At 46.8% G+C, this 72,089-nt stretch overlaps 2 protein-coding genes and 1 long non-coding RNA gene across 3 annotated transcripts; 2 read left to right on the top strand and 1 right to left on the bottom strand.

Moving 5' to 3' along the window:
* Positions 1-1,793: 1,793 nt before the first annotated feature.
* On the bottom strand, positions 1,794-5,271 carry LOC136537964 (uncharacterized). The gene has a single exon (XM_066529941.1). It carries the CDS (start codon positions 4,971-4,973, stop codon positions 2,175-2,177), a length of 2,799 nt encoding a protein of 932 aa, XP_066386038.1. The 5' UTR covers positions 4,974-5,271; the 3' UTR covers positions 1,794-2,174.
* A 19,862-nt stretch (positions 5,272-25,133) lies between these two features.
* Positions 25,134-27,393, top strand: LOC136537965 (uncharacterized). Its single transcript, XR_010779176.1, has 3 exons — positions 25,134-25,633; positions 25,868-25,966; positions 27,042-27,393. It is a non-coding gene; the product is annotated as an uncharacterized lncRNA (long non-coding RNA).
* A 38,224-nt stretch (positions 27,394-65,617) lies between these two features.
* On the top strand, positions 65,618-67,623 carry LOC136537966 (CCG-binding protein 1-like). Its single transcript, XM_066529944.1, has 3 exons — positions 65,618-65,965; positions 66,885-66,958; positions 67,038-67,623. Exons 1-3 carry the CDS (start codon positions 65,722-65,724, stop codon positions 67,359-67,361), a joined length of 642 nt encoding a protein of 213 aa, XP_066386041.1. The 5' UTR covers positions 65,618-65,721; the 3' UTR covers positions 67,362-67,623.
* Positions 67,624-72,089: the final 4,466 nt, after the last annotated feature.

Genomic DNA, 72,089 nt, shown 5'->3' on the forward strand with positions numbered 1-72,089 from the left:
GAGGGACATAGTACGTATGCTTCTAAGTCTTGTTGCCCATACCGGCGGGTACAGGATGATGGTAGGCGTCCACAACACCGTTGGATGTCGGATGCATGTGGGAGGCTGCGTCGTTTTGTTCGGGTATGGCAGATGTTGGTACCTGCTATACTGTTGATGCCCTGAGACATGTGAGGAGTTTCACCATGTTCACTCGGTATGGTAAATGCCGGCGCCCACAACACTGTCGATGCCCAGAGGCACGTGGGGGGCCTTACCATATGGGAGTTTAATGGCGCCCACAATATTGTAGGGAAAATGTCAGCGCCTACAACACTGTTTGTGTCAGGGCGGTTGTAGAGTACTATTCCTGCAGGTGTACAGGGTACGGTCTCTGGTATAATGGTTTGACTTGTGCGTCTTGCTTTGCTTTCTCCGTCCGTTCCCTGGTCTTTTCCGAGCGGGCGTCTCCGGTCGGTTGATCCCAGTCGGCTCTGATTGCGCCAATCGGAGAAGAGCAGTGAGCAGGGTCCTTGCATACCCCGGTTGGAGACGTGGGGTCAGAGTCAGAGGTAGTGCTTCGTCAGGCCTTCCGGTCGGAGACCGTCCGGAGGCGTGCTGGAAACCGAAGCGAGCGCTCCGATCGGAGAGGTGGGCCGAAGTCAGAAGGCGGGTGCCGTTCCTCCTTGGCCAGACGTTTCGGTCGGTGATTGGATTGCCCTTCTAGCCTATCGTTCAGATACTTGGGCCGGCCCATGAGTTGCGTGTTCATTTGCTTGGGCCGAGCCTTTGTTGGAAAGCCGGTCTGTGAGGGACCCTGGGTTTATGAACCCGACAGGCGTCGACCCCCTTCCCCTCTCTCTCTCCATCGACAGCCAGTGAGCCTCGAACTGGCACGGCCTGTGAAATTGGTCGTGCTTCGCGGGCCAGCCCGGCACGAAAATCGGCCCATAGTGCCTTGCCGGCCTGTTGGCTATCGGGCCGTGCTGGCACGGAGCCGTGTCGGGTCGGCCGTTGGCCATCTATATTTCCCATGCAGGCAAGGCGGTTCTGAATATTTAGGGGCTGTTCGCTGGTCTGGTTCAGACCAGCCGGCCAGCTGGTCCCCTCTTAGTTTACTATTCACCAAACCAGTCAAACAGTATTTTTCTCTCACAACAATTCAGTCGAAATAGTATTTTTCAGCCAAGTTTCAGACCAGCGAACGGACCTGAGAACGTAAGGGCAGCTCGAAAGAAGTGCCACGCCCGCGCCACCTGCTGCCCCGTAACAAATCCAACTCTCCCGGCTCCCGCAAGACAACAACAGTGCTTCGAGACTAAGCAAACAGACAAGGCCAGCAAATAGAACAATAACCTTTTGAGATACAGCACGGCCAAATGCACCAAAAGAAACCACTTGCTCAACAACCCTGTCCATAAGCTTTACAAGGGATCACCCGGAATCACAATATAATACAAAATTTGCCAGCGCCCCAGAAAAAGGTCAGCATATGTTAGGAAGCAGGCCATTTCAGTCTCACCAGGATCCACTCTTTCAACCAATTGTCACATGATTAACTTTACTACTTTATTGCGCTTAGTTCTACCAGACTACCAGTAAAGCTAAAAGAGGCAAAAGAGAGAGACAAAATAAAAGTATTATCTGGAATGATAGCTAAAAGAAAAACTGTAGCTAGTAGACCATTATTATCAATGTCATATGAAACCGGCCTGATGGGAATTAGCATGTACTTAAGTCGATAAATTCATAACAGCACTACAGCAGACATTAACATCTGGGACACCTGAGGATTCAACAACAAAACGAAAAAAGGATAGAATCACCTATTCATGTTGCAAGAATCATACAAGCGAGCAAATCTATTTCATGGCCAATGGAGCCAATTTACAAGCAAGTACATGGACAGGATGCTCCTCAAAATAATTAGGTGGTACATATAGATCTCCAACAAAATCTACAAACAAAAAAGTCGCATGCCTAGAAAAGGGAGAAAACAAGAATGAAGAAATATAACAGCCGCCCCGCCAAGTATTGCCCCTTGATGCCATGCTGAGACATTTGGACACAAAAAACAATATGCAGAAGCACCTTGACATCTCTTCTTCTATCCTCCTTTCAGTTTCAATTACACTGGTGCCACCCTCCTCTATTATGAAGTAGCTGCGATAGCCATAAACTGGAACCACCTAATACTATCTTTCTGCATCCTCAGGAATAGATGATAGCCTCTCTTGCTCAAGAAATGATGAATCAAGAAACTTTGCAACAAATGCCCACAACCTGTAGACATCCTCAAAATTTGTAAGGAACCCGAGAGAAGCAGTGACAACTTCGGTCCCAATAATAGCATTTTTGCTATTTTTCTTTTCACGACGGCCATTTGCTGCTGGAGAGGAAGAACTTAGCCCCACATCAACAGCACCATGTTTCTGGTTGTCTGTGAGGCGTATATGGCTTAGAAACCCAACCCCCAAGGAGAGGCCTTCTTTTTCTGCCAGTTTCTGTACAGTTTCAGAATTGATCAGGGAGGTTCCAGTGTTGCAGTCCTTTATATTGAATGCAACTGCTGCTCCACGATCATATTTGATCTTTGGACCATATATATAAACAAGGGGTACCCCCTCGCCATCCCCTGAATCAGGCAACCGGAGCTGCAGTAATGAGGTCACCAACCAATTGATCAGGTATCGCAATCTAAGTGTTGTCTTGCTAAGTCCAAGCATATTCACATGATCAAGATGTTTGCAGATAATTTCGGGCTCTTTCCTGCCATCCTGAGCCTCGTCATAGTCACTGTATGCATCGTCATCATCGTCATCTGCCATTGCATACCCAGATGTTTCCCCAGCATCTGAATTACGATAGAGCCTGCTATCATCCATGGTGAATGATACCTTGCGCCCCATACTTGACGCTCGTTCCGATTCTTCTACTCCAAAGAATCTTCCACCATTGAATCTGCCGTTGTATGCTTCCCTCCTTCCTAGTAGACGGAAGTCACCTTCATTTTCCCTTCTGATAGCACTCTCTTTGTTTTCCGCTTGACTTTCTGAGCAAATCTCGGATGTGGAGCCATTCTCACGGGCAGTACAGCTCCCGAAAACAGAGGTTGCACTGCCTTCAGCAGGGCCGTTGGCACAAGAAAACTTTACGAACCTCTTATTTACTTTAGCATCTTTATTATCTTCTTCAATCTCACTAATAGGGATATTCTCGAAGTCATTATGTGAATGATCTTCATCTGGAACCACTTTCACAGGCCCTGGTTCTTGTGATACCGACCTCACGGCTGCATCAAATGACATAACATGGATGTCATGAATAGGGCTTCTTGACAGTTTGGATGGCACCTTTGGCGACGCCTTCTTAGCATTCTTCCTACCAGAAAACCAGGACGCTGGTAATGGAGAGCCCAATTTCCCCTTGCTTGATTGCTCTGAATGGTCTGAACCAAGTGGACTCTGTCCCAAATCAACCCAGAAGGAGTTCTCGGATGACTCATCCTCACTGAACACAGGGCTCTTCATCACCTCTCCAACAGAAACACTCTCACTCTCTTCATATATTGTGCTGGCACCATCTCTATCTGAACTGTCCTGGTCCATTTCGCTCTCAATAACCTCCCTCACTTGTGCTGATGAATATGCGCCCGAAAATGCAGGCAATTGAGATGCATGGTGACTGTTGGACGCTGACCCCTCCTCAATTGGAATGATATTATCATCCTCCAGCCCATCCAGGACACCATCAAACCCATCAACTGAATCACTGAGATACTGTGGGAAGACCGGCACAATCCGCACGATCCCTGCCCCCGTGCCGCCGCTCGGGCTCTGCAAGCACGCCATTACCGACTTCTTGATCAGCAAGCATCCAAAACCTGTTGGGTCTGCCCCAAACACTCTGTAAAATGAAGTGATGATGAAGTCTGGCCGGAACAGAGACAGCCCCAGTGAGTCCATGTCCTTAGGCCCCAGAGCGCCAGCATCGAGCAGGACATGCCAGTGATTTTGCTGAGCCAATGCCATCCACTGGTAGGAGTACTTTGCCCCCGTCACCCTCGACTGCACAGGGAACACGAACAGACCAGTGGCGGAGTCCTTGCGCCGCCGCTTCTTGGTGGAGATCAGCTTCCGGAGCTCGGTGGTGCAGATCTTGAGAGTGGGCCACTTAAACCAGGCGGAGTATGCCTTGGCTCCCTTGTCACGCGCGGCCTGCGTCATCCAATTCACGGACTGGGACTCGTGGTCGAACATGGTGAGCAGCCGCTTGTTGGTGCCGAAGGGGTAGGACTCAGCGAGCAGCCGGAAGGCCGAGCCACGGCTGACCGTGAAGACGAGGCAGTACTCGGACTCGGGGATGTTGAGGTAATCCATGATGCGGTTCTTGATGTCGTGCTCCGCGGTGCCCTTCTCGGCGGCGCCGTAGAGCGCATGGTTGCTGAGGTTGGCGGTGATCTCCGAGAGCGTGAACGCAGCCGACGAGTCGGCAGGGTTGCAGCTTTGGAGGTAGGAGAAGAGGCCAAAGCCGCAGTAGTCGAGGCATACCTTGTCCAGGTGCGGGTACTCGTCGGCGCGGAGGCGGTCCACGTCCGAGGCGGACGCGTAGTTGGGGTACATGGCGAGGAACTTGGCGAGCGCCTCCTCCAGCACCGGGAGCGCGTCCGGCGACTGGAACGCGCGCTCCGCGGCCATCGCCGTCGCGCGCAGGAAGTCCCGCTGCGCGTGGAGCCGCGCCAGCGACCGGGACCGCCCCACGGACCCCTCCTCCGCACCGTCCCCTCTATCGAGGAGCGCCGCGTCGCGGGACTTGGCGAGGGACCCGTCCTCGGACGCCTCCTCGAGCGCCTCCCGCAGCTTGCTCTCCTGCAGCCGCCGCCCGCCGCCGGACCCCGCGTCCGCCCCCGCCGGCGGCGGCCGCGGCGGGCGGTTCTTCTTGTCCAGGAGCAGCGCGGCGCAGTGGGAGAGCGGCTTCCACAGCGACAGATGCATGGCCGGCAGCCCGCGCGCCCCAGAAATCCGGGGCCTTTCTTCCTTCCCCTCTCCCTCCTACACCATCCGATTCCCCGCCGCCGGAGTCCCCCCGCGAATTCTCGGGATCAAATCAGCCCGCGACCGAATTCGACGCGGAGCAGGGTTCCTCCTAGGGCTTCGGGGGATCGACGGAGACGGACGATCGGGCTGGGTGCTCTCACCGTTGCGGAATCTGGATCAAGGAACGGAGCAGAGAGCAAGGGGACAGGCGGAGTGAAAGAGGAAGGAAGGGCCGAAGGGGAGAGGAGAGACGAGGAGGAAGCGGAAGGGAGTTATTGGAGCACACCAACTCGCCTGCACGGAATTAAAAGCAGTGGGTCCCCCATCCAAGCATTTAATGGCGACTCCACATATTTTTTCTGTAGTATTTTGCACATCGGTAGATTACGATCTCATTTATGAAAAAGTTATTGTACAGATATCCCAGATTTGCCTTTCGATGGAAATGAAATATGTACTAAATTCAAGCAATCTTTGAACATAAGCAGCCCGTTCGTTTCGTCATAAATGATCATAAATTATTTACTGCTGGTTAATTTGATGTAAGAGAAAAATATTATTTCAAATTATAATCCACAGTCGTATACGAGCAAGCGAACAAGCTAAAGATCCTGTTTGACATAGCTCACCACAGTTTCATGAGTTGTTCGGCCTGTTCGCTGGTTGGTTTCTGGACTGGTTTGGACTAGCTGGTGCTGATTTGTTGTGAGAGAAAAATACTATTGGCTGGCTGGTTTGGGCTGGCTGAAACCAACAAGCGAACAGGCTGATTATGAGTTGTTTTATTTGTCAAACACTCATTTCTAAAAACAGCTTCACCCTTGTTTTTCTTCCCCTCTTACAAAGACATGTGTCGGGTCCAAAAACCCGGGGTCCCTCACGGACTGACTTCTGCGCCAAGGCTCGGCCTAAAAGTCTAAAAACAACAGGGCAGGGGGGCGGTCCAGCAACCGACCGGAAGGCCAGGCCCAAGAAGAGCAACGCCCGCTCGTCGGCTACTTCGGTCCACCTATCCGATCGGATCGCTCGATTCGGGCTCCAGCCGACCTTTGATCGGAAGGCCTGCCCCCATCCCTACTTTTGACTCTGACCCCACGACCGGGGCTCGTAAAAACCCTGCTCACCGCTCTTCTCCGACCGGCGCACTCAGAGCCGACTGAAGCCATCCGACCGGGGGCGCCCCGTTCGGTAGGAACCAGAAGACGTGCGGAGAAAGATAAGACAAGGCTCACAAGTCAAAACCACTGTACCAGAGAGCATACCCTGCACGAAATAGTACTCTACAGCCACTATGACACAAACAGTATTGTAGCCGTCGACATCTCCCCCTACAGTATTGTAGGGGCCGCTAAAACTCTCATACGATAAGCCCCCCGCGTGTCTCTGACATCGATCACGGTATGGGCACCAGGATTTGCTATACCGGGTGAACATAGCGCGACTCCTCATATGCCACTAGGCATCAAATAGTATTTGCAGGTACCGGCGTGCATCCTTCCTGAAGAAGATAGCACGACCTCCCGTGCGCATCTGACATTCTACAGCGACATCAACAGTGTTGGGAGCGCCTACCATTATCCGATCCTCATCAGCGTGGGCAGCAAGGCTTAAAGACAGTCGTACCCTCTCCCTCCCACCTATAGAGCCATCCCCTTCATCTATAAAAGGGGATGCGCTCCCTCCAACAAGGAGATTGATTCAAGGAGGCAGAAGTTCCTTAGATCGACATCGACATCTCACAACTGTAGAACCACCAAGTTTCGACCGCAAGCACACGCTCGAACACTTAGCTCATAGCGAAGTTTCTATCACTCTCGGCCCTTCCGGTCGGAGCCGACCGGACCTCTTGTACACCCCTATTTTTCTCCCTCTCGTTTGTAACCCCACTATAAACTTTGAGCACCTGGGCTCAGGAATAAAGTCACCGATCGACCTTGACTGGACGTAGGGCACGTTGTCTGAACCCGTATAAATCCTATGTCATTGAGTGCTAGGTCACATCCGATCACAACGTACAGCAAAACTACAAATATTCACTAGTTGGTCACTTTCTGCACCGATAGTTGGCGCCGTCCGTGGGGAAGACGTTGTACGTTCAACACTTTTTGGTCATCGGATGACCTACTTTTCCGCCACCCTCGTCTCGGCGGGCTCGGGCGATACAATTCGCTTCGGCTCGTTGGAGTTCCCCGCACTCTCGCCTGCCAGGATGAGGGTTCCACCAGTCTTCCCGCCATCCCAGGCCTTCCTCTTCGGAAGCCTGAACTTCGTCGCTGACCGACTCAGCGTACTCCATCTCCGCGAGGAGGCTTGCGACCCGGCACCCGTCGGAGGGACATCCTCCATCGACTCCGGGACGCGCGACTTCAACGGTGCGGCATCTGCGCTTCATTTCGAGCAAACTCTCTGCTCAAACCCCGTTGTGAGTAATATACACGCTATTATGTACTCACTATTCTCTATCTTCCGCCGATTACTCGGCGGAACCCCGTTGTCCCTAACGCAACCACCGTACGGCCAGTTCCCCTATGGCCTCGCGTCTTCCACGGACGCATACGCCTAGGGGCTCCGAAGGATGCTCGCGTCGCCCCCTCTCGCATCTGAATTAGTGGGAATAGTGAGCTATGCTCCCACCTGTTTCTTTGACCTCATGGATGACGATGGCGAGAGTGACGGCTCCAGCATCGGTGACATGGCACCTAGCCACTGTCCGTCCTAGGAGTGCGCCATGGTGGACCCTCTAGGACACCCACCGATGGAAGTGGAGTTCCCACGAACTCATGCCTCTTCGGGCCCTCATGCGGGGACCCCCTAGCTCACACCTGAGCACGGGGAAGAACCGCGACAACGATGGCTGCATCAGTCGCCGACTGCACTAGCACACTCAGCGCACCACGCTACGCCCTGTGCACATAGATCGACAAACAACGCTTAGAGTCACGTCCGTTAGCCCTAGCACAACATCCCGGTTCGGGGGACTAATCCCCCGCAGTTTGCTCGGGCCAGTCAAAACGTTGCCGCCGCAGCAATGCTCCTACACGACCTGTTCGAGCCAAACGACCCTCGCGAACGGGCAATCCACCAGAACCTCTGAGCACTGCTGGAGACCACCGCCATTCAATAGGTGGAGTACTCCGTATCGCGACATCGACTCGCGACCTCGCTCCCCGTCCAGGGAACAGGGACACATCAGATGGGGCACTACACCCTATCACCACAACAACCATAGAGTGTGGCACAGGAAGCCATAGTGGCACCTCACCTCAACTTGATGACCGCCCTGTGCCAACTGCCTATCTACGCGTGGCTCGGGCCAAACCGAGACACGCGCAGCATCGACCGGAGTCCTAGCCCTGACCGCCTAGGACCACGGACCTTTGTCCAACACCTCCAGCAAGTGTCGTTCCCACCGTGCTTCAACGGAGGCCGCGACAAAGGTAAGGCCAAGCGCTAGGATCAAGACGAGGGCCCCTCCACACAGAGGGAAATAAAGAACAGAAAGGATCGTCGTCAACCGGCTAACTTCATGTCGGTCGCCGCGGCCGATCACGCGGGCATGCAGCCCCAGCAAGACCCTTCGAGCCACTTCCACGATCTCATGGAGAGCCCGTGCACCAACCACGACTACCCCGTCAAACACCTCTACAAGGACTGTCAGCTTCTCAAGTGCCTATTGAGGTAAGCTGGCAGGCCAAAGGAAGAAAAAGGCGAGGAAGCAGCAACCAAAGAAAGGGGAGCAGTGGGCAAGGATCCAGATGACTAAAGTGATCCGGCCGGAAGCCTACCGACTTTAGGACAACGACGATGACGCTCTCTCCAAGGACCTTGGAACAACTATGTTGTTTCTTCTTTTAGTCTTACCTTTACTTAGCAAACGCTCCTATAAAAGCACCCCAACCCGAACACTTTTCGACTCAGGGCGCTCAGGGGCTGTACTACCCCTCTATTTTTATTTTTACCTTAAGTACTCTTTTATTTCATATGGAGAAACTTCTTCTTACCTGAACAAAAGGGCAGTTCATTCCTTTGATTTACCTTACATAACTTTGCTTTAGAACATTCCGACTGATAGCACCCCGCCTTTTTCTATGGCTACGACCGACCGAGCCTCGCGGGCCATGCCCTGGGCTCACAAAGTTGCAGCCTACGGAACAAATGGGTAGGCACGAGAGAGAAAGAAATTTAAAACAAAATTATGCTAAGGGAGAACTAAGGAACGAAAGGGAACAAGCTTCCCCGAACAGAGCAACTCCATCACAAAAACAAAAACCGATTGCAGTCATAAAAACACACATAAACGTTTTACACAGGTGATCCCCCATGAACTTAAACTTCTTACATTTCCTAACTACTTATATTTATCAAGGTATTAAACTGGCCCGGCGGCATCTGCTGACGGCATGATCGACGAAGGCGCAGGCTGCTCACTCCCCGGCAGCACGATGTTTGGCTCGATCTGGGTCGAGGTGACGTTCCCCCTCGAACCAGGCTTCGTGCTATCTGTAGGCTCTAAGGCATCCTCCCCATGCATGCTTCGGGCCATGTCTTCACGGTGAACATCCATCACCCACTCAGCGGAGACTTGCTCCGACACTGACCGCGTGTGCGGTAGCAGGCTCACCCCGATTGACTGGATGTCCTCCATGCTCAGGCCTTCAGCATACCCACCGCAGATAGTGGCGAAGTCTAGGTTTGGGTGGTACGTCGCCACCGAGGTCAGCATCCTCGACGCCCCATAAAATAGCCTGCTCCTGACAAGGTCCTTGACTACGTCTAGGACCTTTGCCAGCTAGACAGTAGGCGCGCTAGTGCTTGGCACCGACCTAAAGATTTCTGAGACGACGAGCTAGGCAACGTTGTGGATCTAGTCAAGGCCCCCCTCTAGAGCACGTCGCTCTTCATGGGACTTGGCCAGCTCCTCTACGTTCCGTCTAAGGGTCACCTTGGTCGTCTCTAGGTCCTGCTCCAGCGCCTTCACCTTTCCATCCAGCTCTAAAAGAGGGGCGACAAGCTCAGGAATAGGCTAAAGAGAGAAACCAACGCAATAAAAAAGAAAGGGAACGTACCAGCATGAGAGTTTTCAAGGGTGGAGAACTCCTCCGCCTATAGAGTCGCCTGTGCGCACAGCCGGGTGTTCACCTCCTCTGTCTCCATCACCTAGCCTCGAAGCACAAGCACCTCCTGGTCTGCCTCTGACCGGGCCCTCCGCTCTGCCTCTAGGGCCTTCCTTACTGACTCCAAGGCGACCTGCTCCGACGCTAGAGCACTCTGCTCTAGCTCAAGGGCCGCCAAGGCCTCTTGAGGTGCCATCTCAGTGCTCGCCAGGGATGCCCGCAACTCCGCCTCAGTCTCCACCTAGAGGGCTTTCGTCGCCTCGAGCCCTTGCTCGGCGGCAGTCGCCCGCTTCGCTACACGTTGTCCCTCCGCCCGTACCATGGCCACCTCGCCCATCTGGTCCTAGGACTCACGGCGAGTAGACTCTACCCGGCGCTCGAGCATAGCCATCCGGGCGTATTCTGCCCGGAGGAAGGAAGACTTGCGGGATGACATCTTCCTTATATCCTACAAAAAACAAGCATGCTAAAGACAACCAATGAAAGATTTAAAGGTTGAGGACAAGTACCAGAAACTCACCTCCGTGACGAGCTGCAGGTCACCCTCAACCAACTACCGAGCGAACTGAGCCTGTTTTTGGGTGCTTTCAAGCTTCGTGAATAGCTTGGTGAGCTCAGACACCACGGCATGCCCCTGCCCCCCAAAAATGTCCTAGAGCTGACGCTCCTAGGAATCCTGAACGATGAACCTAGCCTTCGATGGGTCCTTAGGACAGGGCCGCTCTCGGTCACCCTTCGACAAACCACCGGAGGGCTCAGCCTCCAACTAGACCACCGCCAGCTCCCGCGGTGACACCACCAGCTCTCGCGGCAACGCTGCCAGCTCCCATGGCGACACCGCTAGCTCCTATGGTGACACCAGCGGCTCTGCTACGACATCCACCTCATCATCAGACGGGGTCTCCACCACCTCATCTGCGTGGAATGCCGCCAAACGTCCCAACTCCATCTCGGTCGCCCTTTCCTCTAGCGTCTTTGGCTCCGACGGCAAGATAGGGAGCTCACCCTCCCTCATCTCTTCCACCATGACCGATGGAGGAAGGGCCGCGAGGGTTACCTCAAACGCAACCCCCGCCATCGGCACCGGGATCACCGTCAACACCAACGCCGCCACCACCGCCTTATCAGTAGCCGCCCTAGAGGCACCACCCCTAGGAGGGAACACTGTAGGGTAGGCCTCCAAGTCTCCTGCATGGGGGTCAGAGGGTGCTCAACCTCGGCATCCCCCGGCCACTGATGGAAAATACAGGTGAGTCGCACTCCAAAAAAGACTCGACCAGCAAAAAGTCAAAGAACAACAAAGGGAAACATACTAGGAGGTGAGCAGCACGATCCTAAAGGCAGGTCCCGACGACAATGGACCTACGGAACGAGGGTCGCTCCTAGACTATGACCCGTGCCCCCTCGCTTTAGGCGGGGACGAAGTCGTCCCAACTGGCTCTAGCCTGGCCTGTAGGTCACTACGACCGCCAGCTCAAGACTCCCTAACCAGAGCAGCGGACGGAGCATCCTTCGACCGTAGGTCACGCATCGCCCAGGTGCCAGTCTACTCCTCAGACCACCTAGACTGCTCGACCTCACCCACGATAGGCAGGGCCTCCTCTAGCTGCAAGCCAGGCATTGGGACCAGTCCCATCGGCACACGGGTGCTAGTCCACTCCTTAGGCCGCCCGGCTCGCTCGGCCGCGTCCGCCATAGGCGACGACGGAGCTGGCAATGCCGCCAAGGGGCGCGGTGAGCACATCCACTTTGCCTCCTATTCACTGACGACATCCACACTCGTAGCGCGCTTCCTCGATGTAGGAACCTCCGCACGCCGCACGACCTCCTGCTCCTCACCAGCGGACGCTGCCATAGGGTCACGACGCTTCGTCGAGGTCACAGTGACCCCCTGACTCTCCTCCTTATCGGAGAAGATCATGTCATCCAAATCCATAGGATCATCTGATGTGAGTTCCAACTCGACATCGTTGCTATGTTCCTCGGCCCTCACGCGTTGGGCGACCTCCTTCTTCTTTTCTTCCTTCCGTCGAACCTCCTTGGTTCTCTTCTTCTTCCGGGCGTCCACTGCCTCCTTCTAGGTAGCTTGCTAGGCCCTTCCCTCTAGTCCCTTAGGAAGGTGTGGCTAGGACTTGTACCTTTCAAGCCCCTATGGAACAGATGCCTCGGGATCAAGAAATAGCAAAAGTAGAGGAAGAAACACAAACGAAATAAAGGATCATACCAGGTTAGACACGACCGAGGCATTAAACGGTATGGGTTTCCCTGCAACCGTATCCCTGGGTCTCAGCTACAGCACCTGGCTAAGACGACTCTAGACCTCATTGTCTGATAGGTCCTCTAGCGACACACGGTCCGGGTCCGACCGGCCGCCATACATCCACATAGGCCATGACCGCTCTGCCAACGGCGCAACCTGGCAGCGGAAGAGGGTGTGGAACACCCGCACCCCATCAAGGCCGAGCCTTATGAGCTTCCACAGCTCCTCCTCGATGGCCTCCACCTTGTGCTTCTCTGAGCGAGCGCAACCCCACGACCAACTTTTCTGCTTCACCGGCCTCCCACCGGTGAACGCTGGAAACGGTGCCTCCGCTCGATTCTAGATGTAAAACCACTCCCCATGCCAACCCCGGTTGGAGTCACATGGGGAGTACGCGGGGTACACACCTCCTATGCTCGACTTCTTCTATAGAGCGAACCCTCCCACCGGTGCGGTCTCGACTGAATTCCCTACCATCATAGCTCTCTCGGAGAAGAAGAGCCGAAAGAGATCCACGTGCGACTCCATCCCAAGGAAAGCCTCGCAGACGATGATGAAACCAGCAATGTGCAGCACCCCCGTCGGATTGAGGTGCTACAGTTCCAGACCCCACTTGTTGAGGAGCCTACGTAGGAACCAGTGCGTGGGTTATCCCAATCCACGCTCGTGGAAGGTAAGGAAAGAAACCACCTTATTGGGACGAGGTTGCGGGAACTCCTCCTTCCTAGGGACCCTCTAGTACGCCACCTCCTGCGGTGGTAGAAATCCCTTCGTGACGAACGCCTCTAGCACTGACGCCCTCATGGTGGATGACCTCTAGTCCAACATTTCGGTGAGTTCCTCTTTTCTCCCTCGCTATCTCCCCTTCCTGGAAACCTCCGCGGCTCTCAGGAACGCTCACGATAAAAAGGAAGAGAGAAGGCAGTGACAGATGAAGAACATGTAAAAGAATGGAACGAAAACCCTCTCCCCTCTCCTACTTAAGGAAAAGGGAGCAGCGGTTACGGAAGGACACGTTGATCGGGGGGGGCCAAAACGACGGGGCGAGAATTTCTTTCTTTCATTTAATGCAGATAGGACGTGCCCTGACCAATGAGACATGCTCTGCCTGACGGAACAGCTCCTGATTAGAAGGGATGTGGCCTGGCCATGGCCCACCACTACCGCACGATCACCCACTACCACACAATGGGCATAGGAACCGAAGCGCCACCGCACGCGGGTGGCTCCCCGCTTCCCCAGGCCAGACCTAAAGGAACTCGAATGATAGGTAAGGATAGACACTGGATGATTAGTGAGGAAGCGAAGGGGCACCCCATGTAGGCCACGCCAACTCCGTCGTGGACGATGAACATGGGTCCTGGTCAGATATTTTCGACTAAAGCTCTACGAACCCCATCACTTAGGTCGTCAAGGTTCCAGTTAGACATTCCCGACTGAAGCTTTCCAAAACCCCATCCCTCAGGCCATCAAGGTCCTGGTCACATTTTTCCAACTGAGGCTCTCCGAACCCCGTCACTCTAGTCATCAAGGTAAGTACTATCAAACCCCCTCTGTTTTATTACAATCATTTCATACATCCACATGCGCATTTCATTCCATACGCTCGCGCCTCCCGGATGATTTGGGCCCTGAATCGCCCGGGGGCTCAGGAACTATGCATCGCACGTGCAGCGAAATGCAACAGAATGCTCCGTGTTGCGCCACAAAGCGGCATTTGCCTCATTCGACATGAGCAAACAACAGAGCTAGGGGAGAAAACCGTAGATGAGCACCGTGCAGCCTTCGCCCGGCTGGCAAACTGGGTCATCTCAACCTTCTCATTCGATCCTGAACCTCTTGCCAAGCCTACAGAATCTCTATCGAGGGGAGGCCATTAGGCCACCTGGGCCGCTCTCCGGAACGACCTAGGCATCTACTGGGTTGTAGGTAAAGGAGTAGTGGAATACCACAAGAGGGCTATGCCGACCCCATCATGAACGACGAACCCGGATTCTGCTCGATCACACCCGTTAGCGAGCTCACCGAGCTAGTCTATGAGCCTGAGCGATCGGGACAAGCGATGAAACTCAGCCCCTTTGGTTGTGAGGAACCAGATGGGCTAGCGCAAAACAACTCACATCGACCCCCATGAAGGCCCGACAAGGCTCGGGGGCTCAAATGCCAAAAACCTTGGGACCGCAACTCTGAACTCGCGTCGATAGGATCTATGACATCCGACTATGGCTTGGGACTATGACTTCGAACTCGCGTAACAGCTTCACTACCGACTGCAAAAAAAAATCCACGGACCGTGACTCCGAACTCGCATAACAGCTTCATTTCCGACAAAAAATCCGGGGACCACGACTCCGAACTCGCTTAACAGCTTCACTTCCGACAAAAAATCCGGGGACCGTGACTCCGAACTCGCGTAATAGCTTCACTTTCGACAAAACCCCTAGGACCACAACCCCAAACTCACATCGATAGGATCTACGACATCCGGCGATGGCCTAGGACCGCGACTCCAAACTCGCATAACGGCTTCACTTCCGACTGCAATCCAAGAAACCCTAGGCAGGGACCACAACTCCAAACTCGTATAAAAACTAACTGAACTAACTACCTCGGTTGCCCAGGCCGCACCAACATCAGGACCCATGGGCTCTATCTCGTTCGGCTCCAGAACTAACCATTTCAAAACCACGACGCGCACCGACACTAGGATCAGTAAGTTCTGTTTCAATATGATCTTCGCGCCTAAAAATGCCTCGACTACACAACGTCACCTTGGTTGACAAAATTCCCTCTCAGACTAAAAACACGCACACACGCCTGCTAAAAACAAAACCCCCTAGACGGTTCCGCCTGAACTGCTCGGGGGCTCATGGGCTACACCCGCGAGTGCGCTCGCGTGCACCCGTCAATAAGACAAAAATCCCCTGGACGATTCAACCCGAATTGCCCGGGGGCTCAGGGGCTCCTGTCGGGTCCATAAACCTGGGGTCCCTCGGGGACTGGCTTCTGCACCAAGGCTTGGCCCAAAAGTCTAAAAACAACAGGGCAAGGGGCGGTCCAGCAACCAATCGGAAGGCCAGGCCCAAGAAGAGCAATGCCCGCTCGTCGGCAACTTCAGCCACCTATCCGACCGGATCGCTCGATTTGGGCTCCAGCCGGCCTTCGATCGGAAGGCCTACCCCCAGCCCTACTTTTGACTCCAACCCCATGACTAGGGCTCATGAGAACCCTGCTCACCGCTCTTCTCTAACCGACGCACTCAGAGCCGACTGGAGCCATTCGACCGAGGGCGCCCCGTTCGGTAGGAACCAGAAGACATGCGAAGAAAGGCAAGGCAAGGCTCACAAGTCAAAACCACTATACCAGGGACCATACCCTACACGAAACAGTACTCTACAGCCACCATGACACAAACAATATTGTAGGCGCCGACATCTCCCCCTACAGTATTGTAGGGGCCGCTAAAACTCCCATACGGTAAGCCCCCGCGTGTCTCTGGACATCGATCATGGTATGGGCACCAGGATTTGTCGTACCGGGTGAACATAGCGTGACTCCTCACATGCCACTAGGCATCAAATAGTATTTATAGGTACCGGCGTCCATCCTTCCTGAAGAAGATAGCACGACCTCCCAGACGCATCTGACATTCTACAACGACATCAACAGTGTTGGGAGCACCTACCATTATCCGATCCTCATCAGCGTGGGCAGCAAGGCTTAAAGACATCCATACCCTCTCCCTCTCACCTATAGAGCCATCCCCTTCATCTACAAAAGGGGATGCGCTCCCTCCAACAAGGAGACCAATTCAAGGAGGCCAGAGTTCCTTAGATCGACATCGACACCTCACAACCGTAGAACCACCAAGTTCCGACCGTAAGCACACGCTCGAACACCTAGCTAGTAGTGAAGTTCCTGTCACTCTCGGCCCTTTCAGTCGGAGCCGACTGGACCTCTTATACACCCTATCTTTCTCCCTCTCATTTGTAACCCTACTGCAAACTTTGAGCACCTAGGCCCAGGAATAAAGTCACCGACCGACCCCGACTGGACATAGGGCACGTTGCCCAAACCAGTATAAATCATGTGTCATTGAGTGCTAGGCCACATCCGATCACAACGTACAGCAAAACTACAAATATTCACTAGTTGGTCACTTTCTGCCACTAGGGGGCTCTACTACCCCTCTGTTTTTGTTTTTACCTTAAGTACTCTTTTACTTTCATATGGAGAAACTCCTTCCTATCCGAACAAAAGGGAAGTTCATTCCTTTGATTTACCTTATGTAACTTTGCTTTAGAATATTCTAACTGATCGCACCCTGCCTTTTCCTATGGCTATGACCGGTCGAGCCTCGTGAGCCACGCCCCGGGCTTGCAAAGTTGCAGCCTATGGAACAAACGGGCAGGCACGAGAGAAAGAAATTTAAAACAAAATTATGCTAAGGGAGAACTAAGGAATGAAAGGGAACAAGCTTCCCCGAATGGAGCAACTCCATCACAAAAACAAAAACCGATTACAGTCATAAAAACACACACGAACGTTTTACATAGGGGTTCCCCTCCATGAACTTAAACTTCTTACATTTACTAACTACTTATATTTATTAAGGTATTAAACCAGCCCGGCGGCATCTGCTAACGGCGCGACCGATGAAGGCGCAGGCTGCTCACTCCCTAGCAGCACGACGTTCGGCTTGATCAGGGTCAAGGCGACATCCCCCCCCCGAACCAGGCTCTGTGCTATCTATAGGCTCGGAGGCATCCTCCCCATGTATGCTTCGGGCCATGTCTTCACGGTGAACATCCATCACCCACTTGGCGGAGATTTGCTCCAACACCGACCGCGCGTGCGATAGCAGGCTCTCCTCGATTGACTAGATGTCCTCCATGCTCAGGCCTTCAGCATACCCACCACAGATAGTGGCGAAGTCTAGGTTCGGGTGGTACGTCGCCACTGAGGTTAGCACCCCCGATGCCCCATAAAACAGGCCGCTCCTAACAAGGTCCTTGACCGTGTCCGGGACCTCCACCAGCTGGACAGCAGGCGCACTAGTGCTTGGCACCGACCCAAAGATTTCCGAGACGATGAGCTGGGCAATGTTGCGGATCTAGTCAAGGTCCCCCTCAAGAGCACGTCGCTCTTCATGGGACTTGGCCAGCTCCTCTGCGTTCCGGCTGAGGGTCACCTTGGTCGTCTTCAGGTCCTGCTCCAGCGCCTTCACCTTTCCATCCAGCTCTGAAAGAGGGGCAACAAGCTCAGGAACAGACTAAAGAGAGAAACCAACGCAACGAAAAAGAAAGGGAATGTACCAGCATAAGAGTTCTCAAGGGCGGAGAACTCCTCCACCTGTCGAGTCGCCTGCGTGCACAGCTGGGTGTTCACCTCCTCCGTCTCCATCACCCGGCCTCGGAGCACTAGCACCTCTTGGTCTGTCTCCGACCAGGCCCTCCGCTCCGCCTCTAGGGCCTTCCTTGCTGACTCCAAGGTGACCCGCTCCGACGCTAGAGCACTCTGCTCCGGCTCAAGGGCCGCCAAGGCCTCTTGAAGCGTCGTCTCGGTGCTTGCCAGGGATGCCCGCAACTCCGCCTCAGTCTTCGCCTAGCGGGCTTTCATCGCCTTGAGCCCTTGCTCAGTGGCAGTCGCCCGCTCTGCTGCACGTAGTCCCTCCACCCATGCCGTGGCCACCTCGGCCGCCCAGCCCTGGGACTCGTGGCGAACAGACTCTACCCGACGCTTGAGCTCAGCCATCTGGGCGTGTTCCGCCCAGAGGAAGGAAGACTTGCGGGACGACATCTTTCTTATATCCTACAAAAAACAAGCATGCTAAAGACAACCAATGAAAGATTTAAAGGTTGAGGACAAGTACCAGAAACTCACCTCCGCGGCGAGCTGCAGGTCGCCCTCAACCAACTACCGAGCGAACTGACTGAACTAACTACCTTGGTTGCCTAGGCCGCACCAACATCAGGACCCACGGGCTCCGTCTTGTCCGTCTTTGGAACTAACCATTTCAAAACCACGGCGCGCACCGACACCAGGATCAGTAAGTTCTGTTTCAATCCGATCTTCGCGCCTAAAAATGCCTCAACTGCACAACGTCACCTTGGTTGACAAAATTCCGTCTCAGACTAAAAACACGCACACACGCTCGCTAAAAACAAAATCCCCCAGATGGTTCCGCCCGAACAACCCGGGGGCTTAGGGGCTACACCTGCGGGTGCGCTCGTGCGCACCCGTTGACAAGACAAAAATCCCTCAGACGATTCTACCCGAATCGCTCGGGGGCTCGGGGGCTTTTGTCGGGTCCATAAACCCGGGGTCCCTCGGGGACCGGCTTCTGCGCTAAGGCTCGGTCCAAAAGTCTAAAAACAATAGGGCAAGGGGGCGGTCCAACAACCGACCAGAAGGCCAGGCCCAAGAAGAGCAACGCCTGCTCGTCGGCTACTTCGGCCCACCTATCCGACCAGATCGCTCGATTCGGGCTCCAGCCAGCCTCTGATCGAAAGGCCCGCCCCTAGCCCTACTTCCGACTCTGACCCCGCGACCGGGTCTCGTGAGAACCTTGCTCACCGCTCTTCTCCGACCAGCGCACTCAGAGTCGACTAGAGACATCCGACCGGGGGCGTCCCGTTCGGTAGGAACCAGAAAATGTGCGGAGAAAGGCAAGACAAGGCTCACAAGTTAAAACTACTATACCAGGGACCATACCCTGCATAAAATAGTACTCTACAACCACCATGACACAAACAGTATTGTAGGCGTCGACATCTTCCCCTACAGTATTGTAGGGGCCGCTAAAACTCCCATACGATAAGCCCTCCGCGTGTCTCTGGACATCGATCGCGATATGGGCATCAGGATTTGCCGTACTGGGTGAACATAGTGCGACCTCTCGTGCACATCTGATATTCTACAACGACATCAACAGTGTTGGGAGCGTCTACTATTATCCGATCCTCATCAGCGTGGGCAGCAAGGCTTAAAGACATCCGTACCCTCTCCCTCTCACTTATAGAGCCACCCCCTTCATCTATAAAAGGGGATATGCTCCCTCCAACAAGGAGACCGATTCAAGGAGGCCAGAGTTCTTTAGATCGACATCGACACCTCACAACCGTAGAACCACTAAGTTTCGACCGCAAGCACACGCTCGAACACCTAGCTCGTAGCGAAGTTCCTATCACTCTTGGCCCTTCCGGTCGGAGCCGACCGACCTCTTGTACACCTCATCTTTCTCCCCCTCGTTTATAACCCCACTACAAACTTCGAGCACCTGGGCTCAGGAATAAAGTCATCGACCGACCCTGACTGTACATAGGGTACGTTGCCCGAACCAGTATAAATCCTGTGTCATTAAGTGCTAGGCCACCTCCGATCACAACGTACAGCAAAACTACAAATATTCACTAGTTTGTCACTTTCTGTATCGACAACATGAGTTGAGACTAAACTGAAAAAATAGCTTATCCTAACTCTCTTCCTCATTTCTCTCTCCCATCCATGTATGAAGCTGTTGATGAAGCTGTTTTGTCAAATAAAATTTTTAAAACTGCTCAACTTCACCTATAAAGTTGTTCATTAAGCCGTTTAAAAAAAATAACTTTACTAGTGAAGCTGAGTTGTGCCAAACATGTCTTAAATGAGGCTGTATGCAACAACCTACACAAGTGTGGCAGATTTACAGTGCTAGTGGATGTCACATCAGGTGTCGGAAGTGTTAGGATAGTAATAATAAAATGAATTACAGAAGTTTGAGACGAATTTACTAAGCCTTATTAATCTGTTATTAGCACATATTTACTGTAGCATTATATTTTCAAATCATGAAATAATTAGACTTAAAAAATTCGTCTCATAAATTAGCCACAATATGTGTAATTAATTATTTTTAGTCTATATTTAATACTCTATGTATATATTCAACATCTGATGTGATATAAAGTAAACTTTAGATAAACTAAACAGGACCTCATCATTGATTACTGCTTGCACTACAGTCTGCAGGCACCGTGCTGGTCCCGTTGATCTTTTTAAAGATAAAATAAAATTTGCGTTTCTCAAATTTTATATTTGATTAAATCAATAAAAATACAATATTTATTACATCGAGTAAATATCAGCAGATTAATTATAGAATATATTTACAATAAATTATTTTAAGATATACATGTAGATATTATGTTTTTAAAAAAAATTGATTTATTCTAGATTTAAAATTAATTCATTTTAGGATGGAGAGTAACTCTATTTGTATTACATGGCATTTCCTACTATTTTTTAAGCAGAAAACAGAGGGTCCAATGCATTTGATTTTCCATTTTTCTCACCTATGGTGTTTACTCTTTGGGGTTGAATATTCTGTTACGCTGAAATGTTTGGTTTTGGTCTCGAGGAGAAGATGAGAGTGGCACTGGGATGGCTCATTTTCATTGACTTTGTCCTAAAGAAGTAAAGATATTACCCTGTTTGTTTATGCTAAAATTTAACTTATGTTGATGTTCATATTAAAATGTCGTGAGAGAAAAACAATATTTCATGACCTGAATTTCACAAAGCACCCTCCGGAATTACTGGTTTTCCATTCTATGTTCAACTGGCCACGGTTCACAAAAGTCCACCTCAGCAAAAGCTTCTTCAACGGTGCATCTAAATGGGACCCGACCTGATTAGTATGGTAATTTAGGAACTCCAAGTCCCAATCCCACTGTGTTATTTTCAAGCCTAATGATACCCAGCCACTGATTTCTTTTCTCCAACGGTACCGTACAGTCTATGGGTGGCCATCTATATTCACAAGTGCCATTTTTTTTGCCACGGTTTCTACCTGCAATTCTCCGATGCAAGAACCAGCCAGCTAACGGAGCCAAAATATTTCCACGCAGTCAGCAAATATTCTTTGATGCCAACAAAACACAATAATGCACAGAGGATTAGTTGGTCTGGTTATGCGTTTTACACATCGCCGGTCAGAGTTCGAACTCTCTCGGGGATGGATTTGTTGGCCGGAGGAGGCATAGTTTATCTGCGCGTTGAAAAAAAATTCTATCGTCTGTCCCACGTCAAAGCACAGGTCTAAGGCTAGCCCAGTCTCACGAGAGTTGTGGTGCCGCTGTATATGGATGTGACAAAGGTTCTAGGGTTTTCTCGACATACATGAGAAGATTTTCTTCTTAAGCACAATATCCGAGAGATGTCTTACCCCGCGGGATGAGTTTTTTTATAATGCACAGAGGTCATTGCAGAAACCCACAAATTAAACATATGGCCCTGATCGCAACATATGGCCATGTTCGTTTGTTTTTATGAACCGTATTATTTCAACGAACGAATATTGTTTTTCTCTCGTAACAAATCAACGAACAGCGGGCTGGTCCGAAGGTGAAAGGAGCGAGCGGGTTTCTCATTGAAACGACGTTGGTTGATCTCTCGGTTTCGAGACCAAGGATTGCAAGATCCGTTCACAAAGCTCTGCTTCCAGCTTTCGAATCTGTTCGGCTGGACTGAAGTGGACACTGTTCACGCTGAAATTCACTGTTTATGCTGAAATTTTGTGAGAGAAAAACACCGCTCCGGCTAAAAAAAAAAAGACGAGCCAGTCAGCCGAAAACGAACAGCCGAACGCGCTCTTCATGAGATTTGGAGACACGTTTGCCGACACGTTTGCCCAAACGATGAAGCGAGCATGTCTCTGAATCTGAAGTCACGCTATTGACAGTTGGCCGGCGTCCAGGATCGATGCTTAACTGACGGCAAGCATTGTGATTCACGCCAGTGATACAAACAGGTTAGCTCACGTATACATGGCAGCAAGTATGCAAACGAGAGCTGAAGCTAGCATAGCATATCAAATCCCAAGTGGAGTAGCTTCGGGGAGGCGAGAAGAGAGTGTAGACATGTGTTTCTTGCGGTGGCAACAAATAAACAGCTGAAGTCTGAAGAACACCTCCCGAGTTGTTTCTGCTGCAAGGGACATGCATGGCCGTCAGCTTTATGTACAAGCATCCAAACTACGCTTTTGACTATGCATAGCAAGTGTGAATGATAGATACGGTTCCTTCCTTTAAAATTTACTCCATATATTTATCAAATATTTAGACACATGTATAAAATATTAAATATAGATTAAAAATAACTAATTACACAGTTTGTTACTAATTTGTGAGACGAATCTTTTAAGCCTAATTAGTCCATGATTTAATAATGTTGTACAACAGTAATACATGTACTAATGATGGATTAATTAGGCTTAGTAAATTCGTCTCGTGGATTACTGACAGATTCTGTAATTTATTTTTTTAGTATCCGAATATCCTATGCGACACCCCATGTGACACCCGATGTGACACCATAAAACTTTACACCATAGATTTAAACACGGCCATAATACTAGCACTGCCCGTACAATTAAAGTAGTTTGGGCCAAACTTGCCGAATGTCAGCTTAGGCCTTGTTTAGTTTCTTTCCTAAATTTTACTAATATCTCATTGAATGTTTGGGCACATACATGGAGTATTAAATATATACTAAAAAATAACTAACTGCACAGTTTACGACTAATTTTCAAAATGAATCTTTTAAGCCTAATTAGTTCATGATTTGACAGTGTGGTGCTACAGTAACACATGTGCTAATGACAAATTAAGTAGGCTTAATAAATTTGTCTTGTGAATTACTGACGGATTCTATAATTTGTTCTTTTATTAGTATCTAAACACTACATACGACACCCTTATATAACACCCTAAAATTTTACACCTAGATTTAAACAGACCTTCCACATGGGGCCTCATTTGAGGATTTGACCACAGTTACCGATAAACTTGGTGGCGTAACCGCGTAACCATGAACCGCTATGGAGGGATGAAGCGCCCCTGATTTCGGTCAGAGAAGTCATCACTGTTGTTTCAAATGACACGGAAGATTTTAGATAAAAGCAACTGTGATTATTATTGCGGCCTAGTGAACAGGAATTGCGATTTTCAACCCTGTTTGGTTCACTCTTCATCTCCTAAATCTAGTCATATTTAGTCACATTTAATCACTTTTTACCCAACCACTTTAACTAAATGGGACTAAATGAGCTTTAGCCAACTAGTCACTCAAATGTTGCTAAATGGAACTAAAACTCATCTTTTAGTCAGGGTACCTGACCTTTTAATCTTTTTTAGTCCACCAAACCAAATAAGGGTGACTAAAGTTTAGAAACTGATTTAGGTGACTAAATTTTAGGAGGTGCAAACCAAACATGCGCTCAATCAATGGAAATTGGGATGGCAGCTAGGCAGCAGGGTTAGTCATGTGGTCTTATTGTATCTTTCGGTTGTTTTTCTATTTTTTGTTTGTTTTGATCTTTGTAAATTGGGAATAGAAATTATGGGTATGGTTAACATGGTTGACTTGTTGGTTTTTTTGATGTACCTAAACTACCCGATTTGTCGCGAGGATGCATAGGTGACGGAGGAGCTCAATCAAGAGTTGTCAAAGATAGACGTTGAACCCCTACCAACATATGGGAGCTTAGGCTCTCATGCTCCGCGGATTGCCATGGATGATTTTTTCTCCCACCTTCGATTTTCACAATCTTTGTACATGACCAACGCCTACACCGCACCAAGCATGAGCATTTCTACCACTTGTTTGGTGACTTCTGCACTTTCGTCGAGGAGCGTCGCCTACATGATGCCCAAAAGGATGACTCATACCTCGCACAAATCCGCATATTTAGGAGGGGGGGGGGGGGGGGGGGGCAAGAGGCGATGTGCAACGATCGAATGTGGTAGAAGTGAAGGCAAGAGCAGAGGACTCAGAGAAGTTGTAGCACCTCGATGCCTAGGTGGGGTCTTAGGGGATTTAGGGCTACTACATAGGTTTATCTACAATAAACCATTGAGGTCGAGCTATCCTAATGATTCTTAGCTAATATGCTACATACTAAACTCTTATTTAGTTCATGGTCTGAATAGAACATCATATCATATCACCCATAGATTCTCTGATGATGACCCTAGTGCCTCATTTTACTAGTGCCCTTTTCGCTTGGCTGATAAGCCATGACTGAAAGTACTATTGACTGATTTATTATGAGAGAAAAAATATTGTTCGTTGGCTGAAAAAATATGACTTATGCGCCAATCGAATAGGGCGTAGATTCTGCCCTATACTATTGACTAGCACTACTAGAATCAATAAGTTTCCCTAGATTTATTTTCCTATGGTTTTTTAAGCATCCTACAGTTCCCTAGGAATTCCTGGTTTTCGTCGGGAGAGGCAAAAGGAACGGACGCAAAGCCATGCTTGGTGGCGTACGAAGCCAGGCACGGTGGCGCCTAGGTGTGTCTTTCCTAGGAAAGAGATAGACACCATATTCGCTGATCCTAAAATTTAGTTTATACAGATACTTATGCTAAGGCCTTGTTTAGATGCCATCCAAATTTTAAGTTTTTTCACTTTCTCTCCATCACATCAATTTTTAACCGTTTGCATGGAGTATTAAATGTAGGTAAAAAAATAATTAATTACACAGTTTAGTTGAAAATCACGAGATGAATCTTTTGAGCCTAGTTGGTCCACGATTGGACAATATTTGCCAAATAAGACGAAAGTGATACTATTCATCGGTTTGAAATTTTTTCAAAATCTAAACGAGGCCTAAAACATTGCGCGAAAAAAATACTATTACATGCTTGAGCCAAAGAAGTCCGGGGAAATATCCGAAACCCTACCCCTGAAATTCCGAGCGTCAATTTCCCTTCGCGCCGCCCAAATATTTCCTTCGCGCCGCTCGCCCTCACCTCTCCCGCCGCACGCCGCCCTCAGCCCTCCCGCCGCGGGCCACCCGAGCACGCCGCGCGCCTCACAACGCCGCGGCTCCGCGGCTCCCTCCATCGTCCATCCCTGCCGCGCGCCACACGCCGCCGCGGCTCCCTCCGTGCACGCCCTGCGCCGCACGCCGCCGACGCTCCCTCCGACCTCCGTGCCGCACGGATCTCCCTCCGCACGTGCCGCACGCGCTCCCTTGGCTGCCCCAAGCTTCTCCAGCCTGCACCAAATCCCTCCACGGTGGCGCCACCCTAATCCACCTTCGCCTTGCAGCACACTGGTACCCAAATCTTCTTCCATCTGTGGAGATAAAGGGGAAGGGAGAGTGACACTGCTTCACAAGAAAGGCCCAAGAATTGCATCCCTCTCTGCTGAAGGAAGTCCCAACGATCTACGTCTTGCTGCAAAGCAAAGAATAGGTGAGAACGAAATCTGCTCGATGGCTTTGATCAGCACTTAATATGTTGTACAGGTTGCAACTCATGTGTGATGGACATAGAGCATTCATGTTTTTTTTATATATATTTTTGATACATCCTAAAAAGGTTGAAACCGTGTGCCTGTTTGTTGTTAGTACAATGTCTAAATGACTTGTGGCATAGGTAAAATTGGTGATTCTAATATACTTTGCATTTCTGACATGCACATTTCAGATTCAAGCGTTGGGAGAACTTGACTTTTGCAAGTAAGACTCGAGGGGATAAAAAAGGCAGGGATCTGCATTCGTGCTATTGTGCAAGTGAAGCTTGAAGGTGAGAAGGAAATTTATCTTGTCTCATCTCTTCCATACATTGTGTTGTTTGTAGTAGCACACTGTTATCTTTGGCCTTTGGGTTTGCTAAGGGTTTTAGATATTGAACAGGGGTTTGTTGTTGCTACAATAACTAGACATGTCAGTAGAAGACCGTAGTTGGATGTACCAGGGCTGGAATGATAATGGTTGTCATTCACAGGAGTGGGTGCAAAATACAAATGCTTTCATAGATCGTGCTTTCAATGCTGTGTATAATTCTGAAAAAATTGGAGTACTTTGTCCGTGTTCGGAGTGTGAAAATAGAGTTACGGAGGAGAGCTGTCATGACCATGCATTTGTGTAAAAGAGGATTTACGCCTGGGTACACTATATGGACCAAACATGGGGAGCAACCTTATAGCGAGCCTACATTGGAACGTGATAATGATACCGTTGATGGTTTAGATGAAGTTGTTTGCAATATGTACATGTGCTGATTCTAAATAAGTTGCAAACTACCACTGGATAGCAACAGATAGAGATGATAGTTTCAGTGTTTGCTGCAGCTGCATGAACATGTTCGGCTGTGTGTGCCTGTTCTCTGTCTCACAAAACATTATACATGCAGCAGCTGGCTGGCTGTCTTAAAATGGTTATTTTGATGATTAATGAATTTCAGTCCATGTTGAACTTGTGTAACACAGCAAGTGCAAACATATGGCCTTATTGTCTGTGTGTGTTTCAACCAAATATTAACAAAGCTTGTACTTGAATCTTCCATTGAAATTAATCTCAAGGTGCTTTGGGGCTGGGGATAAAAACCTGTGTTTTTTTTAAGTGTCAATTGACTGGAATGAATGCAGCTATTATCTCCAGAATTTTGCAGCACCTGTGCTTTACAGCTATGAATGCTAAATATTTTAGAGAGCCACACTTACACCTTGAAGTTAGGAGTGCCGGTTGATTGATGTTTCTAGCTTCAGTTTATAATTATTGTCAATTTGTCATGTTCCTGTGTATATTTTGACATGGCCCTTGTATGCAATTAATTCAACCTTTTTTTTTCCTAACTTTAGACTTGCTTAATCTCATAGGCTGGTACCTTTGGCTCATCTGTTGGAGCGGAAACTCCGGAATAAGTAGGATCGCTTGTGGAGTATTTCGTGGCCATCCGAATGGGACATGTGCTGGAGTGGATGAGACTACAAGTGGAGTGAATGGAACTACAAGTGGTGGAGGCATGTACTCTCCTGCAGAGGGAGATCAATTTTCGTTCTTTTAATTGTTGCCAAACAATGAGTTGTAGTAGTTATTACTTGTTGCTCATTTGTTTGAACTACTCGTGAGCACCAAATGTCGTAGTAGGTCTTGCAAGCTAAGTACGGATGACATGGTTGTATTATGATGATATTATTACTCTAAATGTATGGATTTATGTTTATGCATTGGATGAAATGAGTACTTAATTACATGTTCATGTGTGAATTTGAATTATATATATTTTTGTAACTGAATTCAAATACAAAATGACATTTATAAATCTAATTGCAATGCTGTTTGTTATGGTATATTCTGTCCCTAGAGTTTAAATTCCTAGGGAAAGATTCCTAAGGAAACTTTCTATCCACGTAGGATGGAGAGCTGACATATGAGGAAGGTTCCCTGGGGATACAACCCCTAGGGAAAGAATGTTTCCCTACGGTTCCACACCAGAACGGTAGGGGACATTGCTCTTTCCCGTCGATTTCCTCCCTAGGGGGCTTTCCCTACGAATTACTCTAGGGAAACGCTTTCCCTACCGTTTTTTCAACCTTTCCCTAGGATTATAAACCCTAGGTAAACTTGTGCATTCTAGTAGTGATAGGCTATTGCCATAGGGTGGGGAATACAACAATGTGAAGCAGTCTGAATCTATAAATTCTTGGTCCATTTGATCGTTGGGTACCCAAGCAAAAAGATTAAAAGACCACAATTTTGTTTGTTTCCTTCGCCCGAGAACCAAACAACATACTGATAACTCAATTTTTCTTTTGCTCACGCCTAACACTAGTGGCAACCTTTATGGAATGAAGGTTGAGATATACTCTTTAAGGTAGTATGATAGAGAAAATGTGATAGTAGGCAAAGGAGTAGGGTCACACTCAGGGGTGAAGTGGTGAACCCAACGTAGGAGCTCCAGTCCCATACCTCCAAGTTGCTCATGGAGCTGAGCCCTCCTAAAGACCCCTCATCCCTAATTTTTCTAGCCATGGATGGAGAGGAAGAATAAGAAAATAGGGAGAAAGAAGAGGAAGAAGAAAGGGAGGAGGAAGAGAATAAGCCCTCCTGTCACAAGTCCCTGGCTCCCCGCACTGGTGATTCTTTGTGGTGTGTATGTGTATTTGTTTGGTGGTGACACGATTGGGACTGGGAGCGTGGCGTTGCTAAACTAAAGAAGTAAATGAATTGGGTTGTATATGTCGATAAATGTGACGAAGCTGACCCCGAAAGATAAAAGAAAGAAATGATCAATCAAGATAATAAAGTGAGATTAATATAGGAAAGAAGGGAGGATGGCCGAGCTCTTTTCCCCTCCATCACCATTTTCCTTTTTTCTCCGTCGACCTCTCCTTCCTTTATTCATTAGTGCATCAATACATTTATTCAGGGGTGGAGTGGTGTTACTAGAGCCACAATAGACATTGAAGATTAGCAAACTAATCTACAACTGGTGCAGTGTAGTTACAAAATTACCACGTTTAAGGTAGTCTCTAGTTTTCTGCACTAAAGGCCTCTTTAAAATACATAAGTTTTTTATGTCTTCTATGTTTTTTTTATGTAAAAATGATCTAATTCTTATGAAAATATTCTCCTATTCTAATGAGGGGTAAAACAGAAACCGCAAAAATATTACAACCCTGTTCGTTTAAATTTATCAACCTGGCTTATCTGATACAATATTTTTCAAACACAGAGAGCAGGCTTATCATCCGAACAGCTCGGCTGGTAGCGACGACCTTGGTTTTTGGTAACTCGCACCAACGCGCAGGCTCGAAGGGTAAAAGTGTTCGTGCGTCGGGTATGTCAGTTCGTACGCAGAGACAACTGGTACGTTAGACTTAGAGAGCTCGTAATAACACGCAGCGTTAATCAAAACAGACCCCACCCGAAGAGCCGAGAAGTCAGACGCCCAGAACGCAACGCTTTCATGCGTCCGTGTCACTGTGTCAGGCCTGCGTCGCCCCGGCTGAGTTGCGGAGGCTTTCATTTCTGAGGCCGAGGACGAGTCCGTCGTCCCGTCCCGGCCCGGTCCGGCAGATCTGTCCGTGTCGTCTCGGGGGTACAGCCGTACTTGGCGGTAGCTAGGGGAGCGTACGTACGAGCGAACGAACCCGTCGAACCGTGCGATCGTGTTGGACGTACGCCGATCGCGGCAAAAACGATCGGGTTCGACCCCGTCCGGTCGTTTTCTTGTCCAAAATGTTCAAATGGTTCGTGGAGAAAAAAAAAAGACGCGTATACAAATTTCGAGTCTCAACAGTCAACACCCACCCACGTATGCAAGCATGCATTCGTATTGCGAACCCACTTGTTCAAGACTTCAAGTGCTGATGAAGAACACTCGCTCGTCTGCTGTTGGGGACATATAGTGGATGTATGTGAACCCCCGTCTCTTTTTTTTTTCTCTCGGAAAATTATACCGATTCCTTTGAAATTTGTAGCCTTCCGTCGTTTAGCTTACGTATAGAGCTCCAAACAAGCTGCGAATATTTGTTCGGGGGGTTTTGTGTCGCTCGCTACTGCGGCGCCGGAAAACTGGAAAAGGAAATTCGAGGTTCGCCGGAGAGGCTATCGACCGGTAGAGTGATTTAGGGTTCATCTTTACAGAGTTGTTGTTGGTTGCCTCTCTTCCTCTCCTCCTTTCACTCTTCTACTGCTCTCGGATGGGCTTGGGCTCACAGATGTTACAAACCCAATCCGGGCCGGGCACTCTCTTGTTCATGGGCCTCATGCGATTTCTCTTCCTGGGCTCAGCGTTCACTGGGTGTGGCGTCGTGACACCCCCTCCCCTTGCGACCCGGCATGTCCCCAGGCCGGAGCAAAAGGAAAACGTTGCTGTATGGCCTCTACATCTTCCCAGGTAGCAAGTTCTGGAGCCAGACCGGACCACTTGATTAAGAACTGAACAACCACACCTGAGCGACGGAAATGGAGACGGCGCTACAGCACTGCCTCAGGAACTTGCAAGCCTTCCTCAGATTCTGGAGGAGCCACCGAGAGAGGGAACTTGGTCGACGGGGCAGCTTTAAGTAGAGATACGTGGAATACCAGATGAACAAAAGACAAGTCCGGTAGGTCCAGTTTGTAAGCGACAACTCCGATCTTTTCCAGCACCTTGTATGACCCAAAGTAACGGAAGGAGAGTTTCTGATGAGCACGAGGAGCAAGAGAGGCCTGGACGTACGGTTGGAGCTTGAGGAACACCATGTCGCCGACGTTGAATGACCTCTCTGAGCGGTGCTTGTCAGCATGCGACTTCATGCGATGTTGAGCTCGGAGAAGGTGTTGGCGAACCAAATCAAGCATAGTAGAATGCTCAGTCAGCATGGACTCAACATCAGGAACAGAGGATGCTTCAGGAGGAGAAAGGCCGAAGTGGCGAGGAGAGTGTCCGTATAGTACCTCGAATGGCGACATGTTGAGGGAGGAATGGAGACTTGTATTATACCAATACTCCGCCAAGGTGATCCAGCGCAGCCACTGCTTGGGGCAGGAATGAACAAAGCACCGGAGAAATGCTTCAAGGCACTGTTTCACCCGCTCCGTCTGGTCATCGGATTGAGGGTGGTAGGCGGAGCTCATGCAGAGCTGAGTACCAGCCAAGTGGAACAGCTCCTTCCAGAAATGGCTGGTGAAGATGCGGACGTGGTCGAAGATGATGTGGGTGGGCATACCGTGTAAGCGGTAGATATTGTCCAGGAATAACTGAGCCACTTGCAGAGCGAAGAATGGGTGAAGTAGAGGTACAAAGTGGGCAAATTTGCTAAACTTGTTGACGACGACCATGATACAGTTAGCGGCACCCGAGCGTGGAAGACCCTCGATGAAATCCATGGAGATGACTTGCTAGGACTCTGCTGGAATAGGCAGCGGAGAAAGAAGTCCTGGATACTTGGCATGATCGGGCTTAGCCTGTAAACAAGTGGTACAAGAAGCCACCAGTTGTTTGATGTCAGACTTCATTCCTTTCCAAGCGAACAACTTCTTGATTCTGCTGTAAGTAACAGGAAATCCAGAGTGGCCCCCGATAGCGCTGGAATGCAATGCTTCAAAAATTCTCAGCTGGAGGGTCTTGTTGTCACCCACCCAGATGCGATCGCTGAAAGGATCAAGATGTCCAAGAGGGGGGGGGGTGAATTGGGCCAATTCTAAATTTCTTTGCAATAATTAAGTCCTATGGTTAGCCCAATTAACTCCTTGTGCTTAGAAAGTGTTTCTATTGAACTAACATACAAAAGTTTAGCAACCTAAGGTCCAATCCTACTCTAGCATGGCAATTCTATGAATGTAAATGATAAGAATTGAATTGCTCAAAGTAAATACACAAAGTAAAGAGAGGAGAGGAAACACGGTGATGTTTTGTCGAGGTATCGGAGAGTCGCCACTCCCCACTAGTCCTCGTTGGAGCACCCGCGCAAGGGTGTAGCTCCCCCTTGATCCACGCAAGGATCAAGTGCTCTCTACGAGTTGATTCTTTGCCACTCCGTCACAGTGAATCACCCACAACCGCTCATAACTTGAGTTGGGTCATCCACAAGCTCTCCGGATGATCACCAAGCTCCCAATCACCACCAAGCCATCTAGGTGATGGCGATCACTAAGAGTAACAAGCACGAACTCTCACTTGACCACGACAAGCCTAATGAGATGGGTGGATGTACACTTTACTACTCTTGACCTCACTAATGAGGGCTCTCTTTGAGATTCTCAAATCTCAATCACCTCACTAGGATCTTGCTCTTCTTGGCACTCTCAAACGTGTTTCTCAGCTGTTGGAATGAGCAAAAGTACCCCACACACGAGTGGAGGCTCTATTTATAACATGGGCTGAAAAACGAACCGTTATGTGCCTCTACAGGGTGATCAGACGCTCCGGTCAGTATACCCCGAACTCCAGTATTTACAGTGTGACCGGACGCGTTCGGTCACGATTTTCCCTCTCTGGAACCTTACTGGAGTCGACCGGACACTGCCTCTCAGTGTTCGGTCACTTGACCTCTCAGCATCCGGTCAAACCAGACGCAATCACCTTGATCAAATGAATTGACCGGACCCTGAGCCAGCGTTCCGTCAAACCGGAGCCAGCGTCCGGTCAGTATTTGACCCTCCATTCACTTCCAACTCTCGATCATATGTGAATGAAGTTTGCTCCATTAGATCTAAGGGCTGTTTTGGAGCTACCTAGTGCTAGTTTTAACAAGTGTGCACCACATGTAACTCACTAGACTTATCTAGGTTAAGCTACCCGTCCATACCCCCTCTTAATAGTATGGCCAAAGGAGAAATAAAGTCCTAAACTACTCTAAGTGTCTCTCCAACTCTAATCGACACTTAGAACTAGTCCATCCTTAATCTTGTTGTCCATCCTTTGAAAACCGAAATGATTTCCATCGTAGGGGCATGACCACCTCGATTGCCCAATCGATCTCCATTACCATGACCTAACTTAATTGCCTCTGCAAAACACACGTTAGTCATAGTAATCTTATATTGTCATTAATCACCGAAACCCAACTAGGGGCCTAGATGCTTTCAATCTCCCCCTTTTTGGTGATTGATGACAATACCACCTCGAGTATGTGAAAGAGTTGAGGTTTTTAACATGCTTGGATCATATAAGCTCTTGTCAATAAGAACAAAAGAGTTAGGCGAGCTTATATGAACCAAGCCAACATGATGTACTCAAAAGATATGAATTAAGCATGAGTACAAGTAATAAAGCTCATTTGCATATGAGTAAAACGCAGAAGCAAAGGCAAATGAGCAATGCACAAGTGATATGACATATAAATAATTCAAAGTAGAGAGCACACATGTCATATACCACGATCACGTAGATATCACTATCACAAATATATAGTTCAATGCATAAAAGTAAACACATGATGAATGCATAATAGTGTATCTGTCGATGGGGAACCCTACGGGCCCCCCATAGACCATACTGCAGGAAGGTAGGCCTTGGTAACAAGGCCTACAGCCCAATCGCCAAGAAGAACGCGGAGCAAAGCAACGTGCAAAACCGAAACTCCAACTCAAACTATACAAGGAAAGGCACCCGAAGCGTAGCTTAGGACTCTGACCTTATATCCGAATAGGACACAAACAACGTCTCTCAGCGCCTGGACTATAAAGGGTTGGCGAGGGTACCCATTGTAAGAGGAGAACGGATACCCGATACTCAGAGCAATACAACGCAAACAGGCTAATGCCAAAACTGGACGTAAGGTTATTACTCGACCAAGTCGAGGGCCTGAACCAGTATAAATCGTGAGTCTCTTTGCGTAACCGCCGAATTCTGCTATTCGCCGAAGCCCAAACAATTGTCCTGGGTACCCCCATGGCAGGCTATCGGTGGTAAAACATCGACAGCTGGCGCGCCAGGTAGGGGCTTTCGATGAATTTTTTCTCGAGAGTTCGGCGGACCTCAACCTCAAGATGACCTTTTCGGCGGGAACAACCTTTGTCTTCGGATCCTAGATCTGCAAGGCTGACGACGACAGCAAGCTTCGTACCCATCTCCGAGAAGAAAAAGAATTCGATGACGAAGTTCAATACAAATTCGTCGAGAAGATGATGAAACTCTCAACTTCAGATACAACTCGGAATAAGGAAGAAAGCGGATACGAAACTGACTCTGAAAAAGAGATACAACCCGATTCTAAGACAATCTTCACAGCATAAGAGCCAAGCCTAATTGGACTCGGAGACACAACAACGATCGCGATGGGATACGACTCGTACAACTCAAAGAAGAACTTAGGAACTTACGGACTGCGCAACGCGGCATTAGTCTATCAACACTTTACCCAAAACAAGATGAACTCAGCAAGAAGAATACTCCTGGAGGGAGCACAAGAAGGGATGATCATGACAGTGACCCCACAAGATTGTGTGGTGCATTGGCCAGGTTCTTTCACCTCAAGCAAAGTCTAGACTGGCACGCGCGTTGAAGAACTACCTTATCAAGAGGGAAAAAAACTTGGATCCAGTTCAGAAGCTACAGACAGCTCAACCAAACAAAGGATGGAATACCATACAAGAAGAGCTCGGAAGAGGTATACTGTATACATGGTGGAGCAGTTAGAACAACCTTTGGAACCACCATAGATACCAGATATAAAATCTTCAGACGAATCAGAAGGCAATATCTCGCCAGATGAGAAAAGCAACATCAATGAAAATGATGAGCAAAGACTAGCAAGGCTAAAGAAGAACAAATTGAAAGCTAGAAGGAGGAACCGGGCTAAACAAAGGAAGCAAGTCTGGAATAAATACAAAGCGGAGCTAACGGAATACAACAGAAAGAAGGCAGAAAAAGAAGCCACAAAAAATACAAAAAGGGAAAGAATTGAAGAATTAACAAAGGAGTTGTACACCCTCATGAATAACGGGAAAGCAAAGGAAGACCAGAAGAAAGAAGTTGGGGGATCAGAAAAACAACCCGGCAAAGAAATTCCACAGGAGCCACAAAGGGAGCAGCCACCCAAAAATTAAATTTTCAAAGGATAGGACCAGTAGAAAGTGCTGATATCAATGGAAGGAAGGAACACTACTCAAAGCAACAAGAAAGAGACAAACCAGAATTGAGCCAACGCTACCAAGAAATATCAAGAAGATTTGACAAAGAAGATGACTACGGAGAGTCTGAGTTAAAAGAAGACAGGTCTTATTACAGAAGGGCAAGATCGCCAGATTATGGAAGAACGGAACCATACGATAGATTCCCTTGTTTCACAGGAAGACTACAAACTTTAAAGCTACCGCACAAGTTTAAACTAGCAAATCATTCCAAGTATGATAGCAAAGTCAAACCAAGACAATGGCTAAGGGTTTACTCCCAATCTATTGAATTAGCTGGAGGAAACGACGACATCAAGGCTCTATTCTTCCCAATGGCCCTCGAAGCAATGCCGCTACAATGGTTTGACAAATTGAGGCCAAGATCAATCAGGTATTGGGAAGACTTGCAAGAAGCTTTCTGCAACAACTTTGCAGACATTATTACCCATCCAATGACTGCAGCCGAATTGAAAGGAGTAAAGTAAAGGAGAGGAGAAAGTCTAAGGGAATACTATAGAAGATTTGGAGAATTCAAGGCTCAAGTCCACGATATTACTGATAGGGAGGTGATAGAGGCCTTTGCAGAAGGAATCTGGGCAAACTGGCAATACAAGGACTATTTCAATGAGAACCCAAGAACAAATGAAGACTTCAAGAGGGTTGTTGAGAAGCTAATTTCGTCAGAAGAAAGAACTCGACATAGATTTGCTAGGGACAACCCAGAGAATAGAAGACCCGATTACAGACAGCAAGACAAAAGACCAAGGCAGGACAATATGGTGGCAACCACAGACAACAAAAGAAGATACAATGACAACGGCAATGGTAGCAATGGTAGCAATCATAATGGCAACTACAACAATAGCAACAACCGTAATGACAGCGGTTACAACAGTAATAGCAACTATCAGAGTAACAACTACTGAGGAAGAGCGCCGGAAAACATAGAAAATATGCCATGTCACATACACCCAGGGGCCAGGCACAAGTTAGTTGAATGCAACACTTTTCAGCGGCAATTCATGAAGAGAGAAAATAGGAATCAAAACAACTCAGAGCCAAAGCAAGAAGAATCCAAGAAGGAGGAAAAGAGAGCTAAAGGAGATTATCAAGAACCCCAACACCAATTAGCGGTGATATTTTCAGGTGTTCCTAACACATGAAGCAAAAGACAAGAGAAACTAGCTCACCGAGCCATCATGGCAGCTGAACCAGCCATCCCAAGATATCTAGATTGGTCAGAGTACCCCATCCACTTCACAAGAGAAGACCAATGGACCAGTGCAGCAAACGTAGGATGCTACCCACTGGTATTGAGTCTGACTATCGTAGGAGTAGCATTAACTAAAGTACTCATCGATGGAGGAGCCAGGCTTAACATAATTTTTGCAGATACTCTCAAAAGGATGAATCTGGATTGTGAAGATCTAATGACACCCACAAGCACACCATTCTATGGAATAGTACTCAGCAGAGCAGCTATGCCCCTCAGACAGATAACCCTACCTATCACCTTTGGCACACTAGACAAATACCGGACGGAATTCATCAAATTCGAAGTTGCAGACTTTGAATCATGCTACCACGCAATACTTGGGAGACCAGCTTTAACAAAATACATGATAGTACCATATTATCCATACCTACTGCTCAAGATGCCAACAACAAAGGGCGTATTATCATTGAAAGGAGATCTAAAGAAAGCACATGATTGCGACGTACAAGGAGTACAAATATCCGAAAGATTACAAGATATAAAGGAAGGAAAGGAGATTGCAATGCTGGCCAACGAAATAAACCCAGATGAGATTAAGATATCGGCTAAGAAGCCAAGCAACTTAGCACCACCAAAAGAAGCCGCTACCAAGACTATTGACCTACTGACTGGTGATCCGAAGAAGACGGCAATCATCAGTGCAAATCTCGACCCCAAATAGGAACTCGCGCTCACCAACTTTCTTCGGAACAACAAAGATATTTTCACTTGGAAGCCAGCAGACATGCCAAGGGTCCCAAGGGAGTTGGCTGAGCACATAATTGATGTGAACAAAGGGTCCAAACCCGTTAAGCAGAAGTTACGAAGATTCGCTCCAGACAGAAAAGCAGCAATCAAAAAAAGAGATCACCAAGCTCATGGCAGCAGGATTCATCAGAGAAATAATCAACCCGGATTGGCTTGCCAACCCAGTCCTAGTAGAGAAGAAGAATTCAAAAGAATGGCGTATGTGCATCGACTACACAGACCTCAACAAACATTGCTCAAAAGATCCATATGTCCCACCAAGGATTGATCAAATCATCGACTCAACAGCAGGATCAGCTCTGTTATCCTTTCTAGATTGCTATTTAGGCTATCATCAAATATCCTTAAGAGAAGAAGACCAAAACAAGACTTCATTCATTACACCCTTTGGGGCATATTGCTATAAATCAATGCCTTTTGGGCTAAAAATGCAGGGGCAACATATCAAAGAGCAATTCAAACTTGCTTAGGGAGTCAAGTCAGAAGAAATGCAGAAGCATACATTGATGATGTAGTAATCAAGATAAAAAAACCCAGATCATTGATAGAAGACCTCGAGGAGATTTTCAAGAATCTAAAAGCATGGCAGTGGAAGCTAAACCCCACAAAGTGTGTTTTTGGGGTACCATCAGGACAACTACTCGGGCTTCTAGTCAGTAACCGAGGAATTGAAGCAAGTACAAAGCAGGTTAAAGCCATCATGGATATGAAACCTCCAAAGAAAGTTAAAGGCATACAGAAGCTTACAGGATATATGGCAGCACTCAACAGATTCATCTCCCGACTAGGAGAAAAAGGGCTACCTTTCTTCAAATTATTGAAAAAGGCAGGAAATTTTGAATGGACAGAAGAGGCAGAAGAAGCATTCCAAAAGTTAAAAGAATACTTGGCATCATCACCAGTAATGACACCACCAAAAGACAAAGAGGATATGATGCTATACATTACAGCAACCAAGAACGTTGTCAGCATAGCAATTGTGGTTGAGAGAGAAGAACCTAGGCATGCATATAAAATGCAGAGACCAGTCTATTACATAAGTGAAGTGCTAACAGAATCAAAAGTGAGATACCCACACGTGCAAAAACTACTTTATGCAGTGTTGATATCATCAAGAAAGCTGAGACATTATTTCCATGAACACAAGATTACAGTGGTAACCAATTTTCTACTTCAAGTCATTCTACGCAACAAAGATGCAACAGGTCGGATATCAAAATGGGTAGTAGAACTCGGTGCTCTCAACCTAGACTTCAAACCAAGAACAGCAATCGAATCTCAAGCATTATCCGACTTCATTGCTGAATGGACAGAAATCAGTCAAAAAGAACCCGAACCAATACTTGATCATTGGAAAATATATTTTGACGGTTCCCTAAAGTTAGGAGGAGCTAGAGTAGGAGTACTATTCATATCACCAGAAGGGAGACAGTTAAAATATGTGCTACAAATACTTTGGCAGGCAACTAACAATAAGGCAGAATACGAAGCATTAATACACGATCTAAGAGTTGCAAGCTCGCTTGGGATCAAAAGACTACTTGTCTACGGTGATTCAGCTATAGTAATCAATCAAGTCAACAAGGATTAGGATTGTACAAAAGTTAATATGGATGTGTACTGTGCAGAAGTCAGAAAATTGGAGAAAATTTTCCAAGGGCTCAAAATCCATCATGTACTAAGAGATTCCAACGTTGCAGCTAATGTGCTAGCCAAATTAGGATCAGATGGAGCAAAAGTACCACCCGGTATATTTGTGGAAGAACTCACAGCCCCATCCATCAAACAACTTGGAAACACAGAAAAAGAGAAGGAGACAACAGATCTAATGGAAATAGATCAAGCAGAAGAACCAGACCAGTCAAGACAAATCATGGTCATACAAAGTGATTGGAGACAAACATACATTGATTTTATCAAAGAGAAGAAACTACCTGAAGACAAAGCAGAAGAAATTCGGGTTGTACGAAGAAGCAAAAACTATGTTCTGGTGGAGGATAAACTATACAAAAGAGCAGCATCATCAGGAGTACTGCTTAAATGTGTTCCGATAGATAAAGGAAAGGAAATCTTGGACAAAATCCACTCAGGATGCTATGGAAATCATGCAGCCTCTAGGACACTAGTCGGCAAAGCATTTAGAACCGGTTTCTATTGGCCAACAGCACTCAAAGATGCAGAAGAGCTCATCAGAACATGCAAGAATTGTCAAATGTTTGCTAGGCAATCACATGTGCTGGCTCACAACTTAATATGCATACCGCTGGCTTGGCCTTTCTCATGCTGGGGGCTAGATCAAGTCAGACCAATCAAAAAAGCAAAAGGAGGCTTCGAATACATATTTGTGGCAATCGACAAATTTACAAAGTGGATTGAATACAAACCTTTGGTCAAATACAGTGCAGAAAAGGCAGTGGAATTCATACAAGACATCATGCATAGGTTCGGCATACCCAATAGAATAATCACAGATCTTGGTTTACCATTTATAGCAAGAGAATTCTAATACTGGGCAAGAGATTGTGGGATAGAAATCGACTTTGCATCAATGGCACACCCGCAGGCCAATGAACAAGTTTTAAGAGCAAATGGACTCATATTACAAGGTTTAAAACCAAGATTATATGAAGATTTGAAAGATTATGGTGGAAAATGGATCGATGAATTACCAAAAGTAGTATGGGGTCTAAGAACCCAGATCAGCAGAGCAACTAGAGACTCACCATTCTTTCTGGTCTACGGATCAGAGGCAGTACTACCAGCTGACTTAATATGGCTATCTCCAAGAATAGAACAATATGAAGAAGGCAAAGCAGAAGAAACAAGGCGGTTAGAAATTGATTCAATAGAAGAAATAAGAGACAGTGCAATCATACAAAATGCAAGATATCAGCAAGGGTTACGAAGACATTATGACAAAAGTACTCAACCCCAATCACTAAAGCTAGGGGACTCAGTACTACGACTAATCCAGAAGAAAGATGGATGACACAAACTACTTAGTCCATGGGAAGGACCCTTCATCTTGAAGACAGCAATAGGACCCGGCACATACAAGTTGATGACTCCAGATGAAATACCTGTAAAGAACACTTGGCATATCAGCCAGCTCAAAAGATTCTACAATTAAGTACAACAGATTGTATTCAAGTTTCAAGAGAAATAAAATAGAGATTATTCAAGAAGAACAGCTTCAAATATGAGCCCTGTCCAACAGACAGAACTAACTCATAATCAGGTTGGGGGAAAAGGGGCTTCCCTATTAACAGCCAACCCAGAAACGGTTGCACTACACGGGCAATCTTGTCACTCAACCATATGGAGATGGTCTGACTGACGGCCAATGGCCAAATAGCTTCTTGGGTAAGGAGACCCAAGCTAGCATTTGTCACTCTACCATAAAGAGATGGTACGACTGATAGCCATGTCCAACGGATAGAACCAACCCGTAATCAGGTTGGGGAAAAAGGGACAGCCCTGCAAACAGATCAACCTAGAAATGGTTGTTGCTATATGGGCGTAATCGCTTACCCTAAGAGCTGGTACAATTGCTTACTTACCCTGCAAACAGCCAACCCAGAAACGGTTGTGCTATATGGGTCCGGTCGCCTACCCCAAGAGTGGTACGATCGAATACTTCACCCAAGAAGCGGCACAAGCACTTCAACAACTCGGTCGCCTACCCCAAGAGTGGTACGATTGACTACTTCGCCCAAGAAGTGGCACAAGCACTCCAATAGCTCGGTCACCTACCCCAAGAGTGGTACAATCGACTACTTCGCCCAAGAAGCGGAGAGTGGTATGATCGACTACTTCGCCCAAGAAGCGGCACAAGCACTCCAACAACTCGGTCGCCTACCCCAAGAGTAGTACGATCGACTACTTCGCCAAGAGAGGGACACAAGCACTCCAACAACTCGGTCGCCTACCCCAAGAGTGGCACGATTGACTACGTTGCCCAAGGAGGAGCACAAACACTCCAACAACTCGATCGCCTACCCCAAGAGTGGTACGATCGACTACTTTGCCCAAGAAGCGGCACAAGCACTCTAACAACTTGGTCGCCTACCCCCAAGAGTGGTACGATCGACTACTTCACCCAAGAAGTGGCACAAGCACTCCAACAGCTCGGTCGCCTACCCCAAGAGTGGTACGATCAACTACTTCTCCCAAAAAGGGACACAAGCACTCCAACAACTCGGTCGCCTACCCCAAGAGCGGCACGATCAACTACGTTGACCAAGGAGGGGCACAAACACTCCAACAACTCGATCGTCTATCCCAAGAGCGGTACAATCGACTACTTTGACCAAAGAGCGGTACAAACAGTCCAAACAACTCGGTCGCCGACCCAAAGAGCGAAACAAGCTATGGCAAAGCAGAAAAAAGCCACAAGGAAAGACAGGGCAAAATTAGTCCATATTATTCAAAGACATCTAAGAAGAAAAGAAAGACAGGACAAAGCCTGCTCACATCTTAAAAATTCAGAGACAAAGTATATTACAAGGACATCAAAAGAAGGTTGACTTTTCACATCTGTTCAAGAAGACGGAAGAGAAGGAGGAAGTACATTCATTTGATCAAGAATTTGGTCTGATAGACCACTAAGCTATACTTTGGCCTCCTCCTAGTGTCTTGAAAACTCAGCCATTACAGAAGCTTTAGTAATCTGCTCAAAAGGAGCATCAGGGGCAACAACCCGGACATATGAAACCACATTGTTGATGCACCAGTAAAAGCCACCCTTCACAAAATCATAAAACCGGGAAAAAAGCACTGGTAATCCCTGCTCGGCAAAGACCTGAAGGAACAAGAAGAAATTCCTAGAACTCCACCATAAAGTACTCAGAGGCTTATCAATCTCAAGATCGCCGATCCTAAGTCTTTTCAGTACTAGCAAGAACATGAAGTCTGACAAAACAACAATTTATACCGAGTTGTTTGCATGAGAGCCAGACAAAGCACTCGAAGACAGTCTCTCAAGACGACGTTCTACACATACTGAGTTGTTTACATGGCGCAAACGAAAGCCAGACAAAGCACTCCACCTACCAAAGAGTCATTTCACGACAAATGGAAACAACTCGTCTACTCAAAGCTACGGATACGTACCACGAAGCAACTGCTCGGAAGAAATCCTGATCACTCACACAATTCGTCTGACGAATAAGTAAAGCAGAGACATCCACACAGAGAAACAAAAGAAGCCACATCAAAAGAAAAGGAAAAGAGAAATTGGGGAAACAAAGTTTATGATGATCATAGAAGAACACGACTACTACATACATCAAATCACCAAGATAAATCTACGACCGGACAATCTTCCCTTCAATATCCTTTACGCCAACATCAAAGCGATGGCTAATGACAACACATCCAGCCATCATCAGTTCCTTGCTGGAGACCCGCTACCCACAGATTCGACATCATCGTCATCTTCGACAGCAAGGGCGCCCTAGTCGACTTCGTCTTCGGCGGCGAGTGCCTCCCAATCAACCTCATCTTCACTGTCACTACTAAGGACGATCAAATCCACCCTTATTGAAGTAGAGTCAGCAGTAGAGAGGGGGACAAGAGTGACCACAGGAGCAGCCGAGGGATCCTCCTTCTTCTACAGAGGGACAACCGGCGCTGATGTCCCAACAAGGGGAGCCTTCCCCACCATCGGAGGGGCTGGCAATAAAGGCGACGACAAAGACCTTCCGCTCAACGACTCCATCATGGCCGTCCTCAGAGAGCGAACAAGAGAAGAATGCGACACCTTACAGACACTCTGCCTATGGATGAACTTCTTCTTTGTCATTGTAGCTATGGCGAAACAATTGTGGAGTGGCCAGTTAAATAGAGACCAAATCGCCATCCTAGGCAGTTCAACAGCCTCCTCGAGATAAGGATGGAGTTAAAACTTTCTTCATAAAAGGTTAAGGGCGGAGTTAATTCCTTCATCAAAACCAATATGGCGATTTGGCTTCTACCGTCAACCATGCGACGATCCATTTACTGACACAGCTAAAATGACAGAAGGCACAAATCTACACAATGGTACAATTCAACAGGTAGATTTTAGACTTATCCATCCAGCACCACGGCAGAGTTTTTAGATTACTACAAGAACAACCCATTAACCATGAAGAAACGAAGGGCCACCTCGCAAGGAACAAAAGAACCCGGTTATTAAAGAAAGAACTCGGGAGCCTCATGAATAACCAGGATTACATCAGAAAAATGAATGACAACTCTAAAGACAAGATTCTTTCCATTATAAATGGCTTCAAAAATAGAAGATTACACATCTTACAAGACCCAATGAACTCGGCACTACGACAAACAAGGTAGCAAAAAGGAGCCTAGACACAACTAGGCTCTGGAACGACTACGTGCTCCAATTTGCTACTCGGTAGAACAAACCACGCTCGGCTACACTGTTTTCTTCAAAGGATGGACATAGTGCATCCAAGGCAGAAATCAGCAGCACGGTGGGACAACATAGACCAGGGGAAGTCGGCAGGCATCTGTCTACCCAAGCCCGACGTGATGTAGGATCAGGTGTTAATCTGCACCAGACAGTCTCAAGACAGACGACGAGGATCAACCCAGAACTATCGGATGAAGGAATGAAGCCCACATCACAAGACTTCCTCTAACTACCACCACGTACTTCCAAGTACAATGCCGCTGCGGGATTAGTCTACCTCTAATCCCTATCACAAGAATTCCTCCAGCTACAACAAAATGTACAAGAACTACAAAATACGCCTGGGGGCTGCTCTACTTCACACACTATCATATTCATAACTACAGAGACTTCAGAACAGGCAACAAAAGGCTCAATAAATTAAAACAGCACTCCGAAAGGGCATTTATAGGCAAAAGAAACGGTGCACATGGACTAGGAGCACCAACAGAAGAAATATAACAAAGGACACAATGAAAAGATAGAATTCAATGAAAGAGGACTCTGGCATGAAAGAACGGCACTCAAGGACAAGCATATCCAAGAGAATATTCTACAAGCAACAATACAACCCATGAAGACATGCATTGAATTCTTCAACAACCAGAATGACAACAACAATAAGTAACCGAACAAACAACTCAGAGACGTATGAAGGATCACATACAAAATTACAATGTCAAAGGATTACAGTCGAAAAAGAACTCGGACAGAGAAAAATTATACATCTCATTGATCGAAGACAAATACAAAGGTTACAGACGGCCAAACAGGACCGGATAAACTTAGACATAAGATAGAGACAAGATTCTTAAATATTGCAACAAGGAACCTAGTGGTGGCAGCAGCGGTAGCCCGGACGCAGAAGAACAGATAGAGCAGCATGTTCATTACCAAGCAAGCATAAGCCCGGGGGCTGCTCATCCTCACACACCAGCATATCTACGAGTGAAGAAAGAATTGAAGAAGAAATTTCCTACTCAAGGAAGAACCACAACCAACAAAGAAGATATTTATAGCAAACCAGAGGTAAACAAGACTAAAGATCACAAGAAAGAAAGAGGAAAAGAACAAAAGAGCAAAGCAACAAAGGCGAATAGTACCCAAAAGCAAGATTCGTGACAAAAAGTAAAAGAAGACGCTCACTCATGGCTATACAAGACCCATCCGTGACCAGCAAAAGATAAAGATCAAAAGAGTACAAATCAAGACCCTTCTTCTGGCTTCTTTTCAACAGAAAAGAACCCAGAGAAGGCTCGTGGGCTGCAAGTACCTACCACAGAAAAACATATTTTCAAATTTTTTTACCCTCTAGCTTTTTTGTACCAAAAAAAACAAGAGGCTTGGGGGCTACACTCAATGAGTGCAATTTTTGCAAAATTACACTCGCTGCACTCAAAGGAAAAAGAACCCAGAGGACATCAAGCAAAAGTGCACATCAGCCAAAAGAAGAATCAAAGAAGACCATCTCAAGATTTCACTTCAAGAAGGACCCGGATCAAGACTACAACAACTCGGCCCTTGAAGCTCAATCATGAAATGTTTGGGGGCTTGTCGATGGGGAACCCTACGGGCCCCCCATAGACCATACTACAGGGAGGTAGGCCTTGGTAACAAGGCCTACAGCCCAATCGCCAAGAAGAACGTGGAGCAAAGCAACGTGCAAAACCAAAACTTCAACTCAAACTATACAAGGAAAGGCACCCAAAGCGTAGCTTAGGACTCTGACCTTGTATCCAAATAGGACACAAACAACGCCTCTCAGCGCTTGGACTATAAAGGGCTAGTGAGGGTACCCATTGTAAGAGGAGAACAGATACCCGATACTCAGAGCAATACAACGCAAACAGGCTAACGCCAAAACTGGACGTAAGGTTATTACTCGACTAAGTCGAGGGCCTGAACCAGTATAAATCGTGAGTCTCTTTACATAACCACTGAATTCCGCTATTCACCAAAGCCTGAACAACGGTCCTAGGTACCCCCATGGCAGGCTATCGGTGGTAAAACATCGATAGTATCACACATAAAAACTCCAAATGTAAATGATAGGCTAATATAATAACTAAGCTCCCCTTAAATAGTCGCTCCCCCTAAGACTATCATACTTAAACCCTCTCCCCCTTTGGCGTCAAACACCAAAACCTAAGGGTTAGTCGGCGGGGCTGCAGTAGACAAGCTGGGCGCTGAGGTACGAGGAGCAAGCTGGAACTGGCCACCATCATCGTCTGATCCTAAACTTTGAGTTGTCTAACCCTCTATAGCTAGTAGTGAAGCTAAAGCAGTCTGGGTCGGATCAGGAACTAGAGCTACTGTAGGCTGAGCTAGTATGACTAAAGCAGCAGGCTCTGATAATGCCACTGAGGAGGGGAGCGTCTCTGTCGTTGCTGTGATAGGTGCAGCCGTAGAAGGACCTAGAACATGTAGGTATGGAGGAGTGGGCTGCCCTATCAACTCACTGAAGGAGGCTCCAAGACTCTTGGAGACTGAAGTGTCTGGCTCAAGCAGCGATGATGTCTGTGCTGGTGTGAAGCCCATCTAGAGTGGTGTGAACTTCAGGGCTACCACTGGCGAAGCGAACCACTGGGACACCTACTCTATTAGAGAAGCATACTATGCTAGTGGCTGTCCTTGACTCTTAAGCCCACTAGGTTGTAATGCTGGAGTCATCAAAGTGGTGGCAGGCTGACCAAGCTGGGGCAAAGTCTGTGGCAGTGGGGCCCCAATCGCTGTCACAACATGCTACATGAATCTGAGAAGCTGCTGCTGCATGAGGATCTGCTACTAGTGCATAGCCTACTGCTGCTGCTATAGAGCATGTGTCTGCTGCTGAATGACTAGCTGCTGGCACTAGAACTCATCCTACCAAGTCTGGAACTAAGCAAATGTAGCAGCTGTCTCCAGAGCCTGTCGTGCCTGGTCCTGCCTCATCCGCTCAAGTATAGCTAGAAGAGCGGGGTCTGTCTATGGGCAGGTGGTGCTAAACTGGAGCTACTGGCCTTAGCATCATGTCATCGTAGAGGCATCTGAGGAATGGGCTGGTAGTCATCATCAGAACTGTCACTGGGCTCGCTAGCAACCAACCCCTCCTACTGAGCAAGCTGCTCCTCCTATATAGCTGCAATGCCCCTAATAATATCATCCTGCTGGGCTGTAGTCTCTGGCACCTTAGGACATCAACAAGGCTGACTAGGTGCTGTAGGTGTACTATGCCTAATCATCTGTGTCATGTTATAAGCAAGGAACTTTGTGGTGGCACCACTATACTCAGCAAGCATCTCTGGCGGCCTCATTGTGACTGCTCTATGGATAAGGAATGTGATCCAATGAGCATAGGGTAGCTGCCTGTGACCTCTGAAGCCCTCGGCTATAGTGTCCTCCATCTCTGACAGAAGAAGATCCCAAATATCAAAGACTATCTGCTGCATCAGAGAGTTGATCAGCCACAACTGTATGCGAGTCAAGCCCTCGTGATACCCCATCCTTGGTAGCAATGTCCTCCTCATGATAGCCTCTAGCACTCTGGCAATAGGAGTAAGGTCACTGGGGTTCCTACATGACCCTTCACCAAAGGGCTCGGTGAAGCAGTGGCGAACCAAGTCAGTAGGGGCACCATACCACCATGTGGACATCTAGGAGGTGTAGTCTATCCATAGCAAACCTCATGAAGTCTGATAGGCTACTCCTGAAGCCTCAGTATCTCCCTAACCCTAGTGCTCGTCAGCTGATAATCTCTGCCTCTGAATGCAAAGTGAATAAAGTTATGGTGCGGGTTAATAAAGAGAGAGGCATAGAACTGACGAACCCAAGATGGAACATATAATCCGGTCTGTCCAATCAAATCTGATAGCCCCGGTAGATATATAAGGTAGGGGCAAATGTGCTCTCTAGCTGCTGCAACTATAGAGTCAATGTGGCACACCCTTTAAGATCTGAAAACTACCCCACTGTTGAGATAAGCATTGTAGAAATCTTCCTACAGAGGCGTGTAGAAACCCTCAGATGCTCTCTCATCTCACTTGGGTGGAAACCACACCTCAAAGTCCACGAACCTCAGCTGCTGTACCTATTTGGCCGTGGTGGCCCTCAGGTTAAGATGGGTCACTAGAGGAGAACCCTATGGTCTGGGTGGTGGATGAGAACCCCTTTGTTGAGTATCTGCCCTCGGCGTGACTGGAGCACGGGCACGACCAGAGCGACGAAGCTGTGGCTAGGGTGCATGCTCTGTCTCCTCTACCTGCTGTCCCTCCTAACCCTCCTAAGTCTGCTCTGCTAGCGGTGCCTGCTGCTGTGACTCCCCCTAAGGCTGAACCTCATCAATAGTATGAAACCATCCTACAACCATGATGGTCCTAGGTGGACCACCATGAAGGCGCTCAACACGCTCGATTCCCTCCATTGCTCCTAGTGGAAGCGGATCTATAATAACAACTCCACTGCGTGCACCTCCTCTCTCGGCATGCTCTGCGGCCTCTACAACTACTACTGCTCTAGCCATCTCTGCATTTGGGTACTTGTGCTTCTTTATTGCAGTCTTCTTTGTCGTCTTGTCTTTTGGATCTACAGGCAAGCGAAGTGGATGCCTCGGATCCTCATCCCTTGGACCTCCTCTGGTGTTCTTCACACAAACCATCTGATGAAACTGAAGAGGTCAACTGTCGCTGACAAGAAACAACTGCCACTAATACTTATGAGGCTTGGCCTCAATCCATACTCACGAGCTTGGCCCTGAGTTGATTGTCAACTGCCACTAACACCTCAACGGCACCGACTCGCTATATGATGGAATAGATAGGATATACAAATAATCTTAATTATTCATCTAGAGATATGAAATCCTATGAAAGCAAGCAATTAGGTGTGAAATTGAAACGTATGGCTTGCTACCTAACGGACCGGCGATCCGAAGAAAAGAGAAGCGACACGCGGGGAACAACCGAATCGGCAATGAGATTAGGGTTTGCTGGTCGACGAGGATCGGCAATGCAATGTGGTGAATCAATGGCTGAGGGTTAGCAATTTAGGCACTCTGTTACATGGAGAAAAGTGGCAGGGAAGGCACTGGTGCAAGCTAGGGTTAGGGCGCTCGGTGGCTGGCTCTATGGTGGCTCTGCTGCGGTGGGAGCCTGGCGGCGTGTAGGCGCTGCTGTGGTGGCTGGTGGCGGGCGCAGGTAGGGCATGGCGGTGGCGCTAGAGTGGGTCACTAGCGCGGTGGCTCTGGAGAGGGTCACGGTGGTGCTGGGGCACGACGTGAGCGGCTGGAGCAGATGGCGCGGGCGCGACTGTGTGGAGGCGTGCGGTGGCTCTCGAGCTCTAGAGGTCGCGGTGGTGCTTGTGGTGGCTAGGGCACGAGACGGCGATGATGGTGTGTCTAAGATGAGTTAGGTCAAGGTACGGCACGCTGAGACTAAATAGGGTGCCCCCCGAGTTAGAGAAGGAAATGGGAAAAGAGATATGATGCCGCACGTTTTCTATTGACCGAACGCTCCGGTGGTAGCGACCGGACGCTACCACCCAGCATCCGGTCGATTCCAGAGAGGTCCAAATCCTCTGGAATCATGACCGGACGCGTCCAGTGGACACCGACTGGACGCAGCCAGAGTCCGGTCACCTAGCCTTGACGTCTTCATCACCGACCGGACGCTGAAGCTCCTTCTGACCGGATGCTAGGAAAACTCTGTTTCAGCGTCCGGTCACTCCTTCGGCAGCAGGTTCACCTCCTGTGAACTAACTGGACGCTAGACATCAGAGTCCGATGCAGCGTCCGGTCACTCCTTTTCTAGCAAATCTTCAAAGTTGTTCGAGCTGCCTGTTCCCAATCAAGTCTCAACTCAAATAAGATCCAAATAAACACCAATTGGGACTAATATGAGTGACCTCTCTCAAACCCTCATGTTTTTCAAAATATTTTGCCTTAGGCTATAAGTCATTTTAAGAAAATAGGCAATAAGAGGGAAATTTTAAGATAAACGACAAACAACAATTATGCATATGCAATGCAATACTTGAAAGTAAATCTAGTTGCTTGTCAAGTTTGATCCAAGGTTAAGCTTCTTCACACGCTTTTCGACGGTTATCTTAACCATATTAGACAAGCCCTATATGCATTACATGACATTAAACATGATGTATATTACAATGCAATGCAAGGGACAATACAAGCTCATCTTTTAGTGAAGTTACTAAAATCAAGCACATTGAGCTTATTCCGCAATCTACAAAATGTAGCCTCATCTAGTGGTTTAGTGAAGATATCCGCCAATTGATCCTCGGTCCTTACACCTTCTAATGATATATCATTTTTAGCAACATGATCTCTAAGAAAGTGATTGCGGATATCTATGTGCTTGGTGCGAGAGTGTTAAACCGGATTATTTGCAAGTTTTATCGTACTTTCATTATCACACAAAAGAGATACTTTCTCTAGAACTACACATAGTCTAGTAAAGTTTGTTTCATGTAAAGTATTTGTGTACAACAAGCACCCACGGCAATGTATTCCGCTTCGGCGGTGGACAAAGCCACACTATTTTGTTTCTTGGAGGACCAAGACATAAGTGATCTACCAAGCAAATAGCACCCTCTGGATGTGCTTTTTCTATCAACTTTGTAACCGGCATAATCCGAATCGAAATAGCCAACTAATTCAAATATAGCTCCTTTGGGATACCAAAGGCCAATGCTTGGTGTGTGCTTAAGATACCTAAGAATTCTTTTTATGGCAATTAAATGTGATTTCTTAGGCTTAGCTTGAAATCTTGCACACATACATACACTAAACATGATATCGGGCCTAGATGTGGTTAATTATAATAAGCTACCAATCATAGAGCGGTAGAGAGTTTGATCAACCGTGTTACCTCCCTCATCTAAGTCGAGATGTCCATTAGTTGGCATTGGTATCTTGATTGACTTACATTCATCCATCTTGAATCTCTTGAGAAGATCTTTTGTATATTTCTCTTGAGAGATAAAGATCCCTTCTCTCATTTGCTTGACTTGAAAACCAAGAAAGAATGTAAGCTCACCAATCATTGACATCTCGAACTCCTTCGACATCAATTCACCAAACTCTTTGCAAGAATCTTCATTTGACAATCCAAAGATGATATCATCAACATATACTTGACAAATCAAGATATGCCCATCAAGCTTCTTAGTGAATAGTGTGGTGTCGACCTTCCTAATGGTGAAGCCCTTCTCAATGAGGAAGTCCCGAAGGCGCTCATACCAAGCTCTTGGGGCTTGCTTAAGCTCATATAATGCCTTGGACAACCTATAAATATGATTAGGATATGTAGGGTCTTCAAACCTGGGAGGCTGATCAACATAGACTAGTTTATTAATAAAGCTATTTAAAAATGCACTTTTTACATCCATTTGATATAATTTCATCTCATGATGTGATACATATGCAAGGAGGATACGAATGGCTTCTAATCTTGCAACCAGTGCATAGGTCTCTCCAAAATCCAAACCTTCAACTTGAGAGAACCCCTTTGCAACTAGTCTTGCCTTATTCATCACAACAACACCTTGATCATCTTGCTTGTTTTGGAACATCCACTTTGTTCCAATGACTCTTGCACCTTTTGGCCGCTCTTCAAAAGTCCAAACTTCATTACGTGTGAAGTTGTTCAACTGTTCATGCATAGCATTTATCTAATCCGGATCTTGAAGAGCTTCTTCAACCTTAGTAGGCTCAAAGCAAGAGATAAAAGAGTGATGAGCAATAAATGAAGCAAGTTTTTATGAGCGAGTCATTACACCCTTTGATGGACTCCCTATGATGAGATCTTATGGATGATCTTATAGTAGAGGTGTGTTTCTTCTATTAACCACTTGAGGAGGAGGTTGTGGAGCATCAACATCTTGTGCCTGTACCACCATTTGCTCATGGGAGACATGAGTGTCTTCATTTTCTACTCTCCCATCTTTTTCACCATCTTGTGGCACATTTGATGAAGAGGGTGGATCAATCACTTGTACATCATGTTCATCATTTTTAGGCATGATGTCTCCAACCGGAATGTTCTTCATAGCCTCCCTCAATGGTTCATCACCTACATCATCAAGATTCTCATGTGCTCCTTGGGAGCCGTTAGATTCATTAAATTCCACATCATATGTTTCTTTAACCAAGCCGGTGGCATGATTAAATACTCTATATGCTTTGGACTTTGATGAGTAACCAACAAGAAAATAAACATCACAACGTCTTTGAAACTTCCCTCAATGTTGCCGCTTCTTGTAGATGTAGCATTTGCAACCAAACAACCTAAAGAAGGAAATGTCTGGCTTCTTCCCATTGAGCAACTCATAAGGTGTCTTGCCAAGAAACTTTTGAAGGAATATGCGGTTGGATGCATAGCATGCGGTATTGATTGCTTTCGCCCATAGAGCTTCGGGGGTGTTGTACTCATCAAGCATTGTTCTTGTAAGAGTGATCAATGTCCGGTTCTTCCTCTCAACTACACCATTTTATTGAGGAGTATATGTTGCGGAGACCTCATGTTTGATTCCAACTTCATCACAATAGGCTTCTATGTTTGTGTTGTCAAATTCTTTCTTATTGTCACTTCTAATCTTTTTTAGCTTCACTTCAAATTTATTTTGAGCTCTCTTGGCAAATTTCTTGAAGCAAGATGCAACTTTGGATTTGTCATGAAGGAAGAATACCCATGTATACCTTGAATAATTATCAACAATCACAAGACAATAAAGATTTCCTCCCAAACTCTTATATGTTGTTGGTCCAAATAAATCCATGTGAACAAGTTCTAGCACTCTTGTGGTTGACATGAAAGCTTTGGTTGGATGAGTATTTGCAACTTGCTTGCCGGCTTGACATGCACTACAAAGCTTGTCTTTCTTAAACTTCATATTCTTCAAACCTCTCACCAAATCATTCTTCATTAGCTTCTTGAGTGAGCTCATCCCAACATGAGCAAGTCTTCTATGCCATAGCCACCCAAGTGTTGTTTTGGTGAATAGGCAAGTCTTCAAGTTTGCATCTTCAGAGGTGAAGTCCACTAGATATAGGTTGTTGTATATAAATCCTTTGAATGTAACTTGTTCATCATCCTTCTTAGATACAACAACTTCCTTCTTGGTAAACAAGCATTGGAAGCCAAGATCACACAATTGCCCAACGGATAGCAAGTTAAATCTCAATGAAGCAACATATAGCATATTGGAGATTGAATGGTCATTTGATATTGCCACTTTGCCTAATCCTTTAACCTTGCCCTTTGAATTATCCCCAAATGTGATTCTTTCTTGTCCATCTACTTCTTCATCTAGTAAGGTGAACATACAAGGATCACCAGTCATATGTTGTGTGCAACCACTATCAATAACCCAATGACTTCCACCGGTCTTGTAGTTCACCTACACACAAGAGATTAAGCTTTAGGAACCCAAACTTATTGAGGTCCCTTCACCTTCTCAACAAGTGACTTTGTAACCCAAATTTTCTTAGGCCTATTTTTGTTGAGAGGTCCTAAGAACATCACTTTCATCTTTCCATTAGAATCCTTTCTAAGCATGTAGTGAGCATTGAAAGCAAAGGGTCTAGCATGCTTAGGTAAGGGTTGTGGTGGTGGTGTTTGGCACTCATGAGCAAAATGGCCTTCTTGTCCACACTCAAAGCATCTATTTGGCTTTGGCTTTGGCTTTGATTATTGTTGTTGAGCTTGAGCCTTCTTCTTCTCTACATTTGCCACATATCTAATGCCACTTCTATCCATCTTCATGACGGTGTTCATTAGGAGCTCACTTTGAAGGTGCTTGCCTCTTGTGAACTTGCTCAATCTAATCTTAAGATGCTCTTTTTCCAACTTGAGCTTTTTGTTCTTTTCCTTGAGTGCATCACTACTTTTATCTTCCTTGAGTGCAACCTTGTTGCTCTCTTCCTTGAGCTTCTTATTTTCTTATTTTAGCTTCTCATTCTCAAGGACCAAATCACCGTCATGATCAAGGGTTTCTAGCACAATGGTGTTGTGGGTTTTGAACACTTCAAACTCTTTCTTAAGCTTTTCATTCTCTTGCTTGAGCTTGACATACTCATCATAATCATTGCACTCAACCACTTGCTTACCTTTGCCACTAGATCCTTACTCAATGCTCTCATCAATTAAATCATCACATGATGTAGCTATATCAATCTTAACAATATGGTTAGTAGCATCATGTGGCTCATTGGATAGAAATTCTTGAGCAATGACAAGACTATCATGATTAATCTTAAGGGTAGTATATTCTTCTTTTAGCTTATTGTGGCTAGTGATGAGCTCTTTATGCACCCACTCAAGTTTATCATGTTTATCTTTAAGCTCTTTCTTAGAAGATTTGAGCTCCTTGAGTTTGGATGACATAGCTTCATTTGCTTCTCCAAGCTCAACACTAGATTTTTTGGCTATGTCACATTTAGCTAAGAGAGAATCATTCTTAATCTCAAGCTTTTCATTTTTAGCTCTAGTCTTTATAATGATCTTAGTGTATTTCTTTAGCAATTTAGCAAGATCATCATAAGTAGGTGATTCATATTCATCATCATCGCTATCACTATCACTATCATCATTATGAGCATGATCATCACCACTACTATCATCATCATGTGATACCTTTCGTTCACCTTTGGCCATAAGGCATAGGTGTGTAGAGGATGGTGGTGGTGGTGGTGGTGAAGATGATGAAGAATCAATAACAATAGTGGCCACCTTCTTGTTGTCACTATCATCATCGGATGATCCACTAGATGAATCAATGTCTGTGAGCCAATCACCGACGATGTAAGCCTTTCCACTCTTCTTCTTCTTCTTCTTGTGGAAGTCCTTTTTCTTGCCATCTCTCTTCTTGTATGACTTGTTCTTTTTCTTCTCATCTTCATCTTCATTGCTTGAGTCATCTTTCTTGCCCTTGTTCTTATTCTTGAACTTGTCTTTCTTAGGCTTTGTGCATTGGTGAGCTAGATGACCAAGTTCACCACAATTGTAGCAATCCATCTCGGAGATTAGCTTTCTTCTTGAGCTTGTGAAGAACTTCTTCTTCTTGCTATTAAACTTGATGCCACTCTTGTTGAGCTTCTTTAGCATCTTGGCGGTTTTCTTCGCCATGAGAGCAAGGCTTTCATCATCACTTGAGCTCTCATACTTAAGCCTTGCTTTGCCCTTCTCTTGGCTAGCTTTGAATGCTAAGTCTTTTTCTTTCTTCTTTGTAGAGGATGAGCCATCTTGAGGTGTGATATGCATGTACATCTCATGAGCATTGATCTTTTCCAAGATTTGTGTCAGCGTAGCGGTGGAAAGATCACCTTGATGTAGCATGATCACAATATGCCCATATTTGTCAATGGGGAGGACACTCAAGATCTTTCTTATAATGTCGGATGGTTGCATTTGAGTGAGTCCAAGCCCATTAACTTCCTCTATAAGAACATTCAAACATGAATACATCTCATTAGCATATTCTTTAGGAAACATTTCAAAAGAGTTGAGCTTTTTCATGACAAGACGATAGCATTCCTCATGCTCACTCTTTGTTCCCTCATGGAGCGCACAAACGTCCGACCATAGTGCATGGACGTCTTTGTGGTTCCTCACCTGGTTGAATACATCTTTATAAAGGCCTCTAAAAATGGTATTCTAGCCTTTGCATTCCATTTTTCATAGTTCAACTCATCGTCTTGTGGGTGTGCGGCATCCCAAGGTTTTGGGAAACCTTGTTAGGCGGCTCTAAGAATTCCAACATCTAGAGCTTCTAGATATGCCTCCATGCGAATTTTCCAATATGGGAAATCGTCCCCCTCAAAGATAGGAGGAGGTCCATCCCCGTGAGACATCTTTCACTAGGCGATTAAGCCTAAATATGTGAGCACGAGGCTCTGATATTAATTGAAAGGATCAAGATGCCCAAGAGGGGGGGTGAATTAGGCTAATTCTAAATTTCTTTGCAATAATTAAGTCCTACGGTTAGCCCAATTAACCCCTTGTGCCTAGAAAGTGTTTCTATTTAACTAACGCACAAAAGTTTAGCAACCTAAGGTCTAATCCTACTCTAGCATGGCAATTCTATGAATGTAAATGACAAAAATTGAATTGCTCAAAGTAAATATACAAAGTAAAGAGAGGAGAGAAAACACGGTGATATTTTGCCGAGGTATCGGAGAGTCATCACTCCCCACTAGTCCTCGTTGGAGCACCCGCATAAGGGTGTAACTCCCCCTTGATCCGTGCAAGGATCAAGTGCTCTCTACGGGTTGATTCTTTGACACTCTATCACAGTGAATCACCCACAACTGCTCACAACTTGAGTTGGGTCATCCACAAGCTCTCCGGATGATCACTAAGCTCCCAATCACCACCAAGCCATCCAGGTGATGGTGATCACCAAGAGTAACAAGCATGAACTCTCACTTGACCACGATAAGCCTAATGAGATGGGTGGATGCACACTTTGCTACTCTTGATCTCACTAATGAGGGCTCTATTTGGGATTCTCAAATCTCAATCACCTCACTAGGACCTTACCCTTCTTGGCACTCTCAAACGTGTTTCTTAGCTGTTGGAATGAGCAAAAGTACCCCACACATGAGTGGAGGCTCTATTTATAACATGGGCTAAAAAATGAACCATTATGTGCCTCTACTGGGTGACCAGACGCTCTGATCAGTATATCCCCAAACTCCAGTGTTTACAGTGTGACCAGACGCTGGCCAGCGTCCGGTTAGCATTGATCGGATGCGTCTGGTCATGCTTTTCCCTCTCTGGAACCTTACTGGAGTCGATCGGACGCTGCCTCTCAGTGTCTGGTCATTTGACCTCTTAGCGTTCGGTCAAACCAGACGCAATCACCTTGGTCAAATGAACTAACCGGACCCTGAGCCAGTGTCCAATCAAACCGAAGCCAGCATCCGATCAGTATTTGACCCTCCATTCACTTCCAACTCTCGATCATATGTGAATGAAGTTTGCTCCATTAGATCTAAGGGCTGTTTTGGAGCTACCTAGTGCTAGTTTTAACAAGTGTGCACCACACGTAACTCACTAGACTCATCTAGGTCAAGCTACCCATCCATACCCCCCTTAATAGTACGGCCAAAGGAGAAACAAAGTCCTAAACTACTCTAAGTGTCTCTCCAACTCCAATCGACACTTAGAACTAGTCCATCCTTAACCTTGTCATCCATCTTTTGAAAACTGAAACGATTTCCATCGTAGGGGCATGACCACCTCGATTGCCTAATCGATCTCCATTACCATGACCTAACTTAATTACCTCTGTAAAACACATGTTAGTCATACTAATCTTGTATTATCATTAATCACCGAAATCCAACTAGGGGCCTCGATGCTTTCAATCGCTAATGTGAATAAGACCATTGAGCAGAGTGTAAGGCAGGTGGGAATCACTGTTAAGTGTCAGATCCTGCAATAGCTTATGAGTGGTAGGATCAGAAGCATATCTCTCAGCCACATCTGTCAACCATGTTGGTGATGAAGAAGAGATGGCGTTGAGGTGATCTGGAGGCAAAGGGTGCTAGGAGAGAGCATCCGCTGCCAAATTGGAAGTTCCTGGCTTATAAACAACCTTGAATGACAACCCCACAAGCTTGGTGTAAAGCTTCATCTGCCATGGAGTCTGCAATCACTGCTCAGTAATATGCATCAGGCTTCGTTGGTCAGTGAAGATAGTGAACTCTCCATGTTGTAAGTAGGACCTCCAATGGTCTACTACCACCAGAATAGCTAAATATTCCTTCTCATAAGTAGATAAGCCATGCGAACGTGGACCAAGCGACTTACTAACAAAGGCCAAGGGGTGACCATCTTGAAGGAGAACTGCACCGATGCCGCCATCACTTGCATCAGTCTGCAGTTGGAAAGGCTTAGAAAAATCTGGCAGGGCCAGAACTAGAGCTTCAGTGAGTGCCTGCTTCAAAGTGTCAAAGGCGACAACATGATTGACAGTCCAAATAAAGAGCACACCCTTCTTAAGCAGATCTGTCAAAGGCCTGGCAATCATAGCATAGTGCTTAACAAACTTGCGATAATACCCGGTGAGTCAGAGGAAGCTGCAGAGCTGCTTGACATCAGATGCTTGCGGCTAGGCTTGCACAGCAGCAACCTTGGATGGATCTGTGGAAACTCCTTGTGCATTGACCACATGACCCAAGTAGTTGATACGTTGCTAAGCAAAGCGACATTTGGATAATTTAACTAGCCACTGATCCTTGGAGAGCAAATAAAAAACTTGAGCTAGGTGCTGAACATGGTCTTCATAAGAGGCGCTGTACACAAGGATGTCATCGAAGAACACCAAGGCACACTTGCAAAGGAGGGGATGTAAAGTATTGTTCATGGCTCCTTGAAATGAACTTGGGGCACCAGTTAAGCCGAAGGACATGACAGTATACTCGAACTGGCCCCAATGGATTTGAAAAGCAGTCTTATGTTCTTCCCCAGGCACAAGGCAGATCTGGTTGAAACCGGTCCTTAGATCCAAACAAGAGAACCAGCGAGCTCCGGATAGTTCATCCAAAAGTTCATCGATGATCGGAATGGGAAACTTGCTCTTCATAGTGAGTGCGTTGAGTTGGCGGTAATCGATGCAAAAACGCCAGCTGTTGTCCTTCTTCCTTGACCAAGAGAACTGGCGAAGAGAAGGTGCTGGTACTAGGACGAATGAAGCCAGACTGTAGCATCTCTATCACCTGAGCCTCAATCTCTGTCTTCAAGGCCGGCGAGTAGCGATAAGGGTGGGCAGAAACAGGCTGAGTTCCTGGAATGAGGGGAATGGAGTGGTCACAAGCCCACCGTGGGGGTAGCTCGGTTGGCAACTTCAACAAATGCTGATACTGAGACAACAACGCTTGAATCTCTGGCAGATCACTATGCACTGATGGAGTGAAAGCAGGTTCTTCAGCGGTCAACTGATATAGCTGAACGATAGAACAATCAAGCTGCTCCAAAAGAGTGCCATGTAACACCATAGTGTGTGGACCATAAGGAATCTGGACCTAGCGTTGAAGCCAATGAACCTTCATGGGAGAGAATGCCTGTAGCCAATCCATCCCTAGAATCATGTCATATGTGCTAATGGGAATGAGTTTGAGAGTAGAATGGAAGACATATCCTTGAATAGACCACTTTGCATACGGAATTTGAGCTGAACAAGGGACTGATCCGCCATCGGCAATCTACACAGAAGTAGGAACTGATAGCTGCTGGACCCCGGTGAAGGAAGCTGCCAAGTGGGTATCCAAAAAGGAGTTGGTGCTCCCAGAATCTAACAAGATGTTGATACTCTTGCCTTGGAGCATGCCTTGAAATTGCAGAGTGCGAGGGTGGAATGACAGAGAAACCACAGCAGTAGACAGGAGCATGAAGGACTGATCTGCCGTAACAGGAGTATTGGGCTCTGAACTATCTATCTCGGTGAAGAGATCTTCGCAAAGATTCCAGACCTCCTGTAAGGCATGCAATTGGAGAGCTGGAGAACATTTGTGGCCCTGGTGCCATTTCTCACCACAGCGCATACAGAGGCCACGGACTTTCCTGTAAGAACGAAGGGACTGCAACTTATGATCCACTAAAACTCTACGGAAGTCTAGACGACGATCTTCAAGATGTTGCTTCGGTTCTAATGGCATGGGAGGAGTAGGAAGAGCCAGTCATTGGGGAGGCGTAGGAAGCGGCAACAACCCATGAGGTGCCACCGGCTTTAGGAAGGCGGGAGCATCAGTACGCCGGAACTCCCATCAACGCGACAGCTCGACAGCCTCCTCCTACAAAAGGGCAAGCGAGCAAGCAGCATCGAGATCGGCGGGTCGCTGAACAAGAACAACAGAACGGATATCGTCGCGGAGACCATCGATGAAACAGGTGGTGTAGGAAAGAGTATCTAGGTTAGGAGTGTAAGTTGAGAGTTGTTCAATAAGATCAACAAATTGATCGACATACTCTTGAACCGAGGCGGTTTGCTTAATGTGGAACAGTTGGCGGATGAGAAGTTCATGTTGATCGCGGCAGAAACGCTCGCGGACCAAGGCACAGAAGTCTTGCCAACCAATGTGTTCGAGGCGGTGAGCAATGGATTGAATCCAGCGCTTGGCGGCGCCGGTGAATTGCATCGTAGCCACGCGAACCCACATGGATGGATCAACGAAATACATATCAAAATAGGAATGGGCCTGAGTGATCCATAGTTGGGGGGTAGTGCCATCGAATTGGGGAAAATGGATTTTGGGTAACTAGACGAGGTGGGAGGATTGGGGGTGGAGTGGGGACGGATCTGGTGGTTGGGGAGGAAGGTGGGCATCCACGACGTTGAAGGTAGGGCTGGGATTGGGAGGGGGACGGGGATATGGAGCTGAATGAGGAGGGGGATCTAGGGAACGACACATACCACTGGCCGGGGTCGGAGCTATGGTTGTGACCAACCCATAGCTCCTCTCTCGTGTAGTCGATTCGACGCGGTGCCCACTGGGCCAGTCGGTCGGAGTCCGGGTGGATGAGCGCGCGGCGACCAACTCTGGCTGCTGCAGGGTGCCCGATGTAAGCAGCTCCTCTGCAGCTCGACCACCCCTCGACCAGAGGTTCTTCACCTCCGAGCGATTATCGTAGATCAGGTCGTCCACCTCCGGGCGCCAACTGATGAGCTCCTCCACGGTGGTCTCGACGGCGGCTACCCTGTTGTCAGCGCTCGTCTGTTGATCTCGTGGATGCGGATCTAGCTCGAGATCCACCATTCGCTGCTCGAGGTCAGAGATTCGCTCGTCGAAGTGGCCCCCCAGTTGTCGGCGACGATGACGGCGGCGGTGTACTGTGCCGAGGCAAACTCCTCTAGCGACTTGATGCGACGGTCCACCGCCTCAGTCCCGCTCCTGGAGCTCCGATGTCGCCTCCTCGAAGCAGCGCTCCCACCGCTCCCATCGACCGCTGGAATCGGCGCGGAGGTCGTCGATCCGCTTGAGTACTTCGTCGAAGAGGGAGCGCACGTTTGGATCCATGACTCCCCTGGCGCGCTGAAGACGGGTGAAGTGGGGGTGTGTCTCCGGCGGATCCAGCCCTTGGAGGCGCCGAATCGATGGCTCTGGTACCAAGTTGTCGGCGTCGCTCGCTGCGGCGGCGCCGGGAAACTGGAAAAGGAAATTCGAGGTCCGCCGGACAGGCTGTCGACCGGTAGGGTGATTTAGGGTTCGTCTTTACAGAGTTGTTGTTGGTTGCCTCTCTTCCTCTCCTCCTTTCACTCTTCTACTGCTCTCGGATAGGCTTAGGCTCACAGATGTTACAAACCCAATCTAGGCCGATCACTCTCTTGTTCATGGGCCTCGTGCAATTTCCCTTCCTGGGCTCAGCGTTCACTGGGTGTGGCGTCGTGACACTATGTCAGTAGTAGCGCTGCGGTTGCCATCATCATCAGTCGCCGTGCGGCGGGCGGCGACCATGCAGAAAGGGCCGGCACCGACGCGTCTGGGCTTCTGAGATTTTTTACCGATCCGCGTACGTGCATGCGCAGGAGTCTCGGCATGTTCAGCTGGTATTAAAGTCGACTAATAAGTCGGCTGAAGCTGATTTGTTGTGAGAGAAAAAGACTGCAGCTGGCTGAGCAGGCCCCATCGGACGAGCAGCGGCCAGCGAGACATCTCTGCCGGCCTGCCGGGCGCCGGCCCTAGCACTCCGCCTCCGTTGGCCTTGTGGACCATGGACCATGGACCAACCGAAACCTGGCCGCGTTACGTAAGCGCGATGGTGGTGTTTAATTACGCAGATAATCTCAACTGGTACGGTCCAATGTCAACCTGAAAACCCGGTTGTAAGCTAACGCCGTGCCGCCATCAGCTGTGAATAAACTATAGAGCGGATAGAGGGCCGTATTGCTGGAGATATCGTCTGTGTGGCCCTTGATTTTCTCTGTGGCCATGTTCACGACGGCTTGCAGCTGCTTGCTTGCTGTGCTTCTCCATGTTCAGTCATCATCAGTTCTTCACCACCTATACAAAATCGGCTCCACTGCTCCAGCCTTCAGCCTTCAGCCTCCAGCCTCTGGCTACGAAAGCGCACACACACAATATGCATATGGTAAACTATGTCCGGATTGACATAATAAGACGCATGCACTGCTAAGGTAGTGTTTAGTTTCCTAAAATTTTATAAAATTTTTCTAGATTTCCCGTCACATCGAATCTTTAGACGTATGCATGCAGTATTAAATATAAATAAAAAATAAAACTAATTACACAGTTTAGACGAAATTCACGAGACGAATCTTTTAAGCCTAATTAAACTATGATTGGATACTAATTGCCCAAATAACAACGAAAGTGCTATAGTACCATTTTCCAAAAAAAAATTCGCCAACTAAACACTATCTAAGTCTGAGTGAAAAAAAACTGTTTCCCAGAAGATAAGACTATAATATAATAATATAATTAAGAAGGAGCTGTGTTGGTCCCTACCTCTACCTGCCCATCCACGAATCTCTTTGAGATCGGGGGAAACGTTTTCATTTGCACGGCGTCAACGTTGGCGACCGTGGCTGCTCGATCTTCATAGTATTATACTACTCAACTCGATGTTGATGCATCAGTGGGTCATCATCTTGAGGCTTCTAAACGCAAGTGCTCTCTGTCAACAGGTTAGACAGACACGTGGGCCCTGCATAGTGCCCGGCAAAGTTTTAGGCCTCCGATGTCCGGTGTGATGTTCAGGATCATGCATGCCTGCTGTTGTGATTGGATCCTATAATAGTGGGCCCCTTGGATTACGTCAGCTACCTTTCCATTTATTTTTTTGCAACTTTTATGAACCCCTTGACATGTAAGAAAATATTTATGGAGGAATTATCTCTAGTTCTTTTAGTTTGTCCTTTGAATATTGCTTCAAGGAATGAGTATTTTGGGAGGTTTTGTAGGAAACGTGGTTATCTCAATTTTTTGAAATATAATATGATGATAGACAGTTCCTGTGCTTTTATTCCCTTATTTTCATTACCTTTTTTTTATTCGAAACAGCCAGAATACCTCCATAAACTTTTTTTTTGAATTTCCCTATATGCAGCAGCTGATGTGTCGAAATTGACAGCCTGAGCAGTAATTTATGGGTACTACTACAAGACATGCATGAGTGGTCTGACTTTATTAAACCCAATCATGGCGTGATGACTCGGTCGATGCACAAGATAGCAACATTATTGGATGGACAAAGCCGCCAATGTGACCATATCATTCATTATCCTTAAAAAACGGAAACATTATTGACTACTAAGATAAACAAAGGCAGACAAATCGAACTAATTTAGGTCAATGCCCATGGATAGCGATCTCTCCCCTTTTTTTCTTCTCCATGTGGAACTTCCATGGTATTAGTTTAAAGCCTGGCATGACCATAGGGCACACATAGCTTTCTTTTCTAGAAGAATGTGTTTAGACTGGTTCCTCTTGATACTCCTACCACACAAGCTCAAAACTCAATTATAGATGATGTTCAGTCTACCCATCAGAATTCAAGCCTGAGACTTATCTGCAGGGAAGCTTGACAGTTGATGAAAATATATTTTTTTGAACTTAAACAACTGTTGAAAAATTGAAAGTATTTGGAGGAACAATCTGGTTTTCCACCTCTTTCTCTCCACTGAGCAGCAAAGCGTTGGGGGGAAAAGGCGGAAGAGTCAAAAGACAAATCATCATGATGCTGTTTTCTTTCCTCTTGAAGCCCCTTTGCCACAGCTAAGAAAAGGCTTTTGGCCAAAGGCCAAACCGCCAAAGCATGTACACACCTAGCCGTAGCTTTTGAAGCCTTTTTTTTGTACACAGCCAGGACCAGATCCAATTGGAGATAAGACTGTACTAGTATCCATACATGCATACTGGTACAGCTAGCTACAATTGCAGACCTTTGCTAAAATAGCTGCAGGAATATTGGCACTTCTATGATTTACCTATCCACTATGGTACATGGTAGCTTGGCCCTTTCTTCTATGCTTCGGTGCTTCCAATTGGAGTAGCAGCTCAGGCGGCTAGCTTGCCTTTAGGCAAAGCTTCCCTGTTCCTGTCCTCCTTTACCCAATTACCCTTTGATACAAAATAATTAAAAGCTGACATTTCTTTCAGCAAGCACATATGACATTGACACCTAAAGCTTGGGTTGTCATTATAATGATATAATCTTTTATATTTTATTAAGTATACCAACGGAGGAAGCGATATGCCTGCAATCGTACCTGTCGTTGTAGGGATTACCATCGTAGCGGAGTACCAACCGTACCATGAAATGTCCGCCATGCCAAACAGATTGACCTGCCAAGGATCCCACCAAACACCCAATCAAATGTAGGTCCCAGCCTCCGAGGACTATCCAAACCACAACCTGGGCCAGGGCTCCAAAAAGGCTTGGTGTCATTGCCGTTAAACGCCATGTTCCATACATTTTCAATCAATGAATAATATTTTTCTCTCGCAACAAATCAAGCCAACAGTACTTTCAGCCATGACTTATCAGTCAAGCGAACAGGGCAAAAATCTATAATAATTTTGGGGCGTCTTTACGATCCTAAGTCAATAGAGTTTACATTTCTATGATTTTAATATTTTATTATGATCTTACCTAAAGTCCTTCAATTTAATTCAGAATATACAGTTTTGGCATACTTGGTTGGTGTGCCTCATGCTTGGGCAGCCAGGTCAGAGCACTAAAGCAGCATAGCGAACTTGCAGTGTGATGACATGCTGGTGGAGGAGAGGGGGCAGGTGGATCTCCAAACTCCAGAATCTGATGCCTGACGCAACATGCCAGCCCAATTGTTGTGCTTGAAGCCGAACCATGTAAACATGAAGACGGGAGGCTCACGTGTTTGGGCCAATTTAGCACAAAAGGACTGGTCCAGAGAAAGTAGGCCGAACGGCTCACAGTAAGATACCGGCTGGGCCATGTGGAAGCAGGACTCGTTGATTTGAGTTGCCAGATTTCCAGATGGCGTGAAATCAAAGTATTTTGTTGAATATTTTTATAGCTGGGAAGCCTGCGATTGTGAAGCAAGCTACGTGTGTTTATATTTCAGTTTGGGAGAGTTCGAGCATGATGTTTGTATAGGGACTATATGAAATGGGGATTTGTTATGAACCTAAGTAGCTGGATGGAAATTGGGCAGGGAAAAGCAAGAACAGAGGAAGAACAGATAGAGAACACGGCTGATTTCCGTGAGATTCAGACCGCTTCACGGCTGTTACAGAATGTCTGTTCTTCGTTGCTAACTACCTGAACGGATGTTGCATATAACAGCGCAATTGCGCAAACAGCCGCTAGTCTGGGCTCAAACTCGACAGCTACTCCAGGCCCCAGTTACAAGGCCATAGCCCATCGCAAAGATACAGTTACAATGCCGTAGTCCATCACACAGATACAGCCCATATCCTAACAGGATTTCAGAAGAAAACGGGTATATATGGTGTCTCACTGTACAAAATTCTGACATTGGGTTGATTCCGGAAATCTGCAGATGCAAAGAACATCTTTGGGCTAAACTCCTATAAAGACGTGAACATTTGCGGGAGCTGTTCAAGTTTCATGATATCATACTCCGTCAACATGCGAACTCAAGAAGAGAAATTGTTCGTCTGGTCAATTCATATGATTCTTTTACCAGGGGTTATCCCTTTTATTTGTTGGGTGCTAAGTACAATTTATACTAAGCACATCTTAATTGGTGCTAAGAGCATTTAGTTTTGTCAAAAAAAAAGTTATTTTTAGCACAAAGTTGCAAACGTTATCGCTTTAGTTAGCACATCTTCAGCATGTTCGTGTGGGTAAGTATTGACACTAATATTCGAACAGGCTGCTTAATTTTGGCCATGTACGGTGTGGGTAAGTATTGACACCAATATTTTTATCTACATAATTACATATTCTAGCAATCGGTCTTGTGATATTTCTCTCTTCACAGCTCCTTAGCGCCAATGGATCTCAGGATCTAAACTTCCTCTAAACCGACGGCTCACAAGCGCCAACCAAAGCCGCCGGAAAGAAGTCCAATACCGGGTGCACGCATGCAGACAAGCAGCTGGAACTAGAATTGAAGTATCTGAAGATATTTCTTTACTCTTTGGCAAGACCAGCTCGCCGATTGGGACTCTTCAGAGTTCACATTAAGCATTCTAGTCCCCACAAATTTACATGTTTTTCCTATTCTTTGCTGACAGACCCAACCCAACTGTTGTAAGACTCTGACTCTGAATGCAAGCTACAAAAACAAGGTTGTTTGCGAAAATATTCCATAATGAAGGACCAACCTGCAAAAGGTAGGCAAAGGTTATGAATCATCATGTAGTCCGATCCTTATCCGTTCTACCCTGACACTTGCCGAGTGCCCGACCCCGCCGCTTTATATAGCTCTCCCGAAGCTAATCCGCTCGCGATCCCGCTACGCGAAAAAATCCACCGATCTCGCTGAAAAAAAAAAAGAGAATCGAAAGCAAATGCTGTCTTGCACCACACTCCGGCCGCTGGTTCCGGCGGTGGCGTCGCCGTCGCCAGCGCACATCACCGCCTGCTCCTCGCTCGCGGCGGGGCGGCGTGCGCCGGCGGCGGTGGTGGTGCGCGCGGTGCGGAACTACGACTCCATCCCGAAGCGGGAGCCCTTCAGCTCCAGCCGCAGCATCCTCGACGAGTTCCTCCGGCAGGACAAGCCCCTCGTCCAGCGCACCAAGGACCAGATCACAGGTACGCCGCCGCTCGGCGGCCGGCCGCACTGCCCTCGCCTCGTTGCTCCCTGATCTATTTTTTCTGAATATTTTTTTTATGCGTGTCATATGCGGCGTCCTGCCACGGTTTTTCTAGTTTAGATTTGTTCATAGCTCTGTTGTCGTCCTGATAAATCTGGAGTACTTTTGGATGGTAGTACATGTTATTTTGGCATAGGGATTAAGTAGATTCGTGAGCTACCTTCTGTTGTAGACTTGTAGTTCAAACATTTTTTTCATGTTTTTTTTTCTTAAAAAAGTCGAAGGGCCATATTATAACTAGCATGTATTAATACTGAACCACAAATCGATTGCTGGTTAGAATGTTCTGGTGAACAAGCACAAGGAGAAAATGTTTTAGTCAGAGTGCTGTCCATTATTCAAAAGCACAAAGCATTTGGAGCGGTATATCTATTTAACGGCATTGGATATTTGGATCTCTGAATTGTTTTTGGGATATGCTTTTTACATACGCATGGTCTCGTTGTAAGATGACATCTGTGTTGTCAAGGTCGGTAAGTAAGCTATCCGCAATGAAAAAAAAGGTCTGTAACTACAAACTAGGCATACTCTTGACCTTGAGCCATCACTATTTGCCGCACTTCAATTGTAAAGCAGAATTGTTTTCATGAGAGGCATAATCTGAATCATGATATCGAACTGTGAAATTTGAGATACTGCAGACTATAGACAGACCACAGATGTAGTACTAGTGGAGAAAGTTAGACAGAATTTTACTGAACTCGTGAACATTTTCAGTTAGCCTTTTTTTTCTGACTCGTGTGGATATCAGGTAGGAATAGGATCTCAGTCTAGTAAGTTTGTGCCTTCGATCGCTGGACATATAAGTTGTTTGCAATCGCAACTACTTAACAATGCTGCATCTTGTTTGTGAACAGATTATTGCACGACCACTGAAGGTGATGAATGTTGCAGCTGTTGGGATGCTTACTTTGAACTGAATAAACTTGAGGTACGTGCTAATTATCCATCAGTCAACAGATATTTGAAATCATCACGTGTGTCACCTGGACTCATCCAACTCTTCACAGCAAGAGCTGCCCAAAGAGGAAATCTCAAGGATGGTGAAGGACTCAGAGGGTGACGTGAGGTACCTGATTCAGAGCATCCATCACCGCTCAGATTTGCGGAAGAAGGTGGCAGAGAAAGCTCATAATTCAGTACCATCAAGCTCCCAGAAGCAAACTGCAAAGCCAAGGCCATTCCCTGTGCCTGATGGGATACCGAAAACGCAGGAAGAGCTCGCCGAAGAAGAGGAGGCGTTGATGCCGGAGTCTCCATATACAAGGTTGCTGAGAAGGATGGGTAGATACCCTGATTGGTACACACCACGCCCTGATCATGAAACTGACTGAATCAAGTCATCCACCATCCAAGTGTCCCTTTTTGGAAGTTTTGCAGCATGATAATCTGAAGCTGTTTTTATGGCCTGTGGTAAGATTAGCGTTGCACCTATGCAGATTAGGCTGTACTTTTCTACTTACTAATGAAAACCGGTGTGTGGTTTTATTATGCTGTAAATAGCTGGAACGTTCGGAATATCGTTTATTGGAGGTTCTGTATACTGATGCATCTCTGTATATGTACCATCGAATAAAATCACTGGTTTTTGTTAGAGTTTCTGGTTATTATTATAGTTTTTTCTTGGAAAAAAGATGGACATAACACGGGAAGAATCAGTTTTTGGGCTTGTGTCTGATGTTCTGGTGGCAATTCTGCTTACATCTGTTAACTACGTGTTTTTTTTTCATTAGTTCGATTTGTTGCAAAATGGGTCGTTCGGGGGGGGGGGGGGGGGGGGGGGGGGGGGGGGGGGGGGGGGGGTGGGGAGGCATGATTGCATGAAAACAGTCGTCAATGATGAAACTATTACCGGCAGGAAACGGGGGAAGCTCTAATGTTAAAATCTACGTGTTCGTCTTCCTGCTCGGCGATAGGCGAGCTGGCCGATTGCCTCATCCGTGCTAAGGGCTCCCCTGTTCCCTGTACGTCGCCGGAGGCCACGCCATGCCGTGGCCCGTGGGCAACACCACCACCGCGCTGCAGCAAGCAAATACCCCTACCCTTCCCGAAAGTGCGAAACCCCTCACAGCCACAAGAAACTCTCGCGCGGCCCTGGAAGGGCAGTTCCGTTATCTTTTACTCTTAAACAATGCTTCGTTTTCATACTATATTTTTGACCTTTTACAAACAATCAACAAATCATCAATATTTTGGACACCACTCTAGCAACATTATCCATATACTACTACCAGTATCACATGCCTGATGATCATCATGGTGGTTATCACTAATGGCTATTAGCTAGACTAGCACTACAATACGACTAGATGACGATGACGATGACTACCATTAATGCCTAGTTGCACTAGCACTATAATACTACTAGATACGACAACGATGATGACTACTACTAATGCCTATTAGTTGCATTAGGACTACCACTAATGGTGATGGCGAAGATGATGATCACAGCCTCGACGATTATGATGGTGATGACGATTTTGCTGTTGCTCCCGGTGATTATGATTATGGCCATGGTACCGATGATGATGGTGATGTTGATGATGATGACCGCTACCCTAACCTCAATCCCACTCCGAAAACTTCACTAATATTACCACCAACGCTATTAGTATATTACCATTACTACCTATTATTGCTACCATATTGCTATCCAATATATTTTCATGATTCTTTTACTCTTTTTAAACAATACTCCGCTTTCCTACTATTTTTGACTTTTTACAAGCAATCAACAAATCATCAATGATTTGGACACTACTCTAGCAACACTACCCGTAATACTACCTATACTACTACTAGTATCACATGTATGGTGATCATAGTGATGACTACCACTAATTCCTATTAGTTGCAGCTTAAAAAAATTCCTATTAGTTGCACTAGCACTATAATACGACGACAATGACGATGATGATGATGATGACTACCATTAATGTCTATTAGTTGCACTAGCACTGCCATTAATAGTGATTATGATTATGGCCATGATGCCAATGATGATGGTCCATGCTATCCTAAGCTTAATCCCACTCCCATGACTTCACTAATATTACTACCAGTGCTATTAGTATATTACCACTACTGCCTATTATTGCTACCACATTGCTAGCCAATATATTTTGAAGTTTGAACTAAAAGCATCTAGGCCCCTAGTTGGGTTTCGGTGATTAATGGCAATATGTGATTACTGTGACTAACGTGTGTTTTGTAGAGGCAATTAAGTTAGGTCACGGTAATGGAGATCGATTGGGCTATCATGATGGTCATGCCTCTACGATGGAAATCGTTTCGGTTTTCAAAGGATGGACGACAAGGTTAAGGATATACTAGTTCTAAGTGTCGATTGGAGTTGCAGTGACACTTAGAGTAGTTTAGGACTTTGTTTTCCTTTGGCCGTACTATTAAGGGGGGGGTACGGACGGGTAGCTTGACCTAGGTGAGTCTAGTGGGTTAGGTGTGGTGCACACTTGCTAAAACTAGCGCTAGGTAGCTCCAAAATAGTCCTTAGATCCAATGGAGCAAACTTCATTCACATATGATTGAAAGTTGGAAGTGAATGGAGGGTCAAATACTGACCGTACGCTGGCTTCGGTGACCGGATGCTGGCTCAGAGTCCGGTTAGTTCATTTGATCAAGGTAAAGTCGTCTGGAAGTGATCGGACGCTGAGAAGTGAAGTGACCGGACGCTGAGGTCCAGCGTCCGATCCACATCAGTAAGGTTCCAGTAAGGGGAAAATTGCGACCGGACGCGTGTAAGTGCTGACCGGACGCTGGCCAGCGTCCGGTCACACTATAAACACTGGAGTTCGGGGTAAACTGATCGGCGCGTCCGGTCAACATGACCGGAGCGTCCGGTCACCCCACCGAGGCACATAACGGTTTGTTTTTTAGCCCATGTTATAAATACTCCCTCCACTCGTGTGTAGGGGTACTTTTGCTCATTCCAACAGTTGAGAAACACCTTAGAGAGTGCCAAGAAGAGCAAGGTCCTAGTAAGGTGATTGAGATTTGAGAATCCAAATAGAGCCCTCATTAGTGAAGCAAGAGTAGCAAAGTGTGCATCCACCCTTCTCATTAGGCTTGTCGTGGTCAAATGAGAGTTTGTGCTTGTTACTCTTGGTGATCGCCATCACCTAGACGGCTTGGTGGTGATTGGGAGTTTGGTGATCATCCGGCGGAGCTTGTGGGTGACCCAACTCAAGTTGTGAGCGGTTGTGGGTGATTCACCGCGACGGAGTGTCAAAGAATCAACCCATAGAGAACACTTGATCCTTGCGCAGATTAAGGGAGAGCTACACCCTTGCGCGGGTGCTCCAACGAGGACTAGTAGGGAGTGGCGACTCTCCGATACCTCGACAAAACATCGCCGCGTTCCTTCTCCTCTCTTTACTTTAAGCATTTACTTTGAGCAATTTATTACTTGTCATTTACATTCCTAGAATTGCCATGCTAGAGTAGGATTAGAACTTAGGGCGCTAAACTTTTGTGCGTTAGTTCAATAGAAACAATTTATAGGCACAAGGGGTTAATTGGGCTAACTATAGGATTTAATTATTGCAAAGAAATTTATAATTAGCCCAATTCACCCCCCTCTTGGGCATCTTGATCCTTTCAATTGGTATCGGAGCCTCGTGCTCACGTATTTAGGCTTAACCGCCTAGAGCAAGATGTCTCACGGGGATAGACCTCCTCCTATCTTTAAGGGAGATTATTTTTCTTATTGGAAAATTTGCATGGAGGCGTATCTAGATGTTGGTATTCTTAGAGCCGCCTCACAAGGCTTTCCAAAACCTTGGGATGCTACTCACCTACAAGGCGATGAGGTGAATTACGAGAAGTGGAATGTAAAGGCTCGAAACACCATCTTTAGAGGCCTTTGTAAAGATGTGTTCAATCGGGTGAGGAACCACAAAGACATCCATGCACTATGGTCGGACGTTTGTGTGCTCCATGAGGGAACTAAGAGTAAGCGTGAGGAACGCTATCATCTTGTCATGAAAAAGGTCATCTCTTTTGAAATGCTTCCTAAAGAATGTGCTAATGAGATATATTCACGTTTGAATGTTCTTGTAGAGGAAGTCAATGGGCTTGAACTCACTCAAATACAACCATCCGATGTTGTAAGAAAGATCTTGAGTGTCCTCCCCATTGATAAATATGAGCATATTGTGACCGTGCTTCATCAAGGTGATCTTTCCACCGCTACACCGACACAAATCTTGGGAAAGATCAATGCTCATGAGATGTACATGCACATCACGCCCCAAGATGGCTCATCCTCTACCAAGAAGAAAGATAAGGACTTAGCATTCAAAGATAGCCAAGAGAAGGATAAAGCAAGACTTAAGTATGAAAGCTCAAGTGATGATGAAGTTGATGATGAAAGTCTTGCTCTTATGGTGAAAAAGACTGCCAAGATGCTAAAGAAGCTCAACAAGAGTGGCATCAAGTTTGATGGCAAGAAGAAGAAGTTCTTCACTAGCTCTAGAAGGAAGTCAATCTCTAAAATGGATTACTTCAATTGTGGAGAACTTGGTCATCTAGCACACCAATGCACTAAGTCCAAGAAAGACAAGTTCAAGAACAAATACAAGGGCAAGAAAGATGACTCAAGTAATGAAGAAGAAGAAGAGAAGAAGAAGAAGAAGCCATACAAGAAGAGAGATGGCAAGAAGAAGGACTTCCACAAAAAGAAGAAGAGTGGAAAGGCATACATTGTCGGTGATTGGCTCACAGATATTAATTCATCTAGTACCTCATCTGATGATGATAGTGACAACGAGAAGATGGCCGTAATTGTTATCGACTCTTCATCATCTTCACCACCACCACCGCCATCATCCTCTACACACATATGCCTTATGGCCAAGGGTGACCGCAAGGTATCTAATAATGATGATGGTAGTGATGATGAGCATGCTAGTGATGATGATAGCGATAGCGATAATGATGAATATGAATCACCTTCTTATGATGATCTTGCTAGATTGCTAAAACAATACACTAAGATCATTATAAAAACTAGAGCTAAAAATGAAAAGCTAGAAGCTAAAAAT

The sequence above is a fragment of the Miscanthus floridulus genome, chromosome 2 (assembly GCF_019320115.1).
Source record: "Miscanthus floridulus cultivar M001 chromosome 2, ASM1932011v1, whole genome shotgun sequence".
In the NCBI taxonomy this organism is placed as follows: Eukaryota; Viridiplantae; Streptophyta; class Magnoliopsida; order Poales; family Poaceae; genus Miscanthus; species Miscanthus floridulus.

Coding starts and splice junctions, on each gene's coding strand:
- LOC136537966 (XM_066529944.1), top strand. CDS start 65,722: ATGCTGTCTTGCACCACACTCCGGCCGCTGGTTCCGGCGGTGGCGTCG. Junction 65,966..66,884: donor CACCAAGGACCAGATCACAG/GTACGCCGCCGC, acceptor GTTTGTGAACAG/ATTATTGCACGACCACTGAA. Junction 66,959..67,037: donor TTGAACTGAATAAACTTGAG/GTACGTGCTAAT, acceptor AACTCTTCACAG/CAAGAGCTGCCCAAAGAGGA.
- LOC136537964 (XM_066529941.1), bottom strand. CDS start 4,973: ATGCATCTGTCGCTGTGGAAGCCGCTCTCCCACTGCGCCGCGCTGCTC.